The sequence below is a fragment of the Schistocerca cancellata genome, chromosome 2 (genome assembly GCF_023864275.1).
Source record: "Schistocerca cancellata isolate TAMUIC-IGC-003103 chromosome 2, iqSchCanc2.1, whole genome shotgun sequence".
Classification (NCBI taxonomy): domain Eukaryota; kingdom Metazoa; phylum Arthropoda; class Insecta; order Orthoptera; family Acrididae; genus Schistocerca; species Schistocerca cancellata.
The window spans coordinates 570,290,030-570,362,118 of NC_064627.1; the positions used below are offsets into that span (position 1 = coordinate 570,290,030).

At 41.0% G+C, this 72,089-nt stretch overlaps 1 protein-coding gene across 1 annotated transcript; it reads right to left on the minus strand.

The window, feature by feature from the left end:
- Nucleotides 1-12,799: 12,799 nt before the first annotated feature.
- LOC126146932 (uncharacterized) lies at nucleotides 12,800-41,599 on the minus strand. Its single transcript, XM_049915653.1, has 2 exons — nucleotides 41,079-41,599; nucleotides 12,800-16,672 (listed from the first exon to the last, which is right to left on the minus strand). Exon 2 carries the CDS (start codon nucleotides 16,670-16,672, stop codon nucleotides 15,671-15,673), a length of 1,002 nt encoding a protein of 333 aa, XP_049771610.1. The 5' UTR covers nucleotides 41,079-41,599; the 3' UTR covers nucleotides 12,800-15,670.
- Between the last annotated feature and the right edge of the window lie 30,490 nt (nucleotides 41,600-72,089).

Sequence of the window (72,089 nt, forward strand, 5' to 3'; positions counted from 1 at the left end):
TGTCACATGAACATGAAACTGAAAGTTCCCATTGTAGGCAGTAATTAATTAATAATGTGAATTTTCTGAAGGCATTTCTTCTTCCATTCTTACATTTCTTAAGGAAGGTAAATGTTTCCAGCTAAGGTTACTATGCACACAATAAAATGAATTATGAATCATGGAGCAGTTACCTGACATAAGCATTTAGGCACCCAAGAATACCAACTATGTAAAGAAAATGTTTTATCTTCTTCCAGTTGAAATTAAAAACTGCAAACCCACAGCATCATTGCTTTTGAACAGCTATGCTGCATAAATAAATGACAACCACACTCACAATAGTGATTCGCTGGTTGGATTAAAAGAGGGGGAAAGGGACCAAACTACAAGGTCATCAGTCCCTTGTTCCAAATAAAACAATGCCACAAGTGTGAGAACAAAACAAACAAACCTGACAACTCAAAATGGAATGAAAAGAAAAAGCACAAGAATGATGAAGGGCAAAAAATATGTAAATGGACAAAAGGGGACAAGAGAACCACTGAAATGCAAGAAATGAGATGAAGATATTAAAACAACAAAGCAGATTACCATGGCTAGCTCACTGTGAGAATAAAAAGGAGAAGCTAGCCACTCTGCAACACATTAAATCCTGCACCCTAGAAGCACTAGGGTGGAGGACACAGAGCGACAAAGGACATGAGCAAAAACTTATTAAAACCCACTCTCACGAATAAAAGATAAAACTAAATCAGGCAATAAGGTGCTGTCAGATAAAATTAATGGCAACGAGTCCGGTAACCCAAGATTTCATTTCTGGGCAGTCAAAGTGGGAGAGTGCATCAGAATAAGGGCCACTGTCAACCGGGCACTGCACCGACATTCAGGCGGGTCTTCACGGCACAGGAGTTAACCGTGGGTTGCCCAAGTGTGGCCAATGCGGAACTGGCGGAGGACAACTGTTTCCCTGCGAGAGGCCTGCATGGAAGACTTCCACACATTCGTAGTATCCTTAATGACACGTAGTTTGTTGTGTGCACTGTTATGCCATTCCATCTCCCAAGGCTGAAAAACTCTACGGAGTATGTCAGAACACAGGTCAGGTTCAGAGATGCCCTTCTCCAGAAGTGGTTTCTGCATAGCCTGTTTGGCCAGCCTGTTGGCAAGTTCATTGACTGGGATGTCAACGTGTCCTGGGGTCCACACAAACACCACTGAACAATGGGACTCTGGTCCAGGGCATAGATGGACTCATGGATGGACACCACAGAAGTATGGCAAGGATAGCACTGGTCAATAGCTTGTAGACTGCTCAAGAAGTCAGAACACAGAAGAAATGATTCCCCAGGGTATTAACGGAGATACTGAAGTGCATGAGAGATGGCCACCAGGTCTGCAGTGAATACACTGCAGCCATCGGGCAAGGAAAGCTGTTCAAAATGGCCTCTGTGGATGTATGCAAAGCCAACATGACCATCAGCCATCGAGCCATTGGTGTAAACCACTTCGTCCGCAGCTCGTGGTCGTGCAGTAACATTCTCGCTTCCCACGCCCGGGTTCCCGGGTTCGATTCCCAGCGGGGTCAGGGATTTTCTCTGCCTTGTGATGACTGTGTATTGTGTGACGTCCTTAGGTTAGTTAGGTTTAAGTAGTTCTAAGTTCTAGGGGACTGATGACCATAGATGTTAAGTCCCATAGTGCTCAGAGCCATTTGAACCATTTTTTGTAAACCACTTCAGAGCCCTGTAACCCATCAAGAATCGAGAGGAAGTGACAGCGAAGAGAGGCGGGGTTAATGGGGTCCTTAGGGTCATATGAAAGGTCCAGACGAATCTGCAGCCTAGGTGTACACCATGGAGGTGTATGCGAATGGACTTGGATGGGAGGTGGTGAAGGGAAGAACTCCAGTTCAGACAGAACGGGTTGCACACAAACCGCAATCGTTAGCCCTGATCTGGGCCACCGATGCAGGAGATTAACTACCATGGGTGGAAAAAAGGAGATGATAATTTGGATGCTCAGGAGAACTATGAATGTGTGCAACATAACTGGCAAGCAGTTGTGCATGTCAGATCTGCAATGGAGGGCCTCTGGCCTCCACCAGGACACTGGTCACTAGACTTGTCACTAGGCAAATGCCACAGTGGTGCACTGGGTCGAGTACACACAAGGCTGAGGCCGCTGCTGAACCATAAACCAGACTCACATAGTCAAGGCGGGATTGAACAAGGGCTTTGTAGAGCTGCAGCAGTGTTGAGCGATCTGCACCCCAGTTGGTGTTGCTCAGGCAGTGGAAGGCATTGAGGTACTGCCAGCACTTTCGCTTAAGCTGACGAAGGTGAGGTAGCCAAGTCAATCAGGCATTGAAAACCAGTCCTAAGAATCGATATGTCTCCACTACAGTGAGTTGATCGTCATGAAGGTAAAGTTCTGGTTCCGGATGAACAGTACGACACCAACAGAAATGCATGACACACGACTTAGCGGCCGAAAACTGAAAGTCGTGGGTGAGAGCCCGTGACGGCGCCTTGTGGATGGCTCCTTGTAGGCGCAGCTCAGCAAGGCCAGTACTGATGGAGCAGTATGAAATGCAGAAGTCGTCTGCATACAGAGAGGGTGAGACGGATGGCCCTACAGCTGCTGCTAGACCGTCAATGGCCACTAAAAATAGTGATACACTCAATACCCCATTCTCCTGGATATGAGGGGAACTATGGGAGGCAGCAACTTGGACACGGAAAATATGGAGCGACAGGAAATTCTGGATAAAAATTGGGAGCAGGCTTCGGAGACCACACATTTACAATGTGGCAATTATATGATGTCACCAGGTGGTGTCATACGCTTTGCATAGATAGAAAAAATGGCAACAAGGTGTTGGCATCTGGAAAAGGCTGTTCGGATGACAGACTTGAGGGACACAAGATTATCAGTGGTAGAGCGACCCTGGCGGAAGCTGCCCTGATGTGGAGCCAGTAGGCCACGTGACTCCAGGACTCAACCCAACCGCCAACACACCATACATTCCAGCAGCTTACAAAGAACACTGGTGAGGCTGATGGGCTGATAGCTATCCACATCAAGTGGGTTTTTACCGGGTTTGAGCACCGCAATGATGGTGCTCTCTCACCATTGTGATGGAAAGACACCATCGCACCAGATCCGGTTGAAGATGTGAGGAGATGGTGTTTGTAGTCAGACGAGAGATGTTTAATCATCTGTGTGTGGATCCGATCCTGTCCAGCAGCTGTGTCGGGGCAAATGTGCAAGTGTGCTGAGGAGCTCCCTCACCGTAAATGGGGCATTATAGGGTTCACTGTGGTGTGTAGTGAACAAGAGGACTTTCCTTTCCATCCACCGTTTGAGGGTGCAAAAGGCTGGGGGAGGGGGGGGGGGAGGTAGTTCTCTGATGCAGAAGCTCGAGCATAGTGCTCAGCAAAGTGCTTGGCAGTCGCGTTTCTGTTGGTACATAGCACGCTATTGATGGTAATGCCAGGGACACCTGGTACCCAAAAAGATGTCTGATCTTTGTCCAGACTTGGGAAGGTGATGTATGGCACCCAAAGGTCGACACATACCTCTCCCCACACTCCTGTTTCTGTCATTTTATAAGCTGGCGTCACGGGCACGAGGCCACTTAAAGGCTATCAGATGCTCTATTGAAGGGTGCCGCTTTGTTGCTGTAGAGCTCGTCGACGCTCTGTAATTGCCTCAGCAACTTCCGGTGACCACCAAGGGACTGTCTTTCGCTGGGGGCACCCTAAAGAGCAAGCGATCACATTTTCTGCCGCAGAAACGATTGTGGTAGTCACCTGCTCAACCATCACATCGATGTTACCATGTGGTGGAGTCAACGGGGACATCAAAGGTGAACCACCTTGTTTAAAGCCCATCTGGGCAGACGTCCATGGGCCTGATGCTGGGGCAGTGACAGGAAGATTGGGAAGTGGTCACTACCACACAGGTCGTCATGTGCTCTCCAGTGGATAGATGGGAGAAGTCCTGGGCTGCAAATTGATAAATCAGTGGCCAAGTAACTACGTTGAGCCACACTGAAATGTGTGGCAGCCCCAGTATTTCAGAGGCAGAGACCGAACTGACACAGTAAAGTTTCGAAATCTCTGCCTTGGTCCAGTAAGCACGGTGTCACCCCACAAAGGGTTATGCCATTAAAATCTCCCAAAAGTAGGAAAGGTAGGAGATGAGGTACTGGCAGAAGTAAAGCTGTGAGTACCGAGCGTGAGTTGTGCTTCGGTAGCTCAGATGGTAGAGAACTTGCCCGCGAAAGGCAAAGGTTTTGAGTTCGAGTCTCGGTCGGGCACAAAGTTTTAATCTGCCAGGAAGTTTCAAGGTTTATGGAGTTGATCAGTCAGTGCAGCTAATACATTCAGGGGTGCTGAACCATCTGGAGGAAGATATACATTGCAGACAGTTATCTTCTGCATCGTCCGTATCCTGACAGCCACAGCTTCAAGAGCGGTTTTGAAGAGGCTCAGTTTCACTACAAACTGAGTTTAGGACGTAAACGCAAACTCCATCTGACACTCGATTATAGTCACTGTGGTTCCTGTAAATCCCTTATAGCCATGGAGATCAGGGGTCTGCATTGTCGGGAACCAGGTTTCCTGAGCCAGCCGGAGTGGCCAAGTGGTTCTGGGCACTTCAGTCTGGAACCGGGCAACTGCTACAGCCGCAGGTTCAAATCCTGCCTCGGGCATGGATGTGTATGATGTCCTTAGGTTAGTTAGGTTTAGGTAGTTCTAAGTTCTAGGGGACTGATGACTTCAGAAGTTAAGTCCCACAGTGCTCGGAGCCATTTGAACCGTTTGAACTAGGTTTCCTGGAGGGCAATACAGAAAATGGGTATAAAGCTTAACAGTTGCCATAGCTCAGCCAGGAGGTGGAAAAAATCGCCACAATTCCACTGGAGGATGACATCATCATGAGACTGGGAAGGCATGGAACATTCAATGCGGATTTTTACGCCTCAGGGTCACCTGCTGTCACCAACTTTTTGCCTGATACGTCTATATCTGTCTGTAGTAGCTTACCCACACTCCTATTTTCTTATTCATTATTAAACCTACTCCTGCATTACCCCTATTTGATTTTGTATTTATAACCCTGTATTCACATGGCCAGAAGTCTTGTTCCTCCTGCCACCGAAATTCACTAATTCCCACTATATCTAACTTTAACCTATCCATTTCCCTTTTTAAATTTTCTAACCTACCTGCCCGATTAAGGGATCTGACATTCCACGCTCTGATCCGTAGAATGCCAGTTTTCTTTCTCCTGATAACGACGTCCTCTTGAGTAGTCCCTGCCCGGAGATCCGAATGGGGGACTATTTTACCTCCAGAATATTTTATCCAAGAGGACGACATCATCATTTAACCATACAGTAAAGCTGCAAGCCCTCGGGAAAAATTACGGCTGTAGTTTCCCCTTGCTTTCAGCCATTCGCAGTACCACAACAGCAAGGCCTTTTTGGTTAATGTTACAAGGCCAGATCAGTCAATCATCCAGACTGTTGCCCCTGCAACTACTGAAAAGGCTGCTGCCCCTCTTCAGGAACCATACGTATGTCTGGCCTCTCAACAGATACCCCTCCGTTGTGGTTGCACCTACAGTACAGCTATCTGTATCGTTGAGGCACGCAAGCCTCCCCACCAACGGCAAGGTCCATGGTTCATGGGAGGCCAAGATAGACACGAAGCCCACGCCTACTACAGTAGTAAAAATTTATATGCCAACTAGCTCTGCAGAGACGAAGAAATTGAAGAAATGTATGATGAGATAAAAAAAAAATTATTCAGGTAGTGAAGGGAGACGAAAATTTAATAGTCATGGGTGACTGGAACTCGACAGTAGGAAAAGGGAGAGAAGGAAACATAGTAGGTGAATATGGATTGGGGCTAAGAAATGAAAGAGGAAGCCGTCTGTTAGAATTTTGCACAGAGCATAACTTAATCACTTGGTTCAAGAATCATAAAAGAAGGTTGTATACATGGAAGAATCCTGGAGATACTAAAAGGTATCAGATAGATCATATAATTGTAAGACAGAGATTTAGGAACCAGGTTTTAAATTGTAGGACATTTCCAGGGGCACATGCGGACTCTGACCACAATCTATTGGTTATGAACTGTAGATTAAAACTGAAGAAATTGCAAAAAGGTGGGAATTTAAGGAGATGGGACCTGGATAAACTGAAAGAACCAGAGATTGTACAGAGTTTCAGGGAGAGCATAAGGGAACAATTGACAGGAATGGGGGAAAGAAAAACAGTAGAAGACAAATGGGTAGCTCTGAGGGATGAAGTAGTGAAGGCAGCAGAGGATCAAGTAGGTAAAAAGACGAGGGCTAGTAGAAATCCTTGGGTAACAGAAGAAATATTGAATTTAATTGATGAAAGGAGAAAATATAAAAATGCAGTAAATGAAGCAGGCAAAAAGGAATACAAACGTATCCAAAATGAGATCGACAGGAAGTGCAAAATGGCTAAGCAGGGATGGCTAGAGGACAAATGTAAGGATGTAGAGGCTTATCTCACTAGGGGCAAGATAGATACAGCCTACAGGAAAATTAGAGAGACCTTTGGAGAAAAGAGAGCCACTTACATGAATATCAAGAGCTCAGATGGAAACCCAGTTCTAAGCAAAGAGGTGAAAGCAGAAAGGTGGAAGGAGTATATAGAGGGTCTATACAAGGGCGATGTACTTGAGGGAAATATTATGGAAATGGAAGAGGATGTAGATGAAGATGAAATGGGAGATATGATACTGTGTGAAGAGTTTGACAGAGCACTGAAAGACCTGAGTTGAACAAAGGCCCCGGGAATAGACAACATTCCATTAGAACTACTGACAGCCTTGGTCCTGACAAAACTCTACCATCTGGTGTGCACAATGTACGAGACAGGCGAAATACCCTCAGACTTAAAGAAGAATATAATAATTCCAATCCCAAAGAAAGCAGGTGTTGACAGATGTGAAAATTACCGAACTATTAGTTTAATAAGTCACAGCTGCAAAATACTAACATGAATTATTTACAGACAAATGGAAAAACTGGTAGAAGCCGACCTCGGGGAAGATCAGTTTGGATTCCGTAGAAATGTTGGAACACGTGAGGCAATACTGACCTTACGACCTATCTTAGAAGAAACATTAAGGAAAGGCAAACCTACGTTTCTAGAATTTGTAGACTTAGAGAAAGCTTTTGACAATGTTGACTGGAATACTCTCTTTCAAATTCTGGAGGTGGCAGGGGTAAAATACAGCAATCAAAAGGCTATTTACAATTTGTACAGAAACCAGATGGCAGTTATAAGAGTCGAGGGGCATGAAAGGGAAGTATTGGTTGGGAAGGGAGTAAGACATGGTTGTAGCCTCTCCCCGATGTTATTCAATCTCTATATTGAGCAAGCAGTAAAGGAAACAAAAGAAAAATTTGGAGTAGGTATTAAAATCCATGGAGAAGAAATTAAAACTTTGAGGTTCGCTGATGACATTGTAATTCTGTCAGAGACAGCAAAGGACTTGGAAGAGCAGTTGAATGGAATGGACAGTGTCTTGAAGGGATGATATAAGATGAACATCAACAAAAGCAAAACAAGGATAATGGAATGTAGTCGAATTAAGTCGGGTGATACTGAGGGAATTAGATTAGGAAATGAGACACTTAAAGTAGTAAAGGAGTTTTGCTATTTGGGGCGCAAAATAACTGATGATGGTCGAAGTAGAAAGGATATAAAATGTAGACTGGCAATGGCAAGGAAAGCGTTTCTGAAGAAGAGAAATTTGTTAACATCGAGTATAGATTTAAGTGTCAGGAAGTCGTTTCTGAAAGTATTTGTATGGAGTGTAGCCGTGTATGGAAGTGAAACATGGACAATAAATAGTTTGGACAAGAAGAGAATAGAAGCTTTCGAAATGTGGTGCTACAGAAGAATGTTGAAGATTAGGTGGTTAGATCACGTAACTAATGAGGAGGTATTGAATAGAATTGGGGAGAAGAGAAGTTTGTGGCACAACTTGACTAGAAGAAGGGATCGGTTGGTAGGACATGTCCTGAGGCATCAAGGGATCACAAATTTAGCATTGGAGGGCAGTGTGGAGGGTAAAAATCGTAGAGGGAGACCAAGAGATGAATACACTAAGCAGATTCAGTAGGATGTAGGTTGCAGTAGGTACTGGGAGATGAAGGAGCTTGCACAGGATAGATTAGCATGGAGAGCTTCATCAAACCAGTCTCAGGACTGAAGACCACAACAACAACAACAACAACAACAACAATGTCTATATCCATTGTGTCTGCGGGTCTGGCGAGATCCAGGTCCTCAGCAGATGCCAGAATCTCCACGCCATACTCAGACGCAGAGCTTGTAGGTACTGGTGGTGAGGGTGCCACTGCAAGTTCCTTGTTCTTGGCGGTCTTCTTTTTCGATTTCTTGCACTTTTCCTTGAGTTTCTCTGGCTGGGAGGACTTCACTGAATCAGTCTCTGGGACCGAGGATGAGCATGAAGCACTATGACCAGCTGCTTTTGGGCTCTTCAGCTACTGGTGGGGGTCATCTTTTGCACTAACAGAAACCTGGGAAGGGAGTGACCCAAGGGACCCCATCGTAGCGAGAGGAGCCGAAGAAGCCGTACGCATCTCTGGCTCAGAAGTGGGGACTGAAATCGCCAATGGTTGGGGGTGGGGGTGTGTGTTGCTCCTGAAGTAGGTATAATAACAACTGTTCTTGTAGGGACGGCGTATGAGGAGGTAATAGCCATAAGATGTAGATGCTCAAATTTCCTCTTAGGCTCAGTGTAGGTCTGTCAGTCCAAGGTCTTATATTCCATGAGTTTCCTCTCTTTCTGTAAAATCCTGCAGTCTGGCAAGCAAGATGAATAATACTCTCTGTAGTTGACACAAATGGGAGGCAGGGCACATGGATTATTGGGATGCGATGGACATCCACAGTCTCAACAGGTGGGGCTGGAAGTACAGGAGGAAGACATATGGCTGAACTTCAAGAACTTAAAGCACCGCATCGGGTGATGAATATATGACTTGACATCACAGTGGTAGACCATCACTTTGAACTTCTCAGGCAATGTATCACCCCCAGAGGCCAAGATGAAGGCACTGGTGGCAACCTGGTTATCACTTGGACTCCGATGGATGCACTGAATGAAATTAACACCTCACCACTCTAACTCGGTGTGAAGCTCATCATCAGATTGCAAAAGAAGGTCCCTGTGGAATATAATACCCTGGACCATATTCAAGCTCTTATGAGGCATGATGGCAACAGAAACATTCCCCAACTTGCTACAAGCGACTAATGCCCATGAATGAGCAGAGGATGCTGTTTTTATCAAAACTGACCCAGAGTGCATTTTGGACAAGCCCTCCACCTCCCCAAACTTGTCCTCCAAATGCTCCACAAAAAACTGAGGCTTTATGGACATGTAACATTCCCCGTCAACTCTCATACATATGAGGTACCAGGGTGAATAAGCTTCACTGACATCCTTAGCCTGGTGTTCCTCCCATGTTGTGGCTAGGGAGGGGAACAACTTGGGGTCATATTTCTTAACACTGAAGTTAGACTTTGCCTGCTTAGAGACTGCTGGTAGTGGACCACCAACAAGAGATAACGTACTACACTTCATGGTGAGTCATCTGCCCTGATGGCACCCACTTCAACAAGAGGCCCTCCTGCAGGTGCCACCCACCCGCAGCAGAGGCCACCTGGCAGGGTGGCCATTGCCGGAAATCTTGATGCCCCAGGGTGACGAGCATCTACTCCTTGGCAGAAGTGGGGAGTTAACAGTGCAGGCATCATAAGAGTGATCCCTGTGTTGTCAGGGGGCTACAATCAACAGGGCACATGGTGACCCCACCACAACGGACTGCCTACTGTGCTGGATATGAGGTGCAAAGAAGTCCATGGACATCGTTGGCACAGAAAGAGACACATCATAGTGCATGATGGAAAATGCATCCAGGAAGGTGTCCTCACCCAAGAGATGGGACTGCAATGTGATGATGTGAAAGTGGGCTAAGGATCTCAATGCATGATGGACATGATGCACCATGTAAGGTGCCCTTCCCCAATTGGCTCGCTCTTTGGGAAAATTTTGAAAAATGGAGGTCAAACTCTACAGGGGACCATGACATAAAGGCCGAAATGTGTGAGACTCCTTTTAGCCACCTATTATGACAGGCAGGACAACCTCAGGCCTATTTGGGCCCCGAGATCCACAGTGGGACACAATAGTGACAGAGGCTTTATAAAAGCAAGTTATTCTTCTCATCGAGCACCCTACAGCACCCATTTTATTAATAAGTAATTATGTAGTGGTTAATGACTTCAATCAGGTGTGATTTCTTCAGTGGAGTCACAATTCTTCCCTTGTTGGTTAGCTGTTTCTAAACAGCTGATTCTGAAGCATGTGTACCAGGCACACCCAGACATGGGGTGGGGTGGGGGGGAGGGGGATCTTGGTGTCTGCCCCATGTGATGATATGATGATTTCAGGGGGCACCAAATTCATATTCTTGCAGAAGAAAACTTTGTTTCATAAAATGCCTAGCATTCAGCACACATTGGTCTTTTGATTACTCATATGCTTTTGAAACACATCCCAGTTTGTTTTTGAACATTTTAGAACACATTCTAAGTTGATTTATGAAAGAATCATACATTCATTTTTGAATGCATGTATAGTGTACATGATGTCTCTGGCAGTGGAATCTCCATTGCATCTAGAAATAGATACTTTCCCGCAGACAAAAGGGGTCCATCCTAAGCAAACTGAGCCAAATAAACTCGAACGGGTGAATGCCAATCGCTGTTTATTTATGTGGCTGAGTGTGTGTGTGAATGATGAGCATTGTTGTAATTATTAGCGAAATCCATAGATTCAGACTACCAGAGTGGAAGTAAATGACTAACACAAATAACAGGTAAGAAAGATTACATATTATCTTGTTGGTGTACCCAAGAAAATGAAATTTTGACAGAAATTTTTTCCCAGAATCATACACTAGTAAGGGGCAGTTGTACAGTCCCCAGTTATCAGCTACTTAAGTTGTTTTCTTGGAACAGCAAATAAATAAAGGCAGGATAATCAAACCAGTGATTCTGACAGGATTAGTGAAGTTAAACAGAGAATACGTTATGACAATGGCAGGATAAGTTACAAAATTAGAGATGACAAGATTGTTTGTTAGAATGAGGAAGAAGAATAAATGGGATCACAACACAAATTATATGGAAGAATATAAATTTACATAAAAATTTTGCACTACTAATTTTTGATTTCATGCTTGAGAAACTGGAGTACATGAATAAAATGTGGAACTATTTCCTAACATAAAATTTTTCCTTGTAGTAGGCCTAATAGGCATTTGATATTAGTAATTCATGAATTATATTTTGTCGAGGTACATGCAAACGTCCATTTGTGCCAAAACAATCTCGCTTATTTAGTGTGTGTCACAACTGATGAAATATTAGAAACACCTATTTCATTTGATGTAGCAGACAGTGACAAAATAGTAGTCTCGGGTACTATTAATATTAACAGCTTTTTCAGTACTAGACGAGGACATTTTGATATTTCATGTAGCAAAATGTTTGACCAACTCTGATGAGGCAATAGATTCTTTCGCAGAAAGAAAATCATGCCACGTAAAACTGTAGCAAGATTAGCGAGAAAAGAATGCTGGGACCTAAGGATTGTAGAAATATGTACTGTCTTTCTTGTCTCTTGTCTTTACTGGTTTTGTGTTTCCTATAGTTAATTTTATGACACACGAAAGAGAAAGTTACTAGCTAATAGGTAATAAAGAGTGCAGGAGACGCATCACAGGACATTTTAATTACCATCACCCTAAATATAGGTTTGATGGCTTCCATTACAAAACATACAGTTTGAATTCCACAGAGCGAAGTACAGTGACATGTAATAGAATAATGCTGTGTGAAGAGGCATGGCTCAGCACTTTGACGTGCTTAAGACCAAATGACATGTCTTAAATTTCCTCCAACATATATATATGTTTTATATACCAAACTATTCAGAAAGATGTGTGCTACAAAATGAACATATTTTTGAAGAACTGATTTTTTTACTTCCTATCCCAAACGATGGGGAGGGGGGAGGGGTGAAGGGGAAGGGGAAGAGTGCCACTATAGAGTTTTCACCCACGTTCAGAAATATCATAGCTCTGGTGGTGGTACCAGGTCCAATCTCTAAACTGACTTTGAGCCTGGGAGTTAATGCATACAACATTTGAAGCATTATGGAAAGTCTTGTGATTGTTGTCATGCTGCAGTATGAAATAGTTGCAGTGAACTGCACATCCACTTTGTTCTTGGTGTTCTCCATCAAGATGATGTTGAGTTCTACAACATTAAGTTCCTCTAATGTTAATGGATGTTCTGGACCATTAATACGCCGTATGAGAATTTCACTTTGCAATCAGATCAGTATCCAAGTAATAAAACTCATCAGCCTAGGAATCAACAAGTTTTATTGTTATTTTTTCACTATGGGTGAAAGATTAATACTCGTAAGTGGAGTAGTAACTCTGTATGCTATCCATGATGATGACATGTACTTACTAACATAATAGGTGAAGTAATCTCTACCACTTACCGATGTCTGTTGAAAAACCAGTTACGACTATGACTGAAACTATGCAATAAAATAATATTAATGAACAGCATTGTAAAACACTTTAATTAACAATGATTCTCAAACATCTTTGTTGCTAGCCACAACTCATAATTAACATTCAAAATTACCAGAATATGAAATTAACATTGAAATTCAAGAAACACATAATTTACAAAATTTCATAATACAAAAACTATTTCCCTTTTTGAAATTTATATCCCATTTGAAAGCTCAGGTGACAAGAGAATCCAGAAAACATCCACTTTCCCTCAAATTTGGTGGACTGAGGATTATTTGAAATAAGAAAAATTACATTGCATTGTAAATAACATCTATTCAAAGTACAGCTGATTAGTCTCAGTGTCAACACCAAAATTCCAGTTATAATTAATACTGTTAAATAAATCACACCACTAAAAAAAGTCACAGCTTTAAGGAAAATAAGTTTAAATTATGATATTGATAAGCTAGCACCAAATTTCACCCTCTGTTCAAATTACATGCATTCATCATTTCCATGTCCAGTTAGCATTTCCAAAAAATATCAGCTGCTATAGCTTTGTCATTTCCATCATAAACATCTTGTATTGTGATCGGGTTGTCCAGGAGAGGCATACAAGTAGGTGGCTTGGATCATCTTTAGCCCCCCAGTCACAGACTGTCTGTGTATATTGTCTGCGCTTGCTGGAAGGATTCCCCATTTCTTCAGGTTGGTCTTGCACCAGGGCTACCCACTCTTAGGTGGTTGAGGGACCTCCTTACAGGATATTGTAGGTTTTGTGCCAGGAGCTAGTTCTTCTTTTGGTTATACATCTACGGGCAGTGAGCTCTTCCATGTTACAAGATGAGTCGCATCTGGTGCTCCCTCCAGTGGCGCAGTCCTAGCAAGGAAGCTCTTGCGGGATTTAAGGTGAGATCTTGCTGCCTGATGACCATACATAGGATGTTGGTGGTCATTCTCCTGCTTTGTTCTCTCATTGTCTGCAGCAGTGGTCCTCCAGATGTTGGGTGAGGCTGTTTCAACAGTCGGATACAATTTCTGCACTGGTGTCAGCTTTCTGCATCCTGAGATGATCCTTGCAGTATTGTTGACTGAAATATCAACTTGCTTAGCATGAACTGAAGCATTGCATACAGGAGCAGCGTACTCTGTGGCTGATACAAAAAGTGCAAGTGCAGAAGTCATTAGGAGGTGTGGGTTGGTTCCTCAGCTGTTTCCAATCAGTTTCTTGAGTATCCCATTGTGAACAATGACTTTCTGTTTCATGTTTAGTCATTGCTGTCTGTACTACTAACATGTACTATTAACAAACAAAACTGTAAAACCATTACCATATTTAAGTGCTAGAATTACAACATTTAATTGATGTAAAATAACCTTTAATACCTGTTCTAATTATAACACCAGTACTGGCTTTTGATAAACATTTATGTATTGAAGTAATACTGTAAGAAATTATATGACTATGGAAATTTTCCAAAGACCTCAAATTTTTCTGAGGTAAACGTAACCTGGAATGTGTACATGCTGGTGGTTAGATGTATGTCAAAGTTACTCTGTAAATTTAACTAATGCATGACACCAGTGGAAGTGATGTACTGTACATAATGGGTAACTAATTACCTACCAGTGAAAAAATCAAGATGTCTAATAGCATAATGGTATTTTCTTGATATAAGAGACACCAAAGACCATTAATACACAAAAGCCACATGGAACTCTTTTTGAGTCTGGGAAACACAATGCAACTTGAAGAATATAGGGTAACAAAAGATTGAAATTTTGTACTTGTAGCCACCCAGCCATCTTGAAGCATTAGATTTTGTTGTGTGAACCTGATGATCTGAGAGAGCATTTACAAATCCCAGACAACAAAGCCAAATGTAGCTTACACACAATTATCTTCATCACTTTCAGTTATTTGCCATCCTTCACATTTTATATAGAGCTCTGGATTTATGTTTTCAAGTCTGTCCATACTATAAGGCATAGTGAATAACAAAACATAGACTGCAGTATATCATTTTCACTGTATGTGGAGCACATCCAAACTTTGGTACTTAGTTACAAGCAAACAGGCCACCTCAAGCTGCTGGCAGGTTTTTATCAAGTACACAAACTTCATTTCTAGTCTCTACTGACTACTTTTACTCCTTGATTAATCTGAAGTTTTTGATATGTTTTGTATAAAGGGATCTCAAAAAATAAGTTACACATTATTGTGCAGGGCAACTAATTTTTATTGAGTACTGCAGTATACTTCAGTGCATGACACTATTTTTCAACAAAATCACCAAGTCTCTGTAAACATCGGTTGGGAAGTTCTACTTATTGTTGAATCCCTCAATGTTAGAAATGTGCTTCTTGGTCATGAAGCCATTCGAGAACCATTGTGTGAACACCCTCATTATTGGAAAATCTCTTTCACACAGATGTCCTTTCAGCTTGCCAAAATGATTGCCTTTGGTGTATGTCAGTGGCCTTCTTTCCTGATTATGTCAAACATTTCTGTGCAGCCTTGGTCTCAATTGCTGGCACCATTTCACTATGGCTGAATGTGACACTGCATTTGATCCATTTATCTGCAAAATTTCATGGTGAATCTGTGTGCAATTTAGATCTTTTGCCCACAAGAATCATACAGTCCCATATAATTACATGCTGTAGTCTATTTCCAGTTGCTGCACAATGTTAGTCACACACTGATGTGTCTGCTACCCATATTGCAGCAAAACTGTCTGCAGGGAACTAGAAATATGTACTCTCTTATGACAATGCCCAGCCATTGTTTTGCAATGGTCTGCACATGGGACAGTATGTGTAACTTATTTTTTACTTATTTTCTGAAGTCCTTACATATGATATAAGATGGTTGCATGCACATTGAAAGAGAAAGAATAACAAAATGATTAACAGGAAATGTACTTCATACTTTAAACTTTTATTGTTAAAGAAATTCTGTGATAACATGTATGGAAAACAAAAACCTTGGAATTTCACAACTTTAACATTTTATATTATCCAGAACACCTTCCAAAGCCCTTGCCAGTATTCTTTCAGCTTTTTCTTTAATTTCTTCATGAAATAGTTCAATAATCCAAGTTGTTACTTTAGATACAAAAAAACTTAATCTGCCAAGACCTGTTACATGCATTTTGAGGCCACTGAATGTTGTAATTTTGATATCAGAGAGTTTTATTTTGCATCTTGAACCACTAATATCAACAGTTAAAATCATTTCAATGGAGTTATTTACAACTTGAGCTTCAATTTTCCCTGTAGGACCTACTTCCATAAACTTAAACTTGTAGTCGTCATAATCAATGATCATTTCCTTTAAACCAACACTAATAAGCACAGTAAGAACATTTCCTCCTCGTGATACATAGATTTGATCTGTGCGGTATAAGGAAGACAATGAGTGGAACCAACCCTTTCTGGCACTGAATTCTCCTTTAACTTTCAAAGGACCAACCTGTTCATGAAATGTTTCATTGATGTCAGGTATTTTTATTTTACTATTTCCCTCTCTTTTAATCTCCTGATTAAGCATATCTATTGCAAAATCTACAAGTGTTTCTAGTGATGATTCCTCGAATAATTTCAATTTGTTTGTATCACCATACAGTATCGAATTTGAGATTTTAGAAGAAAAATCATCCATTTTCTTCCTTTGATACATTTTTTCCTTATCTATGTATAATAAGTCTCTATTATGTTTTGTGCCATAACTGTTTTGGGCTTTATTTGTCTGAATTGTTGGAATGTTAGACCAAGACTCATGGTTTCCCAAAACTGTCAATTCTGCTTGTGTTTGTTTATTACTTGTCTCCATTTGCAGATGTACACAATTGCTTGCATGCTTAAAATTTACTGTATCCTTTATTTCTGGGTATGTATGGCTTTGGAAATGCCATTTATGAACAAAATCATTAGCACCACAATGGAAGCATAACAGAAACAGTAACAAAGTCTGGTACAGCAGTTTGCACATCCTTCCATGCATCTGAAACAAACACAAAGGTTGTGTATAAGATATCAATTACAAGGTAGACCATGTGTGTATTGATATCAAATGAAGCTTGAGAAGTGTGAACCTTATAAATCACTAGAATTTAGACAAAAGTCACAATTTTAGCTATTATTAACCATTATAACAATTTATACTGTACACAAGAAGATTGGCTGCTGCATATTCAGTTCCTTTTTCTTTTGAGTGAGAATGAGGCTACTGCATTAAAGCAAGAGAGGCAGGCAATGTTTTCAGCAATTGGATCATTTAACATAATACTGAGTCCAAAATGCCAAAAATTGCAAAGGATCTGGTCATATTATGGTCAAATGAATCATGCTGAGTTTTTCATTGTATGATCAGAAAATAATGAGTAAAATGTAGGAAACACATTTTTACCACCTTTTCAACAGACCAGAAGAACCACAAAGCCAACACTGAACCACCTGACTCAGCTGCTATTGCAAGTAAACGATGGGACTTATCCATTTCCACCTATCTTCTGATGACTTTCTGGGAATTTTTAAATCTTCAGTCTTACACCACACGTTTCTTTCCTATATCCTCCCACTCCTTGTAACCTTCCATAATTATTGGCAGTTGTCACATTTATAAAGGTATGCAATTCCTCTCCCAGTATGGTGATATTGTCAAAGTCTCTGTAAACCTCATCTAGAAGCAGATCTCTCAAACTTATCCTCAGATCTCTTTGAGTTCCCTTACACCTTCTATTTAGTAACAAAGGAGGGTCACTTTCATCTCTCATACATTATTATCCATGAACAGAACAACTAAATTATATTCTGAACCAGGTCTTTACATACGTTCAAAAATCTGGAAATTAGAAAAATCTTATCCAAATATTTCTCATTCATTTTAAAGTGGCATTCCTCTGATCAACTTATCTCCACAATATTCATAATCATCCTTTTGTCATTGATACTATCACCCGGATGCCCCATGAATCATAACTGTGTGTAAGAATCAGGTGCAAGAGCTATCCCATACAGCTGCCTACCGCCACCTAATCCACCGTGTCACTGGTGTTTCCTACAAATTGATGGTAGGGACATCTTTCGATGAATTCTCCATTAACTTTCAAAGGACCAACCTGTTCATGAAATGTTTCATTGATATATCTTTTTTGGAACCAATGCACAGGAGCACCGCAAAAAGATTAGGAGAACCTGTAGATCTTTGAATCAAAAATCATAAGAAAGACCTTCAGACAAATCTGTGAAGAGAACACCTAGAGACATAGAAAGAAACAGGAACTGTGTGATCTGGTGAAGCAACGGAACATTGTGCAGAAAATGAAAGTATGGAGCATAAGCCTGGCAGATCACATTGCCAGGAGGCCAGACATGTGCCAGTCCAAAGTTGAGCTTATGGGGAAACCTGATGGAAATTGTCCAGCTGGACAACCAAGGAAGTGATGGGAGGATGACCTGCAGAAGGACCTTGAGCAGCTGAGTGTCTGTGAGAACTGGATCCTAAGTAGACAAGATTATCCTCTTTGCAGGAACACTGTAAGGTTGGCGTATGATCACTGTTATGTATGTGTGATGGTACTGACAAAAAATATAGTTGATTATATGTGCGCTAGAAGATTGGACAGAAATTTTGCAGTGCATGTATTCTTTGCAGTTATAACAGCAATTTGTAGTCTCTCAAGCCACATATTTATGTAATTTAGAGGGGAAAACAGTACATAAATTATGCTAATTTATTTGGGCATTCATTAGCATTTTTCATTTCAAGTTTGACATCTGTTATAAACTTGTTAGAAGCTCCATTGTAAGAAAAGAGAAGGTTAATCAAGAGATATGAAAGAGTAAACAATCTTGGTAGCAAAACTGGATTCTTTTTATTTATCTTCCATTGAATGACAAATAAAATAAAGTATTCAGTTTTACAACTAAGATGGAGGCAAAATAAAATGAAAAGTCCAGTTTTGCATCCAGGGCTGTTTGTTCTTTCATATTGTTACCACTGGTTGCTTTATCAGACCACCATGGATTGGAAGTAGTTCTTTAATCAAGACAGACAGGTACACAGGACACATGACACTATCATAACACTAAGCTAAGATGAAATATATCATGGACAAAAATGAGCATATAACTAAAAAAAATCACTTCTGATTAAAAAATTTTAGTACAAAATCAAGAAAGGAGACTTAGAACAGATCTGGTCAGAGGACAGTTTTTTTTTAATTTTTTTTTAACAAATACGTTGCTAGAACAAGGAAGACCAAAAACTACTTTTGTGTCATAAATAGGAAACTACAATCTCTGACAGTGATAGAATGTCAGGTAAGGTAATAACAAAAGACAAAAATGTTTCTAGGAGGAAAACCATGACACTAAATGTCAGAGATCTGTAGCAGATAGTTTTAATATCTACCTTTTAGAAGTGTATGGAGTAATTTTTTATTGGTCCAGCAAACACAATGATAAAGTAGTACATTTATGTAATATCTTGAAGACATAATGAGGTTGAACTCTCTCCCCATTCCCCTATGAAGTGAAGTGAGAAAATTGTCAACTCATTAAAAAATAAAAATTCGCATGGAAGTAATAATATTTCCAGCAGAATACCAGAAGGAGCCGATTCAACAAGTGTAAAACTTACACCACTTGGGAATACACTGGAAATGGTGACTTACTGGCCAGTCATTCCATTACATAAGCACAAGGTAGCAAACAAGTGAGAAAGAAAGGTGGGGGTAGAGAGAGAGAGAGGGGGGGGGGGGGGTGAGAAGAAGATGAAGGACTTGTAATATATAATGTTCTCTGTTTTATATATGAAACATCAGTAATTCAAAAGAGTGGCTCATTTGTAATGGCCAGAGCGGTCAGGCCTCACCAGAATTTTGTAGTTTTATTCTGCATCTTTTTTCAGTATTATATTGAACAGTTTGAGTATGACATGATTGTAGTGTAGTACAGATGACAAGAGACCAGAGGTAATGAGGAACAGTTTCCCCTGCTCTGTTGCAGAAATATACTATGTTACTCATATTACTCTGAGCTGCCCGTAGTGGGGTCATGTCTTCCACTACTTCTCTCTCATCCTTTCCCTCAGCCCATCATCCCATAGTGAGGGATATGTTTCCTTTTCCCCACTCCATTCAGCTGAGGGCCAGCACCTCAACATCCTTACTCCCTCCACACCCCTGAGTCAGTAAACTGCAGTTGTAGTAACATAACCAAACCATTTCCCTTGCTCCACCTTGCCCATTGGCATGGCATAGCTTGGGGCCACATCGGGTCGGCCCAGCGGATGGACAGGCTCATGCATACTCCTCTTTCCCACACCCCATCAAACCCTGCTGCATCTATACACAGTGTCATGGCCAGCCAGCTTGGATGTTTAACCCAAATTTTCACTGACATCACTGTATGCATGTTTCTAGGCCAGTGAGAAATGTTGTTAACAGCAGAAGTAGCCATCTCTGAGTAGTGTTCCTTATTCTGGAGGCTGAAACTGAAGTATTCTTACAGTGATTTCAAAATTAATGAAGTAAATTGTTTGGTAAAAAAATTAATTTATTAAATATGAAAGAAGCTATAAATCAAGCTGTCACATGCACACCAACCAAAAAGTTTGTTAATGTTTCAACCTGATGGAAGGAAGAACACAGCTTTCTGCAATACATGGTTCTGCAAAAAGTAGCTGTTAACAGTGAGTGCAGAGAAAGAAAAGTTATTTTGGCAGTGAAGGATTGTGAGCAATGTTTTTCTGTTAGGATTTAAAGCATTTAAGTGAATATTTTAAGACATGTGAGTAAAGTGAAGTGCATTTAGAAAATGCTTGTAAATGCAAAACATTTGACACCATTAACATTGCTCCTCAGACTGATGAAGCATGTGAAATGTCAGTTCAGAAACATTATGAGTTAAGTATAGAGGACAGACACGTATTACATGAAGCAGCAGAGTGCTTAACATTAGTTAGCACTAAAGATTCAGCTAACTGTGGCAATTTCTTAGATTTCTTGTCTCTTCAAGTAAATCTTGCCAACGTTTTAGATGGCAACTTTGATAGCTCTAGTACTTCCATCTCTAAATATATTCACAATTTATACAAAATGAACTTTTAGACTGTATGAAGAACTGATTAAAGACATCAATGCTGCCAATTTTATTTCTGTTCAGGCAGATGAAACAACACATTGTGTGCAAAAATCATTTGGTCATTATACTGCAGTACATTAAGGGGGGACGTTGATGAAATTGACCAAAAATGTCAATTTTCAATTTATTTTTTATTTGTTAGTACAACTCATGGATAATAAGTTCCCAAAGTTTGATTGTTGAAATTGCATCCGAAGTGCCTGAAAATTAATTAAAAGCATGATGACGCCTGCTTGCCATGCCCATGTTTTGAAGCAGCGCTTCAGTACCAGCTCAGTGAACAGCGATTCTGTGTATTACTTTCAACCAAACATGTGTGGGTACATCTAGAAGGCCGTGATACATACTCTTTGATTTTATAGATCATCTTTGACTCCGTTCTGTATCTCATAAACAATAACAAACTAGCTGTATTGTTTATGACGAAGAAATTCTTTTTTGGCCTTGTGATAATGACGGAGAATTATACAAGTGTTCAATTCTTTCTATGTTCAGTTATGCACGATCGCAAAGAGTGTGTAAAAAACTGGATAAACTGCATTTGAATAAGTTAGTGAATGGAAGACATGAGAAACAATGACAAACCAGCAATGAGGCTACATCTGAAGTAAGACCATCTGCTGAAAATGTGAACTTGTCTCCTAGCAACTCCAAGCGAAAAATTGGTGGGATGAATTGTGCATACTACAGTGATGAATCTTGGTACACTGGATTTAGATTAATTGACCTTGAATTATTGATGCAGCAGTGAAATTTTCTTGTCTTTGTAAGACGTGTGGTAGTGATAACATTCAGATTATAGATGATGGGAAGGGAGTAGGCTTGGCAGCCAGTCTGCATATTGTGTGCAAAAAATGCAATGCTGATAGCTCATTCAAAACTTCTAAATGTAAAAACTGATACTATGAAGCTAATATTAGGTTTACCTATGGATTGAGGTGCATTGGAGTTGGGAGAGAAGGAGGAAATTTATTGTGTGGAATAAGGAATATGCCAGCATCATGTCTGAGATTTACACAAATAAACTGTGTACTGGAAAACAATTTCTGACTTTGTTCAAGAAATTAAAAATACTAACAATAACTTCATTGTACATTTTCAAAATTTGGATTTTTGTATATAATAATCAGAATAATTTTGAAAAGTTCCATTTTAAGTGTAGCTATGGTACTCATCACAAGGAAAACTTCAAATTTCCTTTCATATCACTAAAAGCTTTATGCTCAGACACCACTGTACATGGGGCTACAAATATATAACAAATTAAAAGGAAGCAACATATTAACAATGCACCCTGTTTTGCTGGAATACTCCTAAATATTTTAATAGGGAAATGTTACTATACCATTGAAGAATTCATGGAAGACTATGAACAACAGAAATGTATAGCTAATATTGCAGTGTTGTCTTTGTACAATAAAGGAAACTGGTAAACCTTTAACTTATAGTAAATATCGTAGTGTTGTATTTATTTGCATTACTCTTAAAATAATGTAAAAAGAATTCCTGTAAATCATTATACATTATATTTCTGCTAAACCTGATGTGTCCCCTGTACAACAGATCATATGATTTGTACAATGTACGTAATGAGACTAATAAATCACATTTTACATTCCATATTTTATGCACTGAAGGACAGCCCACTGAAGTAATTACTTTTTTCTAAGGCTCTTGGCTACTTAAAGTCCACCGCCATAGGCAGTGCTCAGTATGTCTGGTTACAATGTGAAGGACCCAGATTCAGTTCCTGATATTACCACATGTGTGTTTCATTCATGACAGGGATCATGTAATGGAGTCCATTCAGACTTGTGATGCCAACTGAGGGGTTACTTCAATGAGAAGTAGTAGCTCTAAGGTCTAGAAAGCTGGCAACAGCCAGGAGAGTTGTTTGCTCATCTCAGGCCCCTCCAGACTACGTCCAAATGGCATCATTGGCAAACGATGACCTGACTGTCAGTCAGCCCTGATTGGGTCATATGTTCCAGAGTGTGGAGCTTGGTTTTTTGTTTGTCTTGACTATCTAAATTCCTGTTAGAGATTAATAATAAAGAACAGGAATTCTTCGCCTCTTGCTCAAGAGAAGAAACACAATATCATCATATACACTTTTCAACCAACCTATAGCTGCCATCTCATTAGTGTGGGAAGAATTCAGGAAGGGTATTGTTAACATCAGTTTCACTAATCCTTTGCTACTCTTGGTACACTCCAATGAGTTTTCAATAGTTATTTTTCTCTGGGAGACAAATTTGATTGTATCTGCTATTAGTGCAAACACTACTGTTGAATGAAATGAAAAGTTGAGAACAGCAGAAATAATGTATTCATGTCTTGGGAAGCTTGCTGTACTCTGTATCAAGGGGAAGTAAGTGAGAAAGGATAGATGTGTGTTAATCATTGGCCTCTCAAACATACAGGGAATAATAATATGTCTTAGAGAAATGTCAGCAAGGGATGTGAAGGATCACATTATATATTCTGTGTGTGCACCAGAAAGTCTCATTCAACATATTGTGAAGTGCTTGTGTTTAGACATGAGATGAGGTCTATCCAGACCACTTTGCTTTATCTTTCCCTCTGGTTTAAGAAATCTGATATCCTGTCTGTGCAGAATAGTACTCAGTAACTATCAGCAACTAATAAAATACTGCATGTTGACAAAGTCAGTGTATGTATGCTTTATACAATGTGTTATAATTTAACTTAAGAAATTAAGGGCGTCACTCACATAGATTCTAACCTTTGTACTAAATGGAGTAGTAAAAAACATTAAGTAACTGATCACATATTTAGAGATAAACAGGTGCAACTGAACCATTAAAAGCTGGATATACGATGTAGTAAGGTTTTCAGATGTTGACAGTATTGCAAGTATTTGTTACCAAAGATTGACAACAGCAATATTTTGTAAAGCTGTATTTCCTAGTGCACATGCTTGACCCTTTATAGCCTCCTCCTTGTGATGAAAAGGTTACAACACCACCTGAACCTATTTCTTTCCCTAATGAACCTTATTATGAACATTGCTTACTGCAACATCTTCCCTTTCATCACCAGGCATTCCAGAATCTGAATTATCTTCACATGCATCCATGCATAAGTCTTTCTCACACTTGTCAACATCACTTGCATCATTTAACCATTATCATATTACAGAACTGAAACCTTATTGTGAGGCATGTCACTCAGAGGGCATGTCCTAATAATAAAGCTTCAATTCTCACTCAGTAACAGCTGGGGATAAACTAACCTCAACAATGTTCAAGGACATTAGAGCATATGGCAGTTGTAACTACACACAACTGCAAAACAAGGTGCGAACATACAACTTTAGAATTATTAACCAGTAAGGGAGACCTAACCTCACAAGTTAAGGGCTAAATAGGCTGTTTGAGGGAACAGGGTACTACGAGCTGCAGATTGTGGCACACTATGAAACAAATGATGTTTGCTGTCTAGTTTTCAAGGTCATACTTCATTTGTACAAGTGGCAGGCAGAGAATGTTGCTCATCAAGCTTCAACAAAGTTCAAGATCTGCACCATTGTCTCCAAAATTAAGGGGGCCTTGGGTCTTGAGCTGAAGAGATGGCTGAAGCAGAAACTTTGAAGTTTCTCTGACAAGTTATATCATGACTCCCTGTACTTGTGGCATTAGGCAGAGAGCTGTAGTGTTCCATTAAATAGGTCAAGGGTGCACTAACCTGAGGGGCTGCTCTCTAGGTAGCTGCCTGTGTGTGGAGCACACATTATGTTTGCATTTACTGTTGTTGTTACAGAGTTTGGCCAATTCTAGACTGCTTGGAACCACAAACTATGATGCAGTATTTTTCTTATTATCTTTGCAGAACTCTATAATGCATTGGCTGCTTGTCTACCTCTGCTCATTTTGACATCACTCATATAGGTTGTGGTTTTTGTTGTTGGATATGAAAATTTTGCTATACTGATTTGTAGCCTAATATTTTCTTTGCCTTGTATGGTTTCTTCTGGGTGTTGAGTCTTCTCAAATCACTTCCTGTATCTTCCAGCCATCTCCATGAGTTTCTTGATTAGCCTGCTGTAATTCATTCTGTGAATGGAACTGTGAAGCTTTAATCTCCTCTTTCTTATTGTGTCTGTGATGGTTTCTATGTGTGTGTATGAATCTAATTTCTCCTCTTCATCCAGCTGTTATCTTTGTTCTTTTGTAGTACTAAAATTATTTGCATATTTTCCTTTCTTTCTTTTCCATTTCCTCTTGTTCATCTCATTTATTCAGCATAAGTCTGCCCCCAGTAGCTGAATGGTCAGTGTGACTGATTGTCAATCCTCTGGGCCTGGGTTCAGTTCCCAGCTGGGCCGGGGAATTTTGTCCACCCAGGGACTGGGTGTTGTGCTGTCATCATCATCTTATCATCCTCATCAACTGCAGGTTACCAAAGTGCGTCAAATTGAAAGACCGGCACCCAGCAAACGGTCTGCCCAATGGGTGGCCCTAGCCATATGATTAAATAAAATTAAATAAATAAATTCAGTGTAAGGCAGTCAGATCTATGCAGTGCTTATGATTTAATTTTTGTTGCAATGGAGTATAAATGATCTTTTATTTTATTGGTTTTGGTTTTGTTCTTATGCTAAATCCATTTTCTTTAGTTTTTTCTTAACATGTGGTGTCATCTAAGCCACTTTATTGTATAGGCTATATTCTCCCAAATACTTAAACTTGTCAATTCATTTGATATTTTCTCTGTTGTGCTTATGTTTAATGTATTCCATTGTCTCAAGCAATATTTGTAATCTGGTTTTAGTTGCAATTTTTTACGTGTTTCTGTCAGTATATTTGCATCTGATTTGTTCTTAGAAATTATTTAACATGATCAGTAGAAGTGAGACATTTCACTTCAAGCCTTCCCCTTCCTTGTCCCAGATGAATTTCTTTGATGTTTATCTCTTGTAGGTCTTTGCCTTAGTTCCTCCTAAGAGAATGGATGAGAACTCATCACCCTCCTGAATTCCTGTGTTAATTCTGAAAAGTTCACATACTTTTCCTAGAAATTTATCTGTTGAAACTGTGTCTGCCACTGTCTGTTCAACTAACTGTCTGGTGGTTTTGCCAATGCTTGCTTCTTTCAGTAGTAGGAATACTGTCCATCTATGAGATCATAGGCTTTTTTTAAATCAATGAAAGTGACAACTGTGTTGAGGTTCCACATTTTTCTGATCATGAGGATTGTTTTCTAGTTAAAAATTTGCTCTGCCACAATCTTGGTACTCACAATGTGTGTATTCTGCTTGGGCTTCTATATTACTCTGTACTACTTAGAATATAATTTTGTCAGTAACTGGACATAGAGATACGCCTGGCTAATTGTTGGTTTCTTTCCTACTTCTCTTCTTTTACAGTGGATGGATTATGGCTTGTTTCCAATCGTCTGGTGTTCTTCCTTAGTCCCAGAATTCTTTAATAACCTCATAAATGGTTTCAGGTACCTACTTCTTTCTAAGTTTCCACATCTCAGCTAATATCCCATCTCCATATCACACTGTATTGTTTTTCAGATGGCCAATGTATTGTTCAATTTGATGCAATTGCAATGGTGCTAAAGATGGGCTTTCTTTTTGAGATTGTCTGAAAATTAGTCATCACATCAGTTCCTCACAGTTTAGGAGATTCTTAAAGTACACACATCAAAAAAAGTTTTGCATCACTCTGGTTCCCAGAACTCCTGAAGATAGACATTGACTGTGGATATTGTATCACAGACACAGTCCCTTTGATTGTTCAGAGATGTCACTAACCCCACCCAACTTGGAGTGAACCAAAGCAATGTTGTTTGGACATGGAGGAGATACTATAACGGTACAGCCTTCGCCAGGACTCATATGAAATGTCCGATATCACCTTTTTTTTTATATGCATCCGGATAGTTATCGGACAATTCAGTGCTTCCTAAGGCCTTGTACGTGTGTCTTTATATATATCATTCTGTCCCGTCTGATAAAAAACTTGATATTCATTGTGAAAGCACTTGGAATGTTCTAGAAGGACGTGCATTGTCATAATTATTGATGGATTGTTGTCACTGATAAAATTATGTACATTTTCTAAACTACGTAACTAATCAAGAAATTGAAGCGATAAGTCCTTAGCAATATATAACTAGAGACTGCAGAGATGTTAGCATGAAAAATCAATGCTTCTAATCAACAAAATTGTAATCTAATAATAATCCATTAACAGAAGACCTTACTATCTTGAGAAACAGCTTAAAAGCTATTATCAAGCTATTATTTTCATTTGTTATTTATTTTTATGTCTTCCACTGCAATTAATATACTTTGTAATTTCATTTCTAATTAACTCTCCAATTGTTTACATCTCACAGTTTTTCAATTTCCAGAATTTGAGGCCTTATTTGTGCATTTTATGTATGTAATCGGATAAATTATGAGCTCTGTAATAATAAAAGATAAATTATTGTAATTAAAATTCAGAATGATTTTCTTATGGAAAACTAAAGATATTACTATAAAAGATTGTCATTCAATATTGTATTTTTATCTTATTCGGCTGTATCATCAGTTTCATTACAATTTGTAAATTTTAATTGTAACATCAAAATTGTACAAAATTAATAATGCTTTATTTTGAAAGTTATTGTTAAAATTCTATATAAAGCAATGCAGCGATGCTGTGACACGTCTGTTTTGAAGTTACTTTTGGAAGTCAAAGAGATCAGTGAAGTCCGCGCGTGTTTTGTTTACATGACGAGTGTGCAGTTTGAATGTCAATTATTGTGAATAAATTTTGTGAAGCATGAAAATTTCGCATTAATTCATCAATGGACTAGGCAGAAGAAACTTAAGTTAAGTAACATTCACATGAATTGTTACAATGCAGAGAGACAGGAACTGTCCATGACATGCCTTGCTCACGGGCTACTACTGCAGTGGATGACCGCTAACCACAGATTATGGCTCAGAGGAACCCTGATAGCAATGCCACCATGTTGAATAATGCTTTTTGTGCAGCCACAGGATGTCATGTTATGACTCAAACAGTACGCGACACGCTGTATGATGCAAAACTTCACTCCCAATGTCCATGGCGATGTGCATCTTTGGAACCACGACACAGTGCAGTGCAGTACAGATGGTCCCATCAACATGCCTAATGGACTGCTGATAATTGGCATCACGTTTTCTTTACTGATGAGTGTCGCATATGCCTTCAACCAGACAATCATCAGAGATATGTTTGGAGGCAACCTGCTCAGGCTGAACACCTTAAACACGTGGTCCAGTGAGTGCAGCAAGCTGAAGGTTCCTTGTTGTTTTGGGTGGCATTATGACATATGCCGATGGTGGTCTTGGAAGGCGCCATAATGGCTGTATGATATGTGAATGCCATCCTCAGACCGATAGTGCAACCATATCGGCAGCATATAGGAGAGGCATTTGTCTCCATGGACGACAATTCGCACCCCCATCGTGCACATCTTGTGAATGACTTGCTTCATAATAATGACATCACTCGACTAGAGTGGCCAGCATGTTCTACAGCCATGAACCCTATCGAACATGTCTAGGATAGATTTAAAAGGGCTGTTTGTAGTTGACATTGCCCAAGAACCACTGTGAGGGATCTATGCCAAATCACCACTGAGGAGTGGGACAGTCTGGACCAACAGTGCCTTGATGAACTTGTGGATAGTATGCCACAATGAATACACACATGCATCAATGCAAGAGGATGTGCTATTGGGTATTAGAGGTACCAGTGTGTACAGCAATCTGGACCACCACCTCTGAAGGTCTCGCTGTATGGTGGTCCGACAAACAATGTATGGTTTTCATGAGCAATAAAGAGGGCAGAAATGATGTCTATGTTGATCTATATTCCAATTTTCTGTACAGGTTCCAGAACTCTCTGAACCGAGGTAATGCAAAACTTTTGATGTGTTTTTTTGTTAGTGACTTGCAGTTATCTTTGTTGTTTGTAATCAGTTTGCTTACTGAATCTCTGAAGTGAAGGCTCACTGTCATGCATCCTATTATTTACTATCTGAAAACATTGTACATATTCATAGGGTTGCTCTGTCTGAAATGTATATCTATTTCTTCTAATCACTTCCCTCATATTTCTGTTTCTCTCCTCTAGTAATGTTTGACGTCTGTCTGCTGATCTCAGTGGACATGTTCCAGTCTCTCTCCTTTTGGAAGCTGTTATTCTACACTCCATTGCTTCATCACATACCTTGTTCCACCTTTTATGATTTTGTTCTCTTGGTTGTCATTCTAGTTCTTCCACCCTTTCGAACATTGCTTCTCTGGTCTCATCCCAATGTCCTATCTTCTTCACTGTGTTTTTAACAAATTTGTCCCTGTTGCCAGAAATTATGTGCCAGTACTATGGACTTTTCTAATTGTGGGGTTTGGTCTTTTATGTTGAAATTTTCCTTTATTTCTGTTAAAAATGATTGAGTTTATGACTTGCGATCTTCTGACCAGTCCATTCATAATTTCTCTATGGTTTAGTTTGGTTATTTATGTGTGACGTAACATGAGCCTAATGTGTATTACAAGAAAACAAAATTTTGTTTCTCCTTGGTAATTTTCTGAAACAGGTTGATAGTTTTAAGTTGAATTGTCTGCAGAAGTTCGTAAGCCCTTCTCTGTTCTTGCAGATGTAAATTTCATGCTACTGCCTTGTATTTCTCTTCTCTGCTGATCTGTATGTGGACATCTACGAGTAATTTTATGTGATGCTTCAGTGTTTTTGATGTGTCATTTTCTAATTTTTCCCGATATTGTTTGACTTTCTGGATATTTCCAATTGTCCTTGTTTGCAGGTGTGCATGCATTTATGAAGGCATAGCTGTTAATTGCTGATCTGAATGAGAGAAGTTGTATTCACTCTGATGAAGGTGTAAAATACATTATGGATTCTGTTAGATTCTGTTTGTCCATGAAAGATGTTCCAAGCACAGTGACTTTCTATTTATTTTTTATGCCCAGTTTCCCTTTATGAATCCTGTAGCTCTCTCATTTAGATGCATTCTCATCCTCATATTTGGTTTTCTGAAGTGCTATTATGAGTATACTGTATATGTTTAACACATTCATCGATTGTTTAAATTTCCCAGTATTAAGTAAAGTGTTGATGTTCAATGTGCCTAACAAATGTATTTTTCTTAGAACTTTTGCAAGAAGTTGTGTCACTGTTTCCAGTGATGAAGGGTTGATAACAACTTGGAGTACTTTTCTCTTTTCTGTCTGGTGTTACTTTCAAACCTGGGCTGAACATAAATTAGGAAGGGGTGTTAACTGCTTCATGGGAAGTCACCTGTGATCAAACTGCCAGATGGGTTTTAGCAGGCCACCTAATATGGGAACAGGTGCCTTTCATAGCCAACCACTTTGGTAACATAGGCCATTGATTTTTGCAGCCACTATCCATGTGTAAGGAGATGATTAATGCATAGCTGCTTCTTGCAAATCACTTATAAAGTGCTTTGGTGATTCCATCCATTTCCACATAATGATAGCTGTAAGAATTTGAAGTGTAAGACACAAAGAAGTGCCCCTCAAGTGCAGTGATTATAGTTCTAGTGATCAGCTGCTAAACTGTCTGCAACAAAATTTCAGAGTTTCAAATAGTCCTAAAAAGTAGTGGAGTTCATACACTGCTGAGCCAAAACTTTATGACACCTGCTTAATAGCTTGTTTGTTCATCTTTGGAATGAAATACATAACTGATTCTGTGTATCAAGGATCCAACCATTTGTTGGTAGGTTTGTGGAGGTATGTGGTATTAGATGTCTATGACCAGGTCATGCAATTCACATAAATAATGGGCTGCTGATTTGCATATGCAGTATTGGCACACAACAGTGATACAGATGGGTTCTATAGGATTTACATCAGGTTAATTTGGGTGCCAAGATGTTAACATGAGTTCATTACAATACTCCTTAAACCACTGTAGCATAGTTCTGGCTCTAAAAAATGAACAGTTGTAATTCTGAAAAATGGCATTGCTGTCATGGAAGACATCTAGCTTGTAGGGATAAAGGTGGTTCGTAGCTGTCAGCATGTTTCTGATTACTACCACAGTCCCATGTGAGTATAGAAGAATGTCTCCCATACCAAAATGCTGCTTGCATCAGCCTGTGTCCATTGTGCACTGGATGTTTCAAGCTGCTGTTCACCTTGATGATGGCATTTGCAGAGATTACCATTGACATAGTGTAGCAAAAATGTTATTCACACCAAGAGCTGAAATATTTCCATTGACCAACTGTCAAATCCCAATGGTTCCATGCCCACTGCAATCATAAGTAGTGATATCATCAGGACAACATGGGGTGCTTATGGATGGTCTGCCACAGAGCTACATGTTCAACAACGTATGACGAACAGTGTGCTCTGAAACACTTGTGCATGCACCAGCATTGTGCTCTTTTGGCAGAGATGCCACAGATCACCATACTTTACAGAGCAAACAAACCTCTAAACCCCATGTTCTGTGAAAAGCCATGGCTGTCCTCCTAGCGCTTTCCATAGATTCTCATGAAAGTAACAGGCGAGCATTCAACCAGCTTCTGTGTTTTTGAGATAATCGTTCATAGGTTCTGTGTAATAATAATCCGTCCTTTGTCAAAGTTGCTTATGTCAATGAATATCCCTATTTGTAGCCCATATCATCGCTAGTGTGATCCCCTGTCTGTGGCTGCTCTGCTTACACACCTTTATTACGACATCACATGCCCACGTCGCCAGGTGGCATCCAGTGTCATGGTGGGCATCGCTCAGAATGTTTTGGCTTATCTGTGTATAATGTTAGGAAAGAAATCTTTATAAAACCTAAATTTGACAGCAGTGATATTTTTTGGTAAATCTAAGTGTGTATTAAAAGGATAGGTCAATTGGGAAATGGAAGTGGAATGTTTGTTGCAATAGTACAAGAAACAAATCCATTGTGAGACAGGGATAGAAGCTGCTTGTTAGATTGTTTGGCTAAGATTCAGTTTTGAGGGTGAGGATAAACTTATAATTTTGTCCATCTGCTGACCACCAAACTCATCCTCAGATGTAATCATAAACTTTAGAGAAACCTCCAACTTCTTGTACATGTCCCCAAATCATACCATCATTTTTGGAGAAGACTTTCATCATCCAAAAATCAGTTGGGATGATTACGGTTTTGTAAGTGGAGAGGATGTCAAGATATTCTGCAAAATAGTACTAAATGCTTTCTCTGAAAACTACATGGAACAAATACTTCAGAAGGCCACTTATAATGGAAGTATATTGGATCTAATGACAACAAACAACTGGGTTTAGAGGTTTTCTATATTTCAGCTGGTATTGAAGGGCATGTGACAGTTGTAACAGCAATGATTGCACAAATATAAAGAGAAACTAAAACAAGCAGAAAGATTTACATTTTGAGCAAGTTCATAAAGCAGGTAGCCATGTTATATCTTCAAGAGGAACTCAGAACGTTTACCTCTGAGCAGGACCACATAAAAGAACTATGGATCAAGTTCAAACAAATGGTTGAGCAACCACTGGGCTGATATGTACCTAGCAGAACAGTTTCTGATGGTATACTTTCATGGTATACATTCACAGTAGAAAAACTTCTAAAGGAACACTAACTTCTGCATAATAGGCATCAAACAAAAATCTTATCAAAAGATCTTACATAAAACTCAAATAAAATTCTGCTCCTATGCAAAGGCTGACAGTAGGACCAAAGTTAGTGACCAGACACTCACAGATGACACATGAATTGAAATTGAGAGCAGGAAAACAAAATCAGAAATGAATACCTCAATTTTCAAATATTTAGTTACAAAAGAAGATACAGCGGTAGCCCCACTTTAAACCTCACACATTGTAATGATGAGTGATATAAATATAATTGTCAATGGCACTGAGAAACAGCAAAATCACTAAAATTAAACAAGGCTCCAGAGGTTGAAAAAGTGATCCACAAAACTACATTCATCCATCTGTTGACATCCATCTGTTGTAGAATCCTAGAACAGATTCTGAGTTCAAATGTAACGTAACAGAATGACCTACACAATACCAGCCAGCATGGATTCAAAAGATATTTATCATAGGAAACTCAAGTTATGTTTATCCTGCATGAAATCATGGAAGCCATGAGCCAAGGCAGCCAAGTGGGTGGTTCCCAAAAACCAGTTTACATAATACTACTTTGCTGTCAATGTCATGAAAAGGATAGACTGCTACTCACCATATAGTAGAGATGCTGAGTCGCAGCTAGGCACAACAAAAAGACTCCTAAACAAGTTAGCTTTTGGCCAAAATTCCTTCTTCTGAATTATAAAACGTACACATATGCATTCACATGAATACAGCTCATAACCACATGACCTCTGTCTCTGGCAGCCAAAGCCACGCTGGTCTGTAGTGATGTACTGGGAACAGGAGTCATTATTTGTCATTTTAGGTGCATAGTTTCTTTGAAATGTGCCACTGTGATCAAGTAGGTATCAAGATACTAATAACAGCTGAACAGCTCTATATTGCAGTTGAGGATGTAGCAGCTTTCTTTAAAAAAGTAACAACTTTCTTTATTATTTACTTGATTAAGTTTTATTGGCATAACTGTGGATAGTATGAAGCATGATAGTGGTAGTTTATTGTCAGTATGGTACACAGGTTAGGTTTCTATGATTTGCAAGTCTTATTAATGAATACCTTTAACCAGTCAACATCACAGAAGGTTCTCATTCTTTATATGATATACAGAACATGGTGAATGTGTAAGTGAATGCATGAACAAATGAATCAGACTTGCCCCAGGGAACTCTTCCTGTTCTTGTTGTCTGTTAATGACCTGTAAGGCTATATTAACGATGAACATATACTACTAAAATTATTTAGGAGAAACAGTAAAAAAACTGTGATGCTCACTCAGTGGAAAACATTGGTCTACTTCAACATCTGTTTCATACCATCATATGGAAAACATCTGGTGGTATGCAAGATCATTTATAGAAATTCAGTTAAATACATATGAAGCTTTCTTTGTTAAAGAAGCCAATTGATGTGGTGACCTTTCTGCACAATTATTGCAATTTTAGCCCCAAAAGTTAAATGTGTTTATGATACATGTCACAACTTACCCGTGATGATAAAACATGCAATTACAGAAACAATGTTTAAAATGTGAAAAATAGATCTTGATGCTACTTTGGTGCTCCAGCAGTGGTGTCAAAAATCAACATTTTATGTACTCAGACTGAACAGCTACAAAGGCACAATTAAGCTATGGCTCAGGATGATCTACCAAAAATTTTAAATTTTAAGAAGAACAAAAGTAGGAACTGCCTTTAATATGGCTAACTAGGTAATCTATCAAACAAGTGTCAAACTGTAACGGAGTGAGTCATTGGTCAAATGAGATTCCTAGTCTTAATAAAACAAATTGTTGTGCAATGCTGTTAGTTTATGAAAAGTGTATAGAAAGTTCAAGAACCGATAAAAACACAAAAATCTAAAAAAGTGAAAGGAAAGTTTTTAATGATAACTATAATTTGTTTTTAGATATAAAGTAGACTGTGATGAAAAATACATTGATAGTAGTGCATAACATCATGTTACAATCAATGTAATTGAAGTATTTGGCATGGATAAAATTGATGTGATATTTAAGAGACAGAGATAGACAGTATAATATTTTGAAGATATTTGATTTATTTCAGTTGGAATTCACAACTTATTTTCTGCCTAGAAATTTAGGCAAAATGGAATCAAGAAAATAGTTGAAAATGATAGTTAAGTGTGAGTATTGTTTAAGAATAAAGCTGGAACTGATGTTGCTGTCCAATGATGAAAATGAGCTTGATTATTTATCTGTGAAAGCTGTTCATCAAGCAAAGGCCTGTGTTGTTGATGAAACTGATGGCATACTACAAAGAAGCAGGAAAATGTAATGATATATCTTGAACAGAATGACCTCCTTAGTGCCAACCAGCACAGATTCCCAAAACATTGAACACATGAAGCCCGCATCTCGTGGTCGTGCGGTAGCATTCTCGCTTCCCACGCCCGGGTTCCCGGGTTTGATTCCCGGCGGGGTCAGGGATTTTCTCTGCCTCGTGATGGCTGGGTGTTGTGTGTTGTCCTTAGGTTAGTTAGGTTTAAGTAGTTCTAAGTTCTAGGGGACTGATGACCATAGATGTTAAGTCCCATAGTGCTCAGAGCCATTTGAACCATTTTTTTTAACACATGAAACCCAACTCACACTTTTCTCACATAAAATACTGAAAGCTTTGGATCAAGGCAGTATTTATTGATTTCTGAAAACACATTTGACTCAGTACCACATCTTTGCTTATTGTCAAAAGTATGATTTTATGGGGCATCATGTGAGATTTGTGACTGGATTGAGGTCTTTTTGGTAGGGAGGATGCAGCATGTTCTCTTGGATGAAGTGTGTTGGGACCCTTGCTGTTCATGTTATATGTTAATTACCTTGCAGACTATATGAAAAGTAACCTCAACTTTTTGCAGATGATGCAGTTATCTGTAATGAAGTACAATCTGAAAGAAGCTGCATAAATATTCAGTCAGATCTTGATAATACTTCAAGTGGTGCAAACATCAGCAACTTGCTTTAAATGTTCAGAAATGTAAAACTGTGCACTTCACAAAATGAAAAAATGAAGTGTTCTATGACTATAACGTCAATGAGGCAATGCTGGAATTGGCCAAATCTTGCAGATATCTGGGTGTAACTCTTTATAGGGATATGAAATGGGATGCTCACACAGTCCAGTCATGGGTTAAGCAGCTAGCAGACTTTGGTTTATTGATAGAATACTGAGGAAATGCAATCAGACAACAAAGGAGACTGCTTAAAAATCACTCATGTGACTGGTTCTAGAATACTGCTCAATTGTGTTGCACCCGTTACAAATAGGACTAACAGCAGATACAATTACATAAGGCACTGAATCATTTTTCTGGAAGGGCTGTTGATACATCAGACACAGAAGAAAAAAATGAGTTTGCCGATAATGGCTATGAAATTATTAGTTTTGAATGTATTAGTCAATAGGATTTCATCAACCTATATGTGTCCAATACCTGTTTTAATAACCACTTGAGTGACACTAAAGAACAGTATGAGAACAATGTGATAGTAATGAATGAAGGCAAAGGAACCCACAAATTATTTGAGTGATAAAGCTTGAAGAAGTCATTACATTGCAGTGAACATTCAGCACATAAACCAATAATGGAGCTTCAACATAAGGCTACAAGGAATTATACAGGAGTGAGATAGTTTGAAAACTCTGAAAACCGAATAAAGCTGTGGAAAAAGAAGTAAATTTTCTGAAGAAAAATCAAATCTTGAATAGTTAAAACCAGTAAAATAAACAAGTTGTTTCAAAATTGGTGGGATTTTGCTACAAAATTGAAAGTTTATGATGAAGTACTTTTATCAGCTGTTGAAAGAAGTTACAGTCTTCAGTTTATAATTTCAGATTAGGTAATCAAAGTACTAGCAGATTTATTAATGGATCAGGATCATAAACACATAGAGACAGTTTCAATATATTCATCAACTCATAAAGGAGAAGGAGATTAGTATGAGAAGAATACCGACTGACAGATAGAGAACTAACATTCTTGCAAATTGGTTATCCTTAAGTTACAGTCAATGAAGGAACTTATGATGGGGTGCATTGTCATGTTGATACAAACAGTCATGGTCTCTGAAGTGTCTCTACTGTGTGTACTACACAATGCTCAAAAATGTGTAGATATCCCTTCACAGTTAGCATTTTTGGAGGTATAATAATGGGACCACACCATCATCACGAAAACATTCCCATGCTTCCTCCAAGCTTCACTGTTGGCACTACATATGATGGTAACTAGCATTTTCGAAACATTCACCAAATCCAACAACTAACATTTTTGAAATATTCACCAAATCCAAATGCTTCCATTGGATTACCATGGGATATAGCATTGTTCATCACTCCAAATCATTTGTTTCCATTCATCCTCTGTCCACTGCAAGTATCACTTAGCATTGACTACAGAAACATGAGAGTTATGAGGAGCTGTTCGACAGTTGTACCCCATTCTTTTTAAGTCTTTACGCACAGTCACTATGCAAGCTGAGCTGCTGGTAGCCCCCTTGAACTCACCTGTGATCCCTTCCACTGATTTCAGTGGAATTTTTTACAGCCACCCTCCACAGTACTTCCTGTCCGTTAGTAAATGAGGCCTGCCTTGTCTTTTTTTTAGCTGTCATTGTTGCTTTATGTCTTCACTTCACAATCACATCACCAAGGGTCGACTTGGACAGCTTTAGAAGGGATGAAGTGTGCCTAATGGATTTGTTACTGAATGGTTAGTCCACGTTCCAAGTCACTGAGCTCAACTAACAACACTATATACTCTGCCTCTCTTTATGCTGGCAGGTTGGTATCTCGGTATCAGTTCCAAATTAAGTAGTGGTGTCCAGATACTTTTTATTAGTTTGAAAGTATAAATAAAAGGTCCGTAATCCTGATTCCCAGAGGGGGAGGAAGGTAGCAGTTGACCCCTCTTGCCCTCCTCCTCCCTTGTGGATGGCTAAATCTACATCTACATTTGTACTCGGCAACCACTTTGAAGGGATTATCACGTAATCAGCTGCAGTATATCATATCACAAGCATGGAATTAACTTGCACATTTTGGTTTTGTATAGTGGGAAAAGTGTAATGTTAACCTATGTGCTTAAAAGCAGGGAACTGAGGAACAGAAAGAAAAGTGTGGTTATTAGCATTCTTTTAAACATGTATTAACATCCTATCTCATGTCCTAGCTACCATTAAGGTAGGCCTACTGCCTTCTAAATTTGCTGTCCTTGCAGATTCTGGAGAACATTCCCTTATTTCTTGTGTTACCAGTCCACTTAAATTTCAGCGTACTTCTATAATGAAATGAAAAATTCTGACATAAGCTGCAGTTGGGCATTGAAATGAACCAGTGCCGACAAGTGAAAATTCATGGCAGAACGGGACTCAAACGTGGATTTCCCACTTTACCCAAGGTTGACAGGGGGCACTACGTACGTAGTGTGCGACAAGTTGAGAATCTGAATAGGGCAGTAAATGTGCTTGGATACTCGAAGCAGCTAATGTGAGCGCTCTCGTAAAGTAGAAAATCCAGGTTCGAGACCCCATCTGGCACGCATGTTCAATTGTCACCACTGAATCCACTTCAGTGCCCAATTGCAGCCCACGTCAGGAGTTAGTTCAGTTCATCAAGTGTATGTACAGCTGCAGGTTCCAGAATGCTGCACGTTCTCAAAGATGCAATATTCCTTCAGACATGCATCCCAAGGAACAGGCACTGCAGTGAGTACAGTCGTTATGAAATACATGAAATGTGTTCACAGTTGCGAATACTAACAACCATCAGCTGTATAAGGGAATGACGTGAATGAAAATTTGTGCTGGTGTGGGACTCGAAGCCGGATTTCCCACTTCACGCAAGCCGTCGCTTTGGCTACGTATCCATGCACGGCCAGATCCAACCTTCCCTATGTCGTCGTTCCTGCATCATAACCGGTACTCTCACACAAATTATGTAATTCCCGGACATGGGAGGGCATTTTAATTGAATACCGCTGCATGGAATCGGAAGATAAATAGGATATGACAGTGCCCGCGTTGTTAGGAAAGCGATGCAATGTCCCTTCGGACAAGCATACACCTCCGAATAAACATTGCTCGCTCTTAACAACACAGGAACTAGAGTATCGTTTTTATCCGCCGATACCGGACAGCGATTTTCAATTAAAACGCCCTCTCCTGTACGGGAATTACATGTGTGTACGAGAACAAGTTGTGTTGCAGGAACGACGACATATGCAATTCTGAATGCTGTCGTGCGTCGTGCATGGATGGCAAAAGTGGTTAAGGCGACTGCTCGCGCAAAGCGGAAAATCTGCGTTCGAGGCATTCCCTCGCACAGGTGATGTTGCGAATACATTTATACTTCCGTAACACCAAATCTCAAACGCTTCGTTTCACTTTTTTCCGGCTTCCCAAAGCTCTTTCACTTAACAGACCAATATTTTTCATTTTAGGGCTTCCCTCTATGCCACTGACAAAAACCGCAAGCGATGCGCAATCAGTACAGTAATCTCACAAGAATTCTAGGCTATCGACGGTACTCTATTGCCTAATTTGTTTGTACAGCCGGAATTCGTCCTAAATTCAGCAACCGAAAGTCCATTTATCGTCATGCATGCAGTAACGAACTTAAAAATATTTCCTAATGGACCCATAGCGTGCAAAAATGAATCTAGAAACAATTTTTAGTTACAGTAATTGGAAAGTAGCTTTCAGGCTTTAGTCGGAATCAAAGACACGCACGGTCATTGTTTTCCAAGTGGTTGTACGATTCGTAACAAATAATATGCGTTATTGTAATTATTCGGAATAGCGCGAATTGCAAGCGTATGTGAGTTCCGAAATTTGTCGTAGTCTGCCAGGTAGGATATGAGAGAAGATGTAAACGTTCTTACTCGAACCGAAGCCGAAGCAGAGCTGTTCGGTAAATTATGGGTAGTCATGGAAAGCTAGTTGTAGCCTCAATCACAGCAAAGGCAGTACAGCATGACGTGACAAGACTAAGTTTTATACAAACACAAGAATCTTGATAGGCTGTATTTTGCGCTCTGTTCCTTGAGGTACCGGTACAGTACAAGCAAAGGAAACATTAAGCACTTCCACATCAGGTGGCAAGTGGTTGAGACGGAGGAATCTAATTCTCGAGGGATGAATGAAGTTAAAATCCTCGTCTTGTTATTCTGATTTATGTTTTCCTTTGGTTCCTTAAATCACTTGAGGCGAATGATGGTATGGTTTCTCAAACAGGATTGCGAACGATTTCCTTCACCGTACTGTACTTGAGCAGCCTGAGCAATAAAGACCTCGATGTCGACAGGACGTGAAATACTACATATTTTCTATTGCGAGCTACTTAACTGTGTTTAGAAACGTCCTGACGGTAAGGTACAGAAACGAATCATCCTTCAGAAGGACACACATCAGCATAACTATTCCCGACTCCAAGTATTGTGCTGCATTTTACCACAAAAAATTTCAGAATGCAGTCTCACTTTGTTAAGACGTGCAATATAACAACTACAACGCACCAGAAGTTGGTTAATTTCACGAGATTCAATTATGAAAAACAAGAACAGCTGAACAATTGCAAATTAACTAAATGTCAGAATGAAGGTAAGGCGATTATAATATTATAGGTTGGCTGTCTGGTACCGTGTGAAAGTTTAGCGGCCCCATTCCCGTCAGTTTTTACTTCCACGCCACCAGTAGCAATCTTAGGATACCCAGAGATATTACAAAATTCTTTTAAAAGCTGTATTTTTACGTCACACACCATGAGAAGGAGTTAAAAATCACCGACCTCAGGTGCATTTGAGCGTATGAATATGCATAGAAGACGACGACGCATTAACCACTCATTCGCCGGCGCTGAGAATAATCACACAATTCCTAATTCGCTTACATCCGCCCCCCCCCTCCCCCCTCTATGGTGCTCCGGCAGGGACCACCAAAACAATACTAGACCAATTAAGTGCGCACGGTGTCATTTAGGGAGTCATACTATCCGCGCTCCATACGTGCCTGGAACGGGAAGAATCCCTAATATGTGGGACAATGCCCCCTGCCGTGCACTTCACAACGGTTTTCAGACTATCTAGGTAAGCTTATGAGAACTAAGAACCGGTATCAGTTGTTGAAATAGACAATCTACGCCACCTACTTTTAATTAGTGCATAGCAGCTCTAAAACGTACCTTGTAGTTTTCGTTGGCCTATAGGAAACTTAACCTTATGGGGCTCCAACATCGCTGCTGCTTGGAGACCATAACAGTAATGCTTTTATTAAGTACTGATCTAAATATAAAAGAACTGGCAATGTAAGCGCTCAGAGAAAACAGTTATTTAAGAATTTTGGATTTCAGCCTGAAATTTAGCTGTCTACTAAATTTCCATGCTCTAGGCTGCTGTTTAGTTCGCCCGTATGCTTAAAGTCGTCCCTGATTTAAACCATAAGCCATTAACAAGATGCGACAAGCGTATTCTTTGGGAAGGATTCAGTCAGTGTGTGATGCCCACGTTAAAAACAATACGTAATACGAATTCTTGACACTCCTAGCAACATCACAAGAGTACGTCGTTAGTGAAAGCTTACCTGTGCGTCTTCCACAGCGGCCTTCAACAGAACGTGTGATGACAGCTATGATGGTGGCACGCCTGCTGCTCACGTTGAACCTTGAGTTTTCCTCCTCTTATCTCCATCCCTTGCGGTTCCCCCCACTGTCTAGCTTGCTGGATGACAGGCGTACAACACATTAAGGAGATTTTTTTACCAAGACATAAACAACTATAGAAACGAGAATTAAAGTGTACATGTGCAACCGACTGGATAAACAATGGTACATTTAAATCTAAAACAGAAGATGAGAGCAGTTATAATCGATGGGCATAAAAAAAAATGCTAAAGGCGCTAAATACGGAATACGCTGAGGATGTTTTGAGACTACAATCAATATTTCCAATACGTTACATTGGTGGCCAATAAAACAGTAAAGGTGCGTGTCCACAAGCAATTAACGTCTACATGCATTTGCTGAGATTTTTACGTCGACCAAAAACTTCTGCACGTTTACTTCTGCAAATCGCTTGGACAAGTTAATTTCGGCAATCTGCTGCAAGTACTTGCATAAGTGTTTCCACTAGAGACGCATCGTGTGGCGGTCAAATGGATGTTTACATTGTCGTGATAAAAACCAGAGCAGTCGCCATCATAGCTGGCTTATTTATTAAAGATAAGTCGTGGCGAAAATCAAAAAGTTATGTAAGAAAAATGTTTGGGCGAAGAAGTCGATGTAGAAGTGTGCATGTTTATCAGGAAACACTACTGTATGAATTAAAATCAGGACTTCGCCCAGATTAAAAACTTTATGAGAATGTCGAAAATCTCTTGTATGTTATAAAATAAAATATGCGAAACCAGGGTACAAAAATGTTACAGTCTGTGTCTCCAAGAGTTCGCCTTTTAATTACTCTTCGATTTTTGCATAAACATTATTTATCACAAACATAACGCATTTATGTTTACGCTGAGATTAAAAATCATTTAAATTTAAAGACATCTCTACTACTGTTCTGCGTGAAACAAAGTAATCGCTTAATTTTTTTGCATTTCCGTTTATGGATTGCCATAGTATATTTGTTTCGGTTCATCAGTCTTTATGCCTTCTTTTCGGCACTACCCTGGTCGTACCGGTATTGAACACACAAAACTTCTGCAAGTTTGAAAAAACTTCCGTCAACTGGCAATTTCAGCAGGTTTTTGCAGCAAAGGGCAAGAAACCGTTTCCACTTACTTGCGGAAGCTGCTTTTGCAAGTGGATGAAGCTTGCGGAAGTCGAGTTGTTGAGGGTGTTTGCATGTCAAATAACGTGGAGTAGCTTCTGCAAGCGACTTGCAGAAGTTTACCTGCTATTGGAGACACGCCTTAAGGCCAGAAAGGACAACAAACAACGAAATTTTAATTGTACGTATACGGTGTAGTAGAAAAACCATATGATCAAATTTGTAGGCGGTATAGGGCCCGTACAGAGCACGAAATTTACTACACGGAGCTGCCTCTTCTGACAGCGACACTGGCGGGACATTTAGACATCTAGTTGATTTGAGTTAGGACGACAGATGCCTGTACATCACTGCGTGCTTCTCCAAGTCTTCGCCAGAGTTCTTCATTCATAGTGGATGGTGAGAGGTGCTGTGACAGCGACGGTAAACCATAACCAGATGCATTTAATGGGTGAGAGACGTGGAAAACATACTGACCGGGTCAGCTGTCCAACACCGTCTGTACTGAGATAGGTTCAGACAGCATGGGCAACATGCGGTCGTACGCTATCTTTTTGGAAAAAATGGCTCTGAGCACTATGGGACTCAACTGCTGTGGTCATAAGTCCCCTAGAACTTAGAACTACTTAAACCTAACTAACCTAAGGACAGCACACAACACCCAGCCATCACGAGGCAGAGAAAATCCCTGACCCCGCCGGGAATCGAACCCGGGAACCCGGGCGTGGGAAGCGGGAACGCTACCGCACGACCACGAGATGCGGGCTATCTTTTTGGAAAGTAACGTCGTGGAGACTGGATAGGGCGCAGCCACCGGCCTTTACACGTCCGAAATGTAATGGCCTCTGCCAAAATAAATGGCTGTATGAACCAGCGGCGAGTAGTTAGCCTCCCTCGAAAATCCACTGCCGTTCTACCTAACAACTTTCACGATGCCGAGGGGTGTTTTGCTGCATTACGGAAAACTCTACGCAGAAGTGATGATCTAAGACATGATTACGACAACTTGATGTCAGAACACATTAAAAATGACCAAGTACATCTACATTTACATCTACATTTATACTCCGCAAGCCACCCAACGGTGTGTGACGGAGGGCACTTTACGTGCCACTGTCATTACCTCCCTTTCCTGTTCCAGTCGCGTATGGTTCGCGGGAAGAACGACTGTCTGAAAGCCTCCGTGCGCGCTCTAATCTCTCTAATTTTTACATTCGTGATCTCCCCGGGAGGTATAAGTAGGGGGAAGCAATATATTCGATACCTCATCCAGAAACGAACCCTCTCGAAACCTGGCGAGCAAGCTACACCGCGATGCAGAGCGCCTCTCTTGCAGAGTCTGCCACTTGAGTTTGTTAAACATCTCCGTAATGCGGAGTTAATTCCTCCAGAAAAATCTGCAAATTCATTTTATTTGTCTCATCAAGTGGTCAAAGAGAGAGAGAAAGGAGAACACAAAATGTGGAATGACGTTAGATGGTTGCTCTCACTAACAAACTGTACCCTCTCCTAATGCACTTAAGAAATCGGGCCAAACTGAAGTGATTGAAGTGCTTATGAGGTTCCGTCTGCGATGCCTCGTCATTGCCGACATTGTTCAAGCTTTTCTGCAGCTCCCTCTACATCCCGAAGATAACGATCTTACTAGATTCTTCTAGTGCAAGACCAACAATAACAAGATTGAGGATCACAATTAAGTAAGACAACGGGCAGGTCGTAATTTCTAAGTTCTGTTGCAAGCGATATACACGGCGCGAGTGTCATGGCGCGAGGTATCGATTTTGTTTACAGCGTTGCTGACAACACGTTTTCTAACGCCAATAGTGTTCCTGAGATGAGTGGAGCCAACGCAGTGTCGATGTGCTCTACTCTTACCTGGCGGGAGTTAATTTCGAGATTGTGTACGGTGGAAAGTGGTTTAGACTTCGCTATTTTAGGAACTGCGTGGGTTCTCATGGGGAGACATGTGTCAAACTAGGCGAAAGATATAGCGAGAATGAACCCCGAGAACGGAAAAACAGGTTTGCTCCCGTCTGCGTACACAAAACGCGGAATTGTCGATGACAACGCTGTACACAAAATGGATATCTGTTGTCATGACAGCCATGCACTCGATCGCTGTTCTTGTCAGTGTTTAAACAAAATCTATATCTCGCACCATGACGGTCGCGTGTTCGATATGTGTCGGTAGCAAGAGATCTTGAAAATTACCGGATAATTTGTCGATTCTCACGTCTTCCTTTTGGCCTTGATGCAGCCCGTTTCTGCTTTCAACAACCATATGTGAACTAGCAATCAGTTCCAGTTCACTCCACCAACTGTGTTATTGGACGGGAACATGTACATGGATGACTTTGATGCAGGTACTAAATCGGAAAGTAGCATACTATCGTTGTATTACGAGTTGTCTTCGCTAATGACGAAAATAAAACTGAAATTGTCGGAGTGGGCAACTAATTCGCAACAATTATCCACAATTTAAAATGTGGAAGGAAGGTAGATCAAAACAAAAGTCACGATTCTAGGAATGTCATGGAACTCTGAAGAAGACATTCTGAATGAGTCAGCAACGGGTCATTGGAAAATGTTCAGAGACAACTGCAACAAAAATAGTTACTGCGACCAACAACCGGTCTTTATGATCCTCTGGAATTAGTAACTCCGGTATCCACTGTAGTAAAAATTCTGTTTGAAGACACTTTGCTGCTCGGACTAGATTGAGACGAACCCATGCCTCGCAATCTATTGGTTAGATCGGTGGTCGTCAGACGTCTTTGCTCAAGAGCCAGTATTGACGTGGGCCGCAAACTGACCGATCTTATTAATTGGCAACCCACATAAATTAGTATGTTATAACCCCAATGCACAAGCTATATTAAGATCGCGGTAAGGTTGCCGCCGAACCCCCAATTAGTGATCGTTAACAGTATCAACCATTCGGAACACTTAGTGTCGACTGTTCTCTTAGATTGCTGCTGTCCTCAGCAACCCCAAAGGTGTAATACTCTAATTGCTTGACGAAATGTTTTAGTGTTGTCTGTGTAAGCGGATGACTGATTAATAACTGTAATTTTACTTATATTTAAATGCATTATGCAATGTTAGACTTCATCACAAAAGCCTACTAAATGTTTTGAATATCATTTTTCGGCCACTCATTAGGTTGCTCCTGTATTAAGCAGCTTTAATGTAATTTGATATTCCTTGATATAAATATGTAGGCCTATCGCATTTGACCGTCTCTATAAGGCGCATTCACGAATGCATGTTACTTTCGTTCGAAATTTTTACAGTAGCAGTACGAATCACTTATGCCTGCCGAGTCGTCAATACTGGATGATAAACACTGAAACATTCCCTCTTCCACATCTTTTAACTACGCAGTGGCCACTCTATACTTACCCCTCTACCCCTGAGGTAAGCACCCAACTCTGCCGAGCTCACGGCCGAAATTTCCATCACTTGAAATCAAGCACATCTTAAAATACTAGTGTAAATATTTCTGTGGGTTACTGAGCAAAAAAACTACATTGTTAAGAAGCTCATAACGTTAGTTGCTAGGTGTATATCATAAAAAAGTTACGAACCACTCCTTATGTTTGACATGACCCCGAGGGCGTTAGCTGGTATAGGTACAGGGGAAAACATCTGACAACGCCCGAATGCCAATACTTTGAATACCAACTTTACTATATTGACATTAAAATAGTAAGTGAACATTCGTTATCATGAACAGCAAGATCCTCAATATAATTTCTTAATGAAAATTCCTGAAGTATGATTTTAACAGATCAAAGAACAGCTCTCAGAATCAATTTACTACGCTTAAAACTCAAATCTCTTTTTAAGCAAAGGAAAAAAATACAATTTGCATAATGCAAGGTTAAATAAAAGATTCTAACGCCACATGGTAGTAGCAAAATTTTCCTAAATATCACCTGTGATCACTAAAGGTAATAAAATATTGATCACAAAATTTTAATTAAAACAACAACTTAAATGCAATAAAAAATGTGTGTGAAATCGTATGGGACTTAACTGCGAAGGTCATCGGTCCGTAAGCTTACACACTACTTAACCTAAATTATTCTAAGGACAAACACACACACCCATGCCCGTGGGAGGACTCGAACCTCCGCCGGGACCACCCTCACAGTCCACGACTGCAGCGCCTTAGACCGCTCGGCTAATCCTGCGCGGCTAAATGCAATAAAATCTGACTACTATCAATGTACATCAAACCCCGTAGCCTATACGATGCGCACCGTATCACAAAATATTTTTCTTCCTTTTGAACACTTTACATCCTAAACCTCACTACATGTTTCAAATACTACCCACAACGAATTATGACAACTAATTTAGCATAGGTGTCATAATTAACCAGGTACGTAAATTTTTTCCTTTCAAAATGAATAAAAAACAGACAAATCAACTCTTAATCTCAATGGTTATATCCGTTAAAAATATACAGGGTGTTTATAAATGAATATCGAGGTTTTAACGCTTTATTATATTTATTACATTAAACTTACAGTTATAAATGATATGTCAAATGTAAGAGCAACTCAAACAGTTGTGTTTGGCACCAGTGCGCCAACTCACAGGCATAGCGAAGTACGCGACTGATTGAACTTCACTGTACCCAAGCGCTGGACAGGCCGCAAGGGGGTCAATGACAGGACTTGCTTTGCATGGTCTCCACGTTCTCCCGACCTGACGCCATGCAATTTTTTCCTTTGGGGCTTCATCAAGGATCGTGTGTACGTGCCTCCGCTACCAGCATACCTCCCTGAATTAAGAAACTGGATTGAAGCAGCTGTTGCTACAATCACTGAAGACACACTTACCAACGTTTGGCAAGAACTCGGCTATAGACTTGATGTGTGCCGTGTGACAAATGGTGCTCACATTGAACATTTATAAGGTTCTTGGTAAAACTGTTTGAGTTGCTCTTTCATTTGACATATCATTTATAACTGTAAGTTTAATATAATAAATATTAATTTATAAACACCCTGTACAGTACATATCTTTTGACTTCGTCGTGGTCATGCGCTGTTGTGTACAAAGCTCTCCTTCAGGATCACATGCGTCGCGGGAAAGATTTTCCACGATGTACAAAACGTTAACAGGGCGCAGCCAACTTACACAAATTGCGTACTGGGATTATACGTCGATGTGGAAGCGGCTCGCAAATCTTAAAATGGACGAGGGAGTAGATGCGGTACTAGTAAACACTTCGACTATACTTCACCGCACCAGACATCAGCACGTTCAAATGGCGCTGAGCACTATGGGACTTAACTACTGTGGTCATCAGTCCCCTAGAACTTAGAACTACTTAAACCTAACTAACCTAAGGACATGACACACATCCATGCCCGAGGCAGGATTGAACCTGCGACCGTAGTGGTCACGCGGTTCCAGACTGTAGCGCCTATAACCGCACGGCCACTCCGGCCGGCACATCAGCACGATTGGGTAGATAGGACAACTGTTGCAAGGCAATCCCAGCAAATTTTAATTTCATTGAGAGAGGGGGGACAGTGTGACCAAAGAAGGATCCTTCCGATAACGAGTAATTATCAGCGCTGTAACGGCTGTCATTATCTCGGCTCAGATCACTATACTACACTGAAGCGCCAAAGGAACTGGTATAGGCATCCGTATTCAAATACAGAGATATGTGCACAGGCAGAATACGGTGCTGTGGTCGGCAACGCCTTAATCTGTGACAACCCGGCGGCCGGTGCGGCAGGCCGGTTGCCGGTGCGTCACAGCCGCACTCTTGTGTGACCGCCGCCATGCAATAACGAGCGATTCAACAGTGCGGCCTGCCGGCTACGGATCAAGGCCACAGGCCGGACGGCCAGGTCGCATTCTGTCTGGCCAGGCCTATAGATCGGTTACTGCTGCTACAATGGCAGGTTATCAAGATTTAAGTAAGTTTGAACGTGATGTTATAGTCGGCGCACGAGCGGTGGGACACAACATCTCCGAGGTAACGTACCGTGAATATCAGGAATCCAGTAATAAAACATCAAATCTCCGACATCGCTGTGACTGGAAAAAAATCCTGCAAGGGACTAACGACGACTGAAGAGAATCGTTCAACGTGACAGAGTGCAAACCTTCCGTAAATTGCTACAGATTTCTTTGCTGGACCATTAGACCATCAACAAGTGTCAGCGTCTGAACTGTTCAACGAAAAATCATCGGTATGGGCTTTCGGAGCCGAAGGCCCACTTTTGTGCCCTTGATGACTTCACGCATCGCCTGAGCCTGTCAACACCGACACTGAATTGTTGATGACTGGAAAGATGTTGCATGGTCGGACGAGTCTCGTTTCAAATTGTATCGAGCGGATGGATGTGTACTGGTATGGAGACAACCTCATAAATCGACAGACCCTTCATGTCAGTAAGGGCAAACTCTGTGGAGGCTCTGTAATGGTGTGGGGCGTGTGCATTTGGAGTGATATGGGACCCCTGATACGTCTAGATACGACTCTGACAGGTGACACGTACGTAAGCATCCTGTCTGATCACCTGCATCTGTTCGTGTCCATTTTGCATTGCGACGGACTTGGGCAATTTCAGTAGTACAATGAGACATCTCACAAGTCCAGGATTGCTACAGAGTGGCTCCGGGAACACTCTTCTGAGTTTCAGCACTTCCGCTGGCCACCAAACTCCCAAGACATGAACATTATTGAGCATATCTGGGATGCCAAGGGACGTGCTTTTCAGAAGAGATCTCCACAGCCCCGTACTCTTGCGGAAAATGGACGGCCCTGCGGGATTCATGGTGTCAGTTCGCTCTAGCGCTACTTCAGATATTAGTCGAGTCCATGTTACGTCGTGTTGCGGCGCTTCTGGGTGCTCGCGGGGGTCCATACGATATTAGACAGGCGTACCAGTTTCTTTGGCTCTTCAGTGTAGATTAAAGCATTAATTTTACTGGACGAACCACTGAATATGAGTTCCAATTGCGCTTTAATTTTACACTAAACACTGTCACTAACAAAACTCGGTCAGGTAAACGGCGTTCGCTTCTAGCTGTTGACTCAGGCAGCGTCTGGCGGGAGGAGACAGTCGGCGAGCGGGTAGGTCAGCCCTTTAACTGGCCCAGCTCTTGGCGGGTGCACTGACCACGCCCCCACTGACCAGTAGCAGCAACCTTCTGTCGGTGCCTCTGAAACACCAGTCCAGTGCTTCAACTCAAAGTTCGCTACTAGCCCGCGACCTTGAGAGGCTTGCGCTAGCTGCCAGCTGTCGCCGCTTTGTAATAAGTCGTCCGGTTAATAGCTTAAACACGCCGGAGACTTGGCGTTTTCGGCGTTCTCTGAGGGAGTAGCAGGCCACAGACAAGCTACGGTGGCCCATTTGTAAAACGTCCTCCCGTAGTCTTCATGCATCACAGTTTAACTTCTTATAACTAGCACAAAATACACATACGACATTAATCTTTTCTTGTCTACAAATACTATTTAATCAGATCTGTGGTCTCTGTGATGCTGCTTCAACTTTCGAGCGCCTAGCACTCGTACAGTACGTTAAGTTTCTAGTTCCCACCAGAGCAGTGGAAGTTATAGATCTAGCGTTATTTGATCGGTCTGCCCACCGAGCGACGTGGCGCAGTGGTAAGCACACTGGACTCACATTCAGGAGAGCGACAGTTCAAACCTGCGTCCGGCCATCCTGATTTAGGTTTTCCGTGATTTCACTAAATCACTCAAAAAAAAAAAAACAAAAAACAAAAAAAAAATGGTTCAAATGTCTCTGAGCACTATGGGACTTAACTTCTGAGGTCATCAGTCCCCTAGAACTTAGAACTATTTAAACCTACCTAACCTAAGGACATCACACACATCCATGCCCGAGGCAGGATTCGAACCTGCGATCATAGCGGTCGCGCGGTTCCAGACTGTAGCGCCTAGAACTGCTTGGCTACCGCGGCCGGCTAAATCACTCCAGGCAAATGCAAGGGGTGGTTCCTTTGAAGGGGCACGACCGATTTCCTTCCCCATCCTCCCCTAATCCGATGGGACCGATGACCTTGCTGTTTGGTCCCCTCCCCCCAAACCAACCAATCAATCGGTCTGCCCCAGAAGCCATCCCTAACGGCAAAGCCACTGGTACTAACTGAAGTGCGCCTGCCCTGAGGCAGTCGACAAATGCGGCAGCACTACCTAAAGTCCGTCTCACACAGAGTAAGATACGCTTCAATCTTACTTGCCGACCCACGCAACGGCTCCCTTTAGCGCTCTGTCGTCCGCTGGTCAGCTGCCCTGCACGAAGTTGTGCATGTTTCCTGTGGTAGGTCCAGTGTTACTTTTCTTGTGGGGCCTAGTCAGGTTCCCTGCATGCTGCCTGCGCTGGCCAATCAGGAATTAATTTGCCAACTGACGTCACAGTCTACAGGGTGGGAACTCTTGAGACAACGCCAGTCAACCCTCGAGACCAGATAGAACGTCACGCATTCGCCGGCCGACCTGCGATCTTTCTCATTTGATTGTAAAGAAACTATTCAGTAAAAAGTTTGATTCTCACACCTTATAGCTTCATTCGTCCGTTTCATGACGAACTGCCTGCCATTATGTTAAAGGTCACATTTACTGGGATATTTTAGGATTAAATTCACCGTGACGAGAATACCCTGCTCTGTTTGAATCTCGCCAGTTCTGATGCACTTCAAGTCTGTCGTTACGATTATATCGTCTGTCGTCATGTCGGTAGATTCCATAGTTTCTTTCTTGTCCGTCACGTGGTGGAGAATTTCTCCCTGAATCGTAACTGCGCGCTGGACCGTTGCGTCTAAAGTTATTCTGTCTCCCTTGATAATAATTAGTTTGGTTCCCATATTGTCTGTTTCTCTGATTGTCTCTGTGATAGTCATTACTGCGGAGAGGTGATCTTTCCCTGTAATTATTACTACTCTGCCAACGGTTGTCATACAGGTGGTGTCTGTTTCGGTCACGATTTACATTGAAAGAATAACCTTGTCGTATATTATTTCTGTCATCGCGGAATTGTGACGGATGTGATCTGTAATTGTTTTGCTCCTGTTTTTGCGTTCCGCAATTGTCAGTGTCAATTTCCAGTTCTTGTAACAGTCCCTGAAAAGCTTCAATGTCGTCTTTGCAACGTCCTGCTAAAATAATATGTCTCAAATGTTCAGGCAGTTTGATTAAGTAAATGCAGATGAGTTCTGAGGGGCTGTATGGGTTTGACAGGTACTGATTCTTGTGCAACATGTCTTCAAAATATTTCACAAGACTGGAAAATTCAGATTGTTCGAAATGTTTCATCATTATGATGCTATGCTTTACTCGGTCTTGTGTAGCTTGATACCAATATGCTGAGAGGAAGGCATGATAAAATTCTCCTTCACTGTGACAATCGTGAATGACCGATCGCATTCTTACAGCTGGTTCATTCTCCAAGTAGCCACACATAAATTCTAACCTGTGCTCCAATGACCAGTTGGGAGGAAAACAATGAGAAAATTGATGAAGCCATGCTTGTGGATGAATGTCGTTGCCAGAATTCTTAAATGTTTTGAATTTACGTGTAGTAATGAACAGCTTATAGTCGAAATCATCGTGTCGGCGAGTCGCACATCGCTCATTGTTACTTCGTTTCGGCGGTTCCATCTCAAAATCCAATGCGCCTTGACAATTTCTTTCATAATTTCCGAAGTGTCCTGTGTTATTATTTTGTGGTTGTTCCGTATTTCTATGTCCCTCTTCCCGTACTGGAGCGCGAGTGTCCTCTAAAATATGTAATTCTTGTATTACCTGCGCCAACTGATCTTGTACTTCCTGGATTTCTCTTTTGTACTGTGTATTGATTTGATTTTGATTTTGTTTGAATTTTCTAATTTGTCATAATTCCTATAACACTGGTGTATATGTTTATTTCTATTCTGTTGTAAAGTCTGTACTACAAATGTTATCTGTATTGTTATGTTCTTTAATGATGTATTTTGTACCTTTGTAATTGTATTCTTATGTTATAAAATTGTAATTGATACCAGTTCATCATATTATTAACTTGTTAGTTACATTTCACTGCACACTTTTCTGTTGGTCATAGTATATGGACAATGTGTGAGAAGTAGGGACTGTTAGTGTTTGCACATGTGTTGATAATTCAGCAAGGGACTGGATAACAGCATTGCTGGTTCTAAGGACAATTCCAAAAACTTTGTGAGTGCACAAGTGGTGGTTATGGACTTGCTATATTAACTGCAAGACTCTTCAATGGTGATTGTGCACCCGCACAGTCACAACAGATAGCTGCTGGCCATCTCTACAAGGACTACAGTGGGTCTACACCTTTGATGACCCACCAATACCATTATTTCTACAAGGACTACAGTGGGTCTGCATCTTTGATGATCCACCAATACCATTATTTCTACAAGACTGCAGTCGGTCTGCACCTCTGGTGGCCCACCAATACCATACTCTCTACCAAGACTACAGTGGGTCTGCTCTGTGATGACCTACCTACCAATCTTCTTCAAAACGTCGAATGACTCTGCTGTGGGTTTGCTCTGTTGTGGCCCATTACCTGTCAGCATGTCAAGAGTCAGCACTGTCTTTCAGTTGGAAGGACAACACTACTTCTTCAAGACTGCATGGAAATCCACTACTTCCATGTGCATTGTCTTTTACTGCTCAGACTTTGAAAAAAAAAAAAAAACTCTGAAATTTTACTGTGATGAACAATCTGGACTTTCTTTATGGACTGTGAGAAAATTTTAGCTATTGACCAACATTGTATAAATAAGTGTGTGCATTTGATATCTTTGTTATTGTAATTATCAAAAATTTTTTTAAAAATCATTATTGGCCACTGCCCAAAACACTTTGTAAAATTTTTTGTGGGGAGCATGGGGGCTATGTAAGTAGGCTTTTTATGTTTTCTTTATGTAAGTAGGCTGTTTAGGTTCTTATATTGGTAACGCCGCCGCCACGTAGCGCTCTCTGTATGAAAATCACTGGCTGTGCTGTGTGCAGTCTGTGGCTAGTTTGCATTGTTGTCTGCCATTGTAGTGTTGGGCAGCGGCAGCTGGATGTGAACAGCGCGTAGCGTTGCGCAGGTGAGCCGCCAGCAGTGATGGATGTAGGGAGAGAGATGGCGGAGTTTTGAAATTTGTAATACTGGATGGCATGAACTGTTATGTATATTATGATTATTAAGGTAAATACATTGTTTGTTCTCTATTAAAATCTTTCATTTGCTAACTATGCCTATTAGTAGTTAGTGCCTTCTGTAGTTTGAATCTTTTATTTAGCTGGCAGTAGTGGCGCTCGCTGTATTGCAGTAGTTCGAGTAACGAAGATTTTTGGTGAGGTAAGTGATTTGTGAAAGGTACAGGTTAATGTTAGTCAGGGCCATTCTTTTGTAGGGATTTTCGAAAGTCAGATTGCGTTGCGCTAAAAATATTGTGTGTTAGTTTAAGCTCAGCCTTGTATAATTTTTTCTAAGGGGACGTTTCAAGGTTTGCAGTGAATAGTAGAGGTTGCTATGAACTTTTGTTTGGGGCATGTTACGTCATATCGTAGCATGTGAAATGTAGCTAACATATTGAATTTTTTTTTAAACTTTGAAGGATACTGCTGTTTATTACCAATCTCAAGAAAACAGATCGTATGTAAACCACTTCGTCCGGAGCTCGCGCGCAAGCGAAAAAGCTGGAATGAAATATTCACAAAATTTCTCATATCTCATAAATGGTTTCAGATACAGAAGCAAGATTTTGGCAAATGTCAGTATCCAAAGAGAAGAATATTTCGCCATATAATTAATGTGTGAAACTTCCATATCTATCACAATATTTAGCGACTACAGATGTTTTCATTGAAATGATCTAATAACTAAGCGCCATTGACAGCTGGTGAAACGAGAATTACAGTGGGTTTGGAAAACTATATGTGAAGAAATCAGTTTGTTTTCATTGCAAAAACGGGCTTTTCTATAAACTATTGGTATGTCTTTAAATCAGTTGCTGTTTTATGATTCTGTCGCAGTTTCAACTGAATTAGAATGTCAGTAAGATGAATATTTATAAACTCAGTTGTACTTTGGCGAAAGAAACCGATTAATATGGCAACAAGGAGTCCTACATACTACTCAAAACTCGTCATTGATAACGTTTCTCTGAGGAAAAAAAAAAAGGTGATGATTAGTCTGAGGAAAATAAATCGCCACTTCGGTTGAAATTTCGGTGAAATCCTGTATTCCGTGTATTTTTAATAACGACTGATTTGGACTGAAACTATTCCTCAATAATCTAAGAACCATGGAAACAGTTAACAGCACGTAGCATCTCATTTTTTTCCTACTCCTATGGTGAATGAGGAATTTTACTTATTACCACAAACGTCTTTTGTGAAAGATATTGGTAATCTGTTTACACCTTGATAGACAGTTGACTGGAGTTTGCCAATCTAAATGTTTTCGTATCTCTCAGCTCACATATGTTGTTCTGAAACCACAGCAATTCTCATATTGCATCATTACATTTTTTAAAATCTGTAGACGCCTGAATATCGCGTTGCATATGGAAGTTTCGAGTATTAATCATAAGATGAAATACTCTACTCTGTTTATACTATCATTTGTCAGAATCTTGTTAAGATATCTGAAACCGTTTACGAGATGGTTCAAATGGCTCTGAGCACTATGGGACCTAACTGCTGAGGTCATCAGTCCCCTAGAACTACTAAAACCTAAATAACCTAAGGACATCACACACATCCATGCCCGAGGCAGGATTCGAACCTGCGACCGTAGCGGTCGCGCGTTTCCAGACTGTAGCGCCTAGAACCGCTCGTCCACTACGGCCGGCGTTTACGAGATAGGAGGAATCATACACCATGTGCAGTGGCGGCTCGTGAGTATCATTCTAGGTGTTCACCAATTTTTAGATTCAAGATGAATTTGAGAGCGTGAAATTAATATCATCTGCTGTATAATAGTTATGCTTGTGAACAAATTTATACAACTACATCTTCGGCCAATAACAATAATACTCGTAGTAATAATAATAATCATAAGATGCTTTACTTCTATGACAATATAAAGAATTACTTTTGTGGAATTTTGTTGTTCTGTACATAATGAAGTACAGTTTATAGCAAGAACGAAATAATGTGTAAGCTTTCGCTACTCACGACTTCGGATTTTTGTGTAAGTGGCAATTTTCGTGCTTTTTTTATTTTTTCGGACCAATGCACAAGATCCCTAATGCCTGTAGAACCATAAGAGCCTAAAGCAAACTGTTGTCGATGCCATATTTAAATAAATATATGAGAAACTGACACTGCTTTTCGTGAATGTTCGCACTTGTGTATACAATGTGGCCCTACATCACCGATAAAACTGACTCGCCATAAGATCAACAGATGTGCGAAGCAAGAATAAATGCTAGTTTCACAATCAACGATGATGTGCTTTAGGCCCATATGGTTCTCAGCGTCTCAATTGAGTCACTGTATGATAAATTCCAAAACGTAATATACAATAATTCTTTCACAAACCCAAAAAATAAGTTTTTCTATCAGTATAACTATAACATATACTGCTGTCCGATCTAATTTTACCTTGTAATAGGTGAATTGGCATATCTGAGGAATGTGCTACCGCCTCACGGGGTTTATGCCAAGTGAATGGGGATAGTAATTTGCTGCACTGTGCTGCCACCTAGTGGCGTTGTTGTAAACTTGCAGTTGAGTGGTAGGGACTAGCTGTGCATGCTGTGAACCGTGCACATTGTTGATCAAATCTGTGTGTATTTGATCTGTAAGGCAATTACGTCACGCCAGTTGCGCATGCGCGAAATCTCCTTAAAACGTGCACAACTGAGGATGTGCTCGCTGCCATGATGGCATTGGCAAGTTTCACAGAGACTAGAGGAGTAGCAAAGCAGCACAGTGGGTCGTGTATTTCAAATAACGCATCTGTGTCACGTTTAACAGTATTCAAAGAAAAGTAACCAATAAATACGCAAGGTGTCAAAAGTTAGGGTGTTAAAGTGGCCTGCACTTTAACATAGCGGCCGCCGCTGACAGTGTGGGGCGAGAGGTTCAGCGTGGCAGAGAACCATCACCCTCACCTGATAGCCGGCAGCCCTGCGCGCCATCTAGCAAACTTGCGGAGAACCCTGCTCCGTGTGAGACGGACAGTTTGTGATAATGCGCGCTCGAAGCGACCTCGTAACTTTCTCCTCCCCTGCGCTTCGTGGGAAAACAGCTGTCTCTTCCCAGGCAGGCACTGGATTTATCAGCCATTGTAGACTAATTTTAACTCGAATTCCACGTATTGCACGGTGCCTTGTTTATAATCCTTGTTCCAAACTCTCCCGATTTTTTTTCCAAAGAAAATTCCGCACTGGCTGTATCAATGATTTTTATTAAATCTGCGACCGGTTTCGCACCACTTATCGGTGCATCCTCAGGCAATCTGTACAAAAAATAATATAATAAGAGCTCATATAAACTATTTGATCCCCCAGTTCTGAGGTATAAACTGAACTTTTAAACAACCAGTTTTTTGAATGAGACAATAAAGTACTCACATACGCTATTTATAACATGGTAACGTAGAACATTGCTCTGTAGCCACTCCCCACCACTCACATCCAATATACCGTCATCTAGAGAAAGCGGTAGTTAAAATTTAAAAATCTTCTTTAAAATTTCTTAAATGATGGGAGCGGCAGTGACCTAGAAAATAAAAATAAAATGCGATGCTGATAAAACTCCCCTAAACACGAACGACGAAGAGCACAAACATTAGCATGAACAAACAGTGGAATTAGGGCCATGTGAACAAATCTGAACTTAGCGTGCAAGTTGAGGGGAGCCACGCGGCAGCGGACACGGCCTGACTGACTGGCCGAAACACGGAAAGCCCTCAGGCAGTGGCGCGAGGATCGCCAGAGGCCGGATGACGCGTGCAAGGTGTGAAGAGTGGGGGGTGCTGAACATTTGATAAACAATTCCTTACGCCTATGTTTTAACAAGTCTAATACCATACTAGGTGGCCAATATGAAACATGACAGTTAGTTAAAACCATAAGAATAATAAATGTGGTGGTTGGTTCTGAGTGCATAAGGCCCGGAGTACGCATAAAAATATATAGGACGGAACCTACGAACAAGTAAGCTGTAGGGGTAAGGCTACCTGTGTAAGTAATCAAAATTTTCTAGAAGACTCTTGTGCCTCATATCGGTCTGGGCATTAAGTGAGGAGCGAGGGGATTACTTCAGAACTCTGAAGATTTCAACCTCTTCCAAAACATTAAGGGTGTTGCCCTTATTTTCAAAGTGTAACACCCACATGTTGTTCTGGATACCGGTGATATGGTGACCCGTTTCCCGCAAATGCGCACCTACGGCCGATTTTGAGCCAGGGTCACTGATGTGCTCCTTAAAACGGGTCTCAAAACTTCTTCCTGTCTGGCCTATGTACTTCGCATCACAATCGTCACAGGCGATGCTATATACCCAAGACGACTGGAAACTATTCCATGTTGCAGCCTCCTTGTGCCTGAACTTCTGTCCATTGATTTTAGGAATATAAAAAGCCGGATTTATTCCCTTAGAACTTAAGCATTTGCCGATTCTGCTTGAAATGTTACCATAAAAAGGTTGTTGTTGTTGTTGTCCTGGGACTGGTTTGATGCAGCTCTTAATGCTACTCTATCCTGTGCAAGCTTCTTCATCTCCCAGTACTTACTGCAACCTGCATCCTTCTGAATCTGCTTAATGTATTCATCTCTTGGTCTCCCTCTACGATTTTTACTCTCCACGCTGCCCTCCAATGCTAAATTTGTGATTCCTTTGATGCCTCAGAACATGTCCTCCCAACCGGTCCCTTCTTCTTGTCAAGTTGTGCCATAAACTCCTCTTCTCCCCAATTCTATTCAATACCTCCTCATTAGTTACATGATCTACCCATCTAATCTTCAGCATTCTTCTGTAGCACCACATTTCGAAAGCTTCTATTCTCTTCTTGTCCAAACTATTTATCGTCCACGTTTCACTTCCATACATGGTTACACTCCACACAAATACTCTCAGAAACCACTTCTTGACACTTAAATCTGTACTCGATGTCAACAAATTTCTCTTCTTCAAAAACGCTTTCCTTGCCATTGCCAGTCTACATTTTATATCCTCTCTACTTCGACCATCATCAGTTATTTTGCTCCCCAAATAGCAAAACTCCTTTACTACTTTTAAGTGTCTCATTTCCTAATCTAACTCCCTCAGCATCTCCAGACTTAATTCGACTACATTCCATTATCCTCGTTTTGCTTTTTTTGATGTTAATCTTATATCCTCCCTTCAAGAGACTGTCCATTCCGTTCAACTGCTCTTCCAAGTCCTTTGCTGTCTCTGACAGAATTACAATGTCATCGGCGAACCTCAAAGTTTTTATTTCTTCTCCCTGGATTTTAATACCTTCTCCAAATTTTTCTTTTGTTTCCTTTACTGCTTGCTCAATATACAGATTGAATAATATCGGGGAGAGGCCACAACCCTGTCTCACTCCCTTCCCAACCACTGCTTCCCTTTCATGCCCCTCGACTCTTATAACTGCCATCTGGTTTCTGTACAAATTGTAAATAGCCTTTCGCTCCCTGTATTTTACCCCTGCCACCTTAGAATTTGAAAGAGAGTATTCTAGTCAACATCGTTAAAAGCTTTCTCTAAGTCTACAAATGCTAGAAACGTAGGTTTGCCTTTCCTTAATTTTTCTTCTAAGATAAGTCGTAAGGTCAGTATTGCCTCACTGCTGGGGTGAGCGGCTGAAACTCTCGACCGGGACGAACAGAAAGTATAGTGGCTGTGAAACCTGGTGGGTCCTGTCACGGTTGCCACATCTATAGCCTTTGGGTGTTGATGGATGTAATTATAGAAGATTAACAAAGAAGCACAGACTAACATTGTTTACTAGAGCAAATTACTCCCCTACCGATCTTTTGCGCAAGGCGTCGGACTTCGTTGCTTATGGCAGGTGTTTCATCGCCTACTAACTAACTGATTTAGAGCGGGAAAGCTGCAGACAATGAATGTCGGAGAAGGAACTAACTATGGATCAACCTTACGACAACAGTGATAGAGATCGGACAAAACAGCTTACCACGCTACCCTGTCGATCTGCAGCGCCAATATCTTGAAGCGCAGACGTAGCAGTAGCACAGTCGCAACCACTGTAATTGCGATGTGCTTAGTAACTCTAAACATTAGGAGTGGTTCGCGGACGACCAACTTAGGCTGTTCGCAAGGTAGGGGGAAGTACTAGCCATTAAATGGCGGTAACTGCCAAACAATGAACCTCGCATGTTGACACCTCTAGAAACTGCAACACAATGGGTTGGAGAGCTGCTCATCAGGTTATTTACAGAAATTTCTTCACGTAATATGTACGACGGAGAAGACAATAGAAAACAAAATTCAACAGGATTTCAAATTGTTATGGGTGATCATCTTAAATACCCAGATTTGTATCAGGTATATTTCAGTACATGAGGAAGCCTCAGCGAAGAGAACTGAGTATGTACTAGGGACTGCAGCCTAATTGTATTGTTTCCCAAGTGGAGATTGACATCATAATCATTCAGCAGAGCTAGGTCTGAATGTCTTCTCACAAAGTTCTTCGAAAGTCGAAAGCCGTATACATCCCACGACTTTACCTGTGTTGTTGAGCCCTTTGGAATCACCAGTCGTGGAGCAAATATGACTTTCGATGTTGGGAGGTACTTTGTGAGACGATTTCAGACCTAGTTTTGCTGAATGAAAAACTTTCCTGTCCTCAGGTACATGCTCTAAACGGTTCTTACTCACTGACCGCAGCAAGAATCTAACCAAATACAGAAATTTCTCAGTCACTAGGGAAGAAAACATCTTTCAAATAACTTTTAACCTGGTCATACGTTTGTTTACCAGTGTTTGTAGCTGTCACAAGGACATTTGGGGCCTCAGAAAGAGAGTCTCGAATTCTCGGTCCAAACTCACTATTAGTTTGTTTTAAAACTATAAAAACGCGGGTGACCAGTGTGAAAGAAACAGTCTTGAGTATCGTACATGAGGACAAGAAACATCTGGTTATCCCAAAGGGCTCGATGGCAGTCGTGGAGCAAATACGACTTTCGATGTTGGGAAGTACTTTGTGAGACGATTTCAGATCCAGTTCTGCTGAATGATTATGATGTCAAGCTCTACCTGACAAACAATGCAGTCAAACTGCAGGACTGGTACATAATCGATTCTGCTCGCCAAGGCTTACCATTGTACTGAAATACACCTAATACTAATCAGGTTATTTAGAGGATCACTCGCGACAATTTGAAATCCTGCTGAATTTTGTTTTATATTTTCTTCTCCATCGTGTATATTATGTGAAGAAATTTGGTTCATCTTAAATACATGATCTAAAACGTTATGTTTTAAGCATATCTTATCACTATTATAATTATTTCCAATTACAATAATGAATTAATTCTTATTTTCAACTAACGAAATAGACATATGTGAACGGTAAACAAAAAACCAGGGATGTATGTAGGGTGACCAGACGTCCGGATTAATCCGGACATGTCCTCCTTTTTAGCGCTTTGTCTGGGGTCCGGGCGGATTTTTACAGTGTCCGGCTTTTTCGGAAAGTTGAGCGTAATACAGTTAAATTTACAATTCGTCCCGTTCTATTGCTGTTTTCTTAAATACTTCAACTATTGGCTCAGCCTTCCTGATAAACACGCACGAAGGCGATGTTAGTAGGTGACACCAGGGTCGTCGATGTTATCGTTGATCGACCTGTAAGCGAATGCAAATATCGATTATTTCAAATTTTCGTTTCGTATCTTCGCTCGGCTTCCTGTAGTGCACGTGTGATTTATGAGTGTAATTTTTAACCGAGTGAGCTACGAAAAATATTTGGCTATGTCTAAACGAAAGTGTACATTTTTTGATGTCCTTTCCTGAAAATATCCGGCTTTCAAGAAAGGGAGAAATGAATTTGAAGCGGAATGTAAGATATGTGGAGCTAGAACGTACGTCTCAGTGGCCAATAAAGGTAAGAAATAACTTGACAGATTAACTGTCATGGTTTTATTTCATTGTTTCATAGTCATTCAATTTATTTGTATTCGGAAGGTTAAAGTGCAGTTTACATGTCGTCAGCTTCTGCTTGAATTGTAGATGTTGGTAGCGGTGCGTCGAATGAAGGGAGGTGAATGGTCTTACGTTTTTCGGTTTGTAAACAATTCCGTGTTGTTGACATAACAAAACAATTGGTGCCACACTGTCACCACAACAAATGTTTTTAATTTTTTTATATTACTTAGTTAACCATCACCTGACCATCAGTAACAATTAACTACTAGTTTTACCGGTAATTCCCGGCAGTCACGTGACTTGTCCAAAGTTGATGAGTGGTATCCTCATCTGCAGTTGACCCGTTTGATGTGTCCTCTTTTTCCTTCCTTTGTCCTCCTTTTTAAACAATTGCATCTGGTCACCCTAGATGTATGTTAGTTGAAAGCTTATTTAACTTATCTTCTAAGAAAAGTTTTCAAAATTAATTAATGATGATGTAGTATTTTGCTAAATTTCAGATTATTACAAAAGGTGTTTATACAGTTTTCAACAACATCAATTACATATCAACTTTACATTAAAAATTTTTTTTTACATATCATCGTTTCGAAGATATTCTCTCTAAACCTAAAATGCCAAGCTGGTTTCCGGAGTGTGTTGAAACCCTTACAAGTGAAAAAAAGTATTGTACCATTTTTTCCTCTCTACACACCCGCCAAGTTTATTTAAGATAATTTGTTGACACGTGGGGTCCGCCCGATAGCTGAATGGTCAGCGTGACGGACTGCCGTCCTAAGGGGCCCGGTTTCGATTCCCGATTGGGTCGGGGATTTTATCCACTGAGGGACTGGGTGTTGTGTTGACTTCATCATCATTTCATCCCCATCCGGCGTGCAGATCGCCCAATGTGGTGTCGAATGTCTTATTGACCTGCACCAAGGGGCCTCCCGGCCAATGACGCCAAACGCTCATTTCCATTTCCATTGACACTTCTGAACGTTACCTTGTAATATAATCCTTCTGGATACTGTGACCAAAACATTCCTACGTAATTACCTTCCCTGGAAAACTGCACGCAACAGCATTGGCCAACAGACAGAAACACTACCAGCTAATAGCGTGAAACCTTACAAGCTGTTTGAAGTTTCTGGAGATGATTTCGCGGCACCCCTGTTCTCAAAATTAGGCATCACGATAACTTTTACATCATCCTAATCACCTGTGCTGAAACTACAGCGATACATATGGAACGAACAATCAACTCGACAAAGGACCGCTTCTTATTAGCCATCCAAAGGTGTGTTGCTCGGCGTGGTATTCCACATAGTGTGTGTAGGGACAAGGCCCAATCTTTCCTTGCAGCTAAACGAGAGGTGTAACAGAAATATGGGCCGCCATTTCAGCTAACAAGACACGCCAATTCGTTGTGCGCGGCGTGTCACATCAAAGTTCATAGCACCACGCACGAGTGGCTTAGTGGGAAAGATCGTGGGAGTGAATGTTTGGATCAAGCCTCCGCAAGTGTAGTGTAACGTACCACTCTGTTAAAGTGATCTGCTGCACAGAGTATTTAGGACCTGTGACGATCGTCGACTGCTAAAGAAAATTTATTTAATGTACACTGCGCAACAAAATTAGGAGCTTACTTTTTCTAAAACCCTTAATTGCCTCCCAGAGCGTCGCCTAAGATTCAATTTTGGCTCAGATGTGCCTATAACATTCCCCTGTAATGGTGCAAAAGTGTGGCTACCACTACAAGCCTACCCTCCATCTAACGCATTACATTACTCAGCGAAACTGCCACGGAGACACCCACGAAACATTTTACAGGGTTCTGGGCCGCTTCAGGATGAGCGAGGCGGGCCTATGAACTATGCTTATGAGCATACAATCAATCCTCACATAAACTGAGAACGAAGTGCTTACACCATCTACACTCCTGGAAATTGAAATAAGAACGCCGTAAATTCATTGTCCCAGGAAGGGGAAACTTTATTGACACATTCCTGGGGTCAGATACATCACATGATCACACTGACAGAACCACAGGCACATAGACACAGGCAACAGAGCATGCACAATGTCGGCACTAGTACAGTGTATATCCACCTTTCGCAGCAATGCAGGCTGCTATTCTCCCATGGAGACGATCGTAGAGATGCTGGATGTAGCCCTGTGGAACGGCTTGCCATGCCATTTCCACCTGGCGCCTCAGTTGGACCAGCGTTCGTGCTGGACGTGCAGACCGCGTGAGACGACGCTTCATCCAGTCCCAAACATGTTCAATGGGGGACAGATCCGGAGATCTTGCTGGCCAGGGTAGTTGACTTACACCTTCTAGAGCACGTTGGGTGGCACGGGATACATGCGGACGTGCATTGTCCTGTTGGAACAGCAAGTTCCCTTGCCGGTCTAGGAATGGTAGAACGATGGGTTCGATGACGGTTTGGATGTACCGTGCACTATTCAGTGTCCCATTGACGATCACCAGTGGTGTACGGCCAGTGTAGGAGATCGCTCCCCACACCATGATGCCGGGTGTTGGCCCTGTGTGCCTCGGTCGTATGCAGTCCTGATTGTGGCGCTCACCTGCACGGCGCCAAACACGCATACGACCATCATTGGCACCAAGGCAGAAGCGACTCTCATCGCTGAAGACGACACGTCTCCATTCGTCCCTCCATTCACGCCTGTCGCGACACCACTGGAGGCGGGCTGCACGATGTTGGGGCGTGAGCGGAAGACGGTCTAACGGTGTGCGGGACCGTAGCCCAGCTTCATGGAGACGGTTGCGAATGGTCCTCGCCGATACCCCAGGAGCAACAGTGTCCCTAATTTGCTGGGAAGTGGCGGTGCGGTCCCCTACGGCACTGCGTAGGATCCTACGGTCTTGGCGTGCATCCGTGCGTCGCTGCGGTCCGGTCCCAGGTCGACGGGCACGTGCACCTTCCGCCGACCACTGGCGACAACATCGATGTACTGTGGAGACCTCACGCCCCACGTGTTGAGCAATTCGGCGGTACGTCCACCCGGCCTCCCGCATGCCCACTATACGCCCTCGCTCAAAGTCCGTCAACTGCACATACGGTTCACGTCCACGCTGTCGCGGCATGCTACCAGTGTTAAAGACTGCGATGGAGCTCCGTATGCCACGGCAAACTGGCTGACACTGACGGCGGCGGTGCACAAATGCTGCGCAGCTAGCGCCATTCGACGGCCAACACCGCGGTTCCTGGTGTGTCCGCTGTGCCGTGCGTGTGATCATTGCTTGTACAGCCCTCTCGCAGTGTCCGGAGAAAGTATGGTGGGTCTGACACACCGGTGTCAATGTGTTCTTTTTTCCATTTCCAGGAGTGTATTTTTCTCGTGGAAGGGAGACTTGAAACCACCTACGCACGCGCCCTATGTCACCAAAAACAACAGATCTGGTAAGGCAATTTAAGCTGCTGCAGAAGATATTCGACAACTTTTGGAAATGATGAGGCAAAGAGTATTTACTGCTCCTTCAGACCTTCCGGCGTGTTAGAACATTACCAAATCACTGAAGGTCCGGATCTGAGATATTGTACTTCTTCTAGAGGATGTACTTCCCCGCCACATGCGCAAGAGAGCAAGGGTGAAAGAACTACGGACAGGTCAAGATGGACTACCTCGAATTGTCGTCCTCGTTACCCCTGATGGAAGAGATGTTACCAGGTCAGTTCAGGTGATGGTCTCTGTGGAAGTCAACCAGCGGGGAGAGGAGGTGGAAGATCAACGACGTTGTACATCGTACTCCTGAGCATTTTATCTTTGTACATATCTTCGTACGCATAATATCGTGAATAATGTCGTAATTACGTAAACAAATTCTCTGTTAATGTGATCGGCACGTACTTCCTTACTTTCTCACATCAACGACAACAAACATCTTGCATTCATCCACTTTTAAAGGGAGCTTAACTTCGTTACACCTAGAGGAATTTTTATTTCAATGTTTCTGCATTCCCATACAATCGTCCAACGACGTTACATTCCTGTAGATAACAATATTACCTGCGAAGAATCTGGTACTGCTGTTGAACCGATTCTCCACAAGTTACCTTGAGGTGAATGGTGGAGGAAACATCTGGTACCAATACGTTTTCGCCTTACCGTTCCATCCGCGAATGGCGTGTGGGAACAATGATTGTCGGTAAACTTCCGTATATATCTAATCTCTCGGTGTTTATTGTTGTGGTCATTACGCTGGAAGCTTTTGGGAGGAAGTAATATGTTGACCGACTGTTTCCGGAACGTACTCTCTCGATATTTCAATATTAAACCCCTCTGTGATGCAGAACGACTCGCTTATATGGTCCGCCATTGGAGTTTCTTGAGCATCTTGTAACCTCCCAACAGTTAAAAAATATAATTATTTAATTCACATTCAGCGTAACCTCCCAATAAAAAATGTGACTCATATGTAACCTCCCCCCCCCCCCCATTAACCATGGACCTTGCCGTTGGTGGGGAGGCTTGCGTGCTTCAACGATACAGATAGCCGTACTGTAGGTGCAACCACAACGGAGGGGTATCTGTTGAGAGGCCAGACAAACGTGTGGTTCCTGAAGAGAGGCAGCAGCCTTTTCAGTAGTTGCAGGGGCAACAGTCTGGATGACTGACTGATGTGGCCTTGTAACACTAACCAAAACGGCCTTGCTGTGCTGGTACTGTGAACGGCTGAAAGCAAGGGAAAACTACAGCCGTAATTTTTCCCGAGGGCTTGCAGCTTTACTGTATGGTTAAATGATGATGTCGTCCTCTTGAGTAAAATATTCCGGAGATAAAATAGTCCCCAATTCGGATCTCCGGGCAGGGACTACTCAAGAGGACGTCGTTATCAGGAGAAAGAAAAATGGCATTACACTGATCGGAGCGTGGAATGTCAGATCCCTTAATCGGGCAGGTAGGTTAGAAAATTTAAAAAGGGAAATGGATAGGTTAAAGTTAGATATAGTGGGAATTAGTGAAGTTCGGTGGCAGGAGGAACAAGACTTTTGGTATACAGGTTTATAAATACAAAATCAAATAGGGGTAAGGCAGGAGTAAATTTAATAATGAATAAAAAAAATAGGAGCGCGGGAAAGCTACTACAAACAGCATAGTGAACGTATTATAGTGGCCAAGATAGACACGAAGCCCACGCCCACTACAGTAGTACAAATTTGTATGCCAACTAGCTCTGAAGATGACGAAGCAAATGAAGAAATCTATAATGAGATAAAAGAAATTATTCAGGTAGTGAAAGGAGACAAAAATTTAATAGTCATGGGTGATTGGAATTCGAGAGTAGGAAAAGGGAGAGAAGGAAACGTAGTAGGTGAATATGGATTGGGGGTAACAAATGAAAGAGGAAGCCGTCTAGTAGAATTTTGCCTGGAGTATAACTTAATCATAGCTAACACTTGGTTCAAGAATCATAAAAGAAGGTTGTGTACATGGAAGAACCCTGGAGATACTAAAAGGTATCAGATAGATTATATGATGGTAAGACAGAGATTTAGGAACCAGGCTTTAAATTGTAAGACATTTCCAGGGGCAGATATGGACTCTGACCACAATCTATTGGTTATGAACTGTAGATTAAAACTGAAGAAATTGCAAAAAGGTGGGAATTTAAGGAGATGGGACCCGGATAAACTGACTAAACCAGAGGTTGTACCGAGTTTCAGGGAGAGCATCAGGGAACAATTGACAGGAATGGGGAAAAGAAATACAGTAGAAGAAGAATGGGTAGCTTTGAGGGATGAAGTAGTGAAGGCAGCAGAGGATCATATAGGTAAAAAGACGAGGGCTAGTAGAAATCCTTGGGTAACAGAAGAAATATTGAATTTAATTGATGAAAGAAGAAAATATTAAAATGCAGTAAATGAAGCAGGCAAAAAGGAATACAAACGTCTCAAAAATTAGATCGACGGGAAGTACAAAATGGCTAAGCAGGGATGGCTAGAGGACAAATGTAAGGATGTAGAGGCTTATCTCACTAGGGGTAAGATAGATACTGCCTACAGGAAAATTAAAGAGACCTTTGGAGAAAAGAGAGCCACTTGTATGAATATCAAGAGCTTTGATGGAAACCCAGTTCTAAGCAAAGAAGGGAAAGCAGAGAGTTGGAAGGAGTATATAGAGGGTCTATACAAGGGCGATGTACTTGACGACAATATTATGGAAATGGAAGAGGATGTAGATGAAGATGAAATGGGAGATACGATACTGCGTGAAGAGTTTGATAGAGCACTGAAAGACCTGAGTCGAAACAAGGCCCCGGGAGTAGACAACATTCCATTAGAACTACTGACGGCCTTGGGAGAGCCAGGTCTGAGAAAACTCTACCATCTGGTGAGCAAGATGTACGAGACAGGCGAAATACCCTCAGACTTCAAGAAGAATATAATAATTCCAATACCAAAGAAAGCAGTTGTTGACAGATGTGAAAATCAGCGAACTATCAGTTTAATAAGTCACAGCTGCAAAATACTAACGTGAATTATTTACTGACGAATGGTAAACTGGTAGAAGCCGACGTCGGGGAAGATCAGTTTGGATTCCGTAGAAATGTTGGAACACGTGAGGCAATACTGACCCTACGACTTATCTTAGATGAAAGATTATGGAAAGGAATACCTACGTTTCTAGCATTTGTAGACTTAGAGAAAGCTTTTAACAATGTTGATTGGAATACTCTCTTTCAAATTCTAAATGTGGCAGTGGAAAAATACAGGGAGCGAAAGGCTATTTACAAATTGTACAGAAACCAGATGGCAGTTATAAGAGTCGAGCAGCATGAAAGGGAAGAAGGAGCATGAAAGGGAAGCAGTGGTTGGGAAGGGAGTGAGACAAGGTTGTAGCCTGTCCACGATATTATTCAATCTGTATATTGAGCAAGCAGTAAAGGAAACATAAGAAAATTTTGGAGTAGGTATTAAAATCCAGGGAGAAGAAATAAAAACTTTGAGGTTCGCCGATGACATTGTAATTCTGTCAGAGACAGCAAAGGACTTGGAAGAGCAGTTGAACGGAATGGACAGTCTCTTGAAGGGAGGATATAAGATTAACATCAACAAAAGCAAAACGAGGATAATGGAATGTAGTCGAATTAAGTCGGGTGATGCTGATGGAATTAGATTAGGAAATGAGACACTTAAAGTAGTAAGGGAGTTTTGCTTTTTGGGGAGCAAAATAACTGATGATGGTCGAAGTAGAGAGGATATAATGTAGACTGGCAATGACAAGCAAAGCATTCCTGAAGAAGAGAAATTTGTTAACATCCAGTATTGATTTAAGTGTCAGGAAGTCGTTCTGAAAGTATTTGTATGGAGTGTAGCTATGTATGGAAGTGAAACATGGACAATAAATAGTTTGGACAAGAAGAGAATAGAAGCTTTCGAAATGGGGTGCTACAGAAGAATGTTGAAGATTAAGTGGGTAGATTACGTAACTAATGAGGAGGTATTGAATAGAAATGGGTAAAAGAGAAGTTTGTGGCACAACTTGACTAGAAGAAGGGATCGGTTGGTAGGACATGTCCTGCGGCATCAAGGGATCAGCAATTTAGCATTGGAGGGAAGAATCTCAGACCAAAGAGCAGTGCTGTATGCAGTAGGAACTGTGTGTCAGTAGGAGTAAGACGTAGCTACCAATCGTGTGTTTAGAGTTGGCTGGGCCCTTTGTGGGGAGCGATGGCGGTGCCTGAGCGCTGTAGTATAAGGTAAAAGCAGCCTCGTTCATATATACTATTGTTACATCAAGTCCCATGTCAATGTTTTAAAAAAATCTCATAATAATAATCTTTCTTATAAAAATTAACTTTTGACAATCATTCATCTTAATTTAAGGAATTTACTAATTTCTCCAATCCATGGTCATTATTGGTCATTATTGTAAAGAAAAATCAGTTCTTTCTTTTTATACATGACAAATCTATTGGCCAGCATTGCACTGGGCTGTGCCAGAAAAATCTCTTATAGGAGCATATATATATGCGTTATCCGGCGACCTTATTAAGGTAAGAATTTTCAATTTATTCAGTATGACCTTTCAGGGCCATGACGCAGCACTGCCGACGTGCAAAATTTACCAGTTTAAATTCACAGTTAATACTGAATGGTTATATTTTGTTGTTGTTGTTGTTGTTGTGGTCTTCAGTCCTGAGACTGGTTTGATGCAGCTCGCCATGCTACTCTATCTTGTGCAAGCTTCTTCATGTTCCAGTGCCTACTGCAGCCTACATCCTTCTGAATCTGCTTAGTGTATTCATCTCTTTGACACCCTCTACGATTTTTACCCTACACGCTGCCCTCCAATGCTAAATTGGTGATCCCTCGATGTCTCAGAACATGTCCTACCAACCGATCCCTTCTTCTAGTCAAGATGTGCCACATGCTCCTCTTCTCCCCAATTCTTCGATGTCTCAGAACATGTCCTACCAACCGATCCCTTCTTCTAGTCAAGATGTGCCACATGCACCTCTTCTCCCCAATTCTTTTCAATACCTCCTGATTAGTTACGTAATCTACCCACCTAATCTTCAGCATTCTTCTGTAGCACCCCATTTCGAAAGCTTCTATTCTCTTCTTGTCCAAACTATTTATCGTCCATGTTTCACTTCCATACATGGCTACACTCCATACAAATACTTTCAGAAACGAATTCCTGACACTTAAATCTATAATCGATGTTAACAAATTTTTCTTCCTCAGAAACGCTTTCCTTGCCATTGCTAGTCTACATTTTATATCCTCTCTACTTTGACCATCATCAGTTATTTTGCTCCCCAAATAGCAAAACTCCTTTACTACTTTAAGTGTCTCATTTCCTAATCTAATTCCATCAGCATCACCCGACTTAATTCGACTACATTCCATTGTCCTCGTTTTGCTTTTGTTGATGTTCATCTTATATCCTCCTGTCAAGACACTGTCCATTCCGTTCAACTGCTCTTCCAAGTCCTTTGCTGTCTCTGACAGAATTACAATGTCATCGGCGAACCTCAAAGTTTTTATTTCTTCTCCCTTGATTTTAATACCTACTCCAAATTTTTCTTTTGTTTCCTTCACTGCTTGCTCAGTATACAGATTGAATAACATCGGGGAGAGGCTACAACCCTGTCTCACTCCCTTCCCAACCACTGCTTTCCTTTCATGCCCCTCGGCTTTTATAACTGCCGTCTGGTTTCTGTACAAATTGTAAATAGCCTTTCGCTCCCTGTATTTTACCCCTGCCACCTTCAGAATTTGAAAGAGAGTATTCCAGTCTACATTGTCAAAAGCTTTCTCTAAGTCTACAAATGCTAGAAACGTAGGTTTGCCTTTCCTTAATATTTCTTCTAAGATAAGTCGTAGGGTCAGTATTGCCTCACGTGTTCCAGTATTTCTACGGAATTCAAACTGATCTTCCCCGACGTCGGCTTCTACCAGTTTTTCCATTCGTCTGTAAATAATTCACATTAGTATTTTGCAACTGTGTCTTATTAAACTGATAGTTCGGTAATTTTCATATCTGTCAACACCTGCTTTCCTAGGGATTGGGATTATTATATTCTTCTTGAAGTCTGAAGGTATTTCGCCTCTCATACATCTTGCTCACCAGATGGTAGAGTTGTGTCAGGACCGGCTCTCCCAAGGCTGTCAGTAGTTCTAATGGAATGTTGTCTACTCTGGGGGCCTTGTTTCGACCCAGGTCTTTCAGTTCTCTGTCAAACTCTTCACGCAGTATCGTATCTGCCATTTCATCTTCATCTACATCCTCTTCCATTTGCATAATATTGTCCTCAAGTACATCGACCTTGTATAGACCCTCTATATACTCCTTCCCTCTCTCTGCTTTCCCTTCTTTGCTTAGAACTGGGTTTCCATCAAAGCTCTTTATTTTCATGCAAGTGGCTCTCTTTTCTCCAAGGGTCTCTTTAATTTTCCTGTAGGCAGTATCTATCTTACCCCTAGTGAGATAAGCCTCTACATCCTTACATTTGTCCTCTAGCCATCCCTGCTTAGCCATTTTGTACTTCCCGTCGATCTAATTTTTGAGACGTTTGTATTCCTTTTTGCCTGCTTCACTTACTGCATTTTTATATTTTCTCCTTTCATTAATTAAATTCAATATTTCTCCTGTTACCCAAGGATTTCTACTAGCCCTCGTCGTTTTACCTATATGATCCTCTGCTGCCTTCACTACTTCATCCCTCAAAGCTACCCATTCTTCTTCTACTGTAATTCTTTCCCCCATCCCTGTCAATTGTTCCCTTATGCTCTCCCTGAAACTCGGTACAACCTCTGGTTCTTTTAGTTTATCCAGGTCCCATCTCCTTAAATTCCCACCTTTTTGCAATTTCTTCAGTTTTAATCTACAGTTCATAACAAATAGATTGTGGTCAGAGTCCATATCTGCCCCTGGAAATGTCTTACAATTTAAAGCCTGGTTCCTAAATCTCTGTCTTACCATTATATAATCTATCTGATACCTTTTAGTATCTCCAGGGTTCTTCCATGTATACAACCTTCTTTTATGATACTTGAACCAAGTGTTAGCTATGATTAAGTTATGCTCTGTGCAAAATTCTGCCAGGCGGCTTCCTCTTTCATTTCTTAGCTCCAGTCCATGTTCACCTACTATATTTCCTTCTCTCCATTTTCCTACTCTTGAATTCCAATCACTCATGACTATTAAATTTTCGTCTCCCTTCAC

What these genes read in the sequence shown, in the direction of transcription:
- LOC126146932 (XM_049915653.1), bottom strand. Translation starts at nt 16,672, where the DNA reads ATGCATGGAAGGATGTGCAAACTGCTGTACCAGACTTTGTTACTGTTT.